The 67,853-nt window shown below is 40.0% G+C and overlaps 11 protein-coding genes across 16 annotated transcripts in view; 7 read left to right on the top strand and 4 right to left on the bottom strand.

Annotated features, from left to right (window-relative positions):
- The window catches only part of ccnb1ip1 (cyclin B1 interacting protein 1), a 3,368-nt gene extending 1,303 nt beyond the window's left edge, over positions 1 to 2,065 (top strand). Inside the window, exons 3-5 of the mRNA XM_084343551.1 lie at positions 39 to 185; positions 531 to 708; positions 1,406 to 2,065. Of these exons, the coding sequence (XP_084199677.1) occupies positions 39 to 185; positions 531 to 708; positions 1,406 to 1,572 (492 nt within the window). The 3' untranslated portion in view covers positions 1,573 to 2,065. The remainder of the gene's footprint in view (positions 1 to 38; positions 186 to 530; positions 709 to 1,405) is intronic.
- A 501-nt stretch (positions 2,066 to 2,566) lies between these two features.
- ttc5 (tetratricopeptide repeat domain 5) lies at positions 2,567 to 7,124 on the bottom strand. Of its 3 annotated transcripts, none has more exons than XM_084343550.1 (10): positions 7,032 to 7,124; positions 6,593 to 6,705; positions 5,397 to 5,529; positions 5,094 to 5,305; positions 4,692 to 4,842; positions 4,142 to 4,233; positions 3,847 to 4,050; positions 3,323 to 3,537; positions 3,071 to 3,215; positions 2,567 to 2,976 (listed from the first exon to the last, which is right to left on the bottom strand). In XM_084343550.1, exons 2-10 carry the CDS (start codon positions 6,653 to 6,655, stop codon positions 2,857 to 2,859), a joined length of 1,335 nt encoding a protein of 444 aa, XP_084199676.1. In that variant the 5' UTR covers positions 6,656 to 6,705; positions 7,032 to 7,124; the 3' UTR covers positions 2,567 to 2,856. The 3 variants fall into 3 exon arrangements, with proteins under 3 accessions (XP_084199676.1, XP_084199675.1, XP_084199674.1); XM_084343549.1 differs by lacking the exon at positions 7,032 to 7,124 and adding an exon at positions 6,832 to 7,013; XM_084343548.1 differs by lacking the exon at positions 7,032 to 7,124 and having other exon boundaries at positions 6,593 to 7,013.
- On the top strand, positions 6,306 to 12,062 carry mettl3 (methyltransferase like 3). Of its 3 annotated transcripts, none has more exons than XM_084343546.1 (11): positions 6,306 to 6,521; positions 8,375 to 8,565; positions 8,684 to 9,136; positions 9,270 to 9,445; positions 10,483 to 10,696; positions 10,775 to 10,962; positions 11,065 to 11,103; positions 11,188 to 11,296; positions 11,465 to 11,530; positions 11,636 to 11,748; positions 11,839 to 12,062. In XM_084343546.1, the coding sequence occupies exons 1-11, from the start codon at positions 6,515 to 6,517 to the stop codon at positions 11,951 to 11,953; spliced, it is 1,671 nt and encodes a 556-aa protein (XP_084199672.1). In that variant the 5' UTR covers positions 6,306 to 6,514; the 3' UTR covers positions 11,954 to 12,062. The 3 variants fall into 3 exon arrangements, with proteins under 3 accessions (XP_084199672.1, XP_084199671.1, XP_084199670.1); XM_084343545.1 differs by having other exon boundaries at positions 6,500 to 6,551; XM_084343544.1 differs by lacking the exon at positions 6,306 to 6,521 and adding an exon at positions 7,189 to 7,318.
- Positions 12,063 to 12,181: 119 nt separating this feature from the next.
- LOC311251195 (uncharacterized protein) lies at positions 12,182 to 19,240 on the bottom strand. The gene is made up of 3 exons (XM_084343552.1): positions 19,018 to 19,240; positions 13,554 to 13,652; positions 12,182 to 13,444 (listed from the first exon to the last, which is right to left on the bottom strand). The coding sequence occupies exons 2-3, from the start codon at positions 13,636 to 13,638 to the stop codon at positions 13,272 to 13,274; spliced, it is 258 nt and encodes an 85-aa protein (XP_084199678.1). The 5' UTR covers positions 13,639 to 13,652; positions 19,018 to 19,240; the 3' UTR covers positions 12,182 to 13,271.
- Positions 19,241 to 27,030: 7,790 nt separating this feature from the next.
- On the bottom strand, positions 27,031 to 39,102 carry tm4sf5 (transmembrane 4 L six family member 5). 2 transcript variants are annotated; one of them, XM_084344056.1, is made up of 5 exons: positions 39,018 to 39,102; positions 32,682 to 32,762; positions 30,942 to 31,072; positions 28,665 to 28,857; positions 27,031 to 27,464 (listed from the first exon to the last, which is right to left on the bottom strand). In XM_084344056.1, the coding sequence occupies exons 1-5, from the start codon at positions 39,081 to 39,083 to the stop codon at positions 27,447 to 27,449; spliced, it is 489 nt and encodes a 162-aa protein (XP_084200182.1). In that variant the 5' UTR covers positions 39,084 to 39,102; the 3' UTR covers positions 27,031 to 27,446. The 2 variants fall into 2 exon arrangements, with proteins under 2 accessions (XP_084200182.1, XP_084200181.1); XM_084344055.1 differs by lacking the exon at positions 39,018 to 39,102 and adding an exon at positions 34,339 to 34,551.
- LOC311251780 (transmembrane protein 272-like) lies at positions 36,907 to 37,740 on the top strand (the record flags this gene model as incomplete). The annotated part of the gene is made up of 4 exons (XM_084344423.1): positions 36,907 to 36,956; positions 37,089 to 37,123; positions 37,234 to 37,437; positions 37,523 to 37,740. 4 exons carry the CDS (start codon positions 36,907 to 36,909, stop codon positions 37,738 to 37,740), a joined length of 507 nt encoding a protein of 168 aa, XP_084200549.1.
- Positions 39,103 to 39,163: 61 nt separating the features above from the next.
- LOC311251570 (cytidine deaminase) lies at positions 39,164 to 41,512 on the top strand. Its single transcript, XM_084344057.1, has 5 exons — positions 39,164 to 39,291; positions 39,444 to 39,560; positions 40,112 to 40,223; positions 40,323 to 40,380; positions 41,283 to 41,512. Exons 1-5 carry the CDS (start codon positions 39,285 to 39,287, stop codon positions 41,394 to 41,396), a joined length of 408 nt encoding a protein of 135 aa, XP_084200183.1. The 5' UTR covers positions 39,164 to 39,284; the 3' UTR covers positions 41,397 to 41,512.
- A 163-nt stretch (positions 41,513 to 41,675) lies between these two features.
- fis1 (fission, mitochondrial 1) lies at positions 41,676 to 44,970 on the top strand. Its single transcript, XM_084344738.1, has 5 exons — positions 41,676 to 41,760; positions 42,282 to 42,414; positions 43,291 to 43,367; positions 43,918 to 44,023; positions 44,118 to 44,970. The coding sequence occupies exons 1-5, from the start codon at positions 41,716 to 41,718 to the stop codon at positions 44,219 to 44,221; spliced, it is 465 nt and encodes a 154-aa protein (XP_084200864.1). The 5' UTR covers positions 41,676 to 41,715; the 3' UTR covers positions 44,222 to 44,970.
- Positions 44,971 to 50,772: 5,802 nt separating this feature from the next.
- cldn15a (claudin 15a) lies at positions 50,773 to 53,938 on the top strand. The gene is made up of 5 exons (XM_084344737.1): positions 50,773 to 51,112; positions 51,518 to 51,682; positions 51,854 to 51,935; positions 52,042 to 52,149; positions 53,262 to 53,938. Exons 1-5 carry the CDS (start codon positions 50,896 to 50,898, stop codon positions 53,356 to 53,358), a joined length of 669 nt encoding a protein of 222 aa, XP_084200863.1. The 5' UTR covers positions 50,773 to 50,895; the 3' UTR covers positions 53,359 to 53,938.
- A 1,245-nt stretch (positions 53,939 to 55,183) lies between these two features.
- Positions 55,184 to 62,155, top strand: dnajc3b (DnaJ (Hsp40) homolog, subfamily C, member 3b). The gene is made up of 12 exons (XM_084344729.1): positions 55,184 to 55,681; positions 56,931 to 57,041; positions 57,233 to 57,357; positions 57,501 to 57,575; positions 57,667 to 57,810; positions 57,918 to 58,099; positions 58,262 to 58,381; positions 59,073 to 59,178; positions 59,379 to 59,499; positions 59,859 to 59,988; positions 60,089 to 60,237; positions 60,595 to 62,155. The coding sequence occupies exons 1-12, from the start codon at positions 55,597 to 55,599 to the stop codon at positions 60,741 to 60,743; spliced, it is 1,497 nt and encodes a 498-aa protein (XP_084200855.1). The 5' UTR covers positions 55,184 to 55,596; the 3' UTR covers positions 60,744 to 62,155.
- A 395-nt stretch (positions 62,156 to 62,550) lies between these two features.
- naa38 (N-alpha-acetyltransferase 38, NatC auxiliary subunit) lies at positions 62,551 to 64,306 on the bottom strand. The gene is made up of 3 exons (XM_084344730.1): positions 64,209 to 64,306; positions 63,549 to 63,723; positions 62,551 to 63,048 (listed from the first exon to the last, which is right to left on the bottom strand). Exons 1-3 carry the CDS (start codon positions 64,245 to 64,247, stop codon positions 62,924 to 62,926), a joined length of 339 nt encoding a protein of 112 aa, XP_084200856.1. The 5' UTR covers positions 64,248 to 64,306; the 3' UTR covers positions 62,551 to 62,923.
- Positions 64,307 to 67,853: the final 3,547 nt, after the last annotated feature.

The following is a 67,853-nucleotide window of genomic DNA, read 5'->3' as shown; positions in this document are numbered from 1 at the left end:
CTATAAATCACCCAACTCGTCAGTCTCTTTGTAAACAGGTGCATCAGGAGCATATGTATCAAGAGTACAGTCTGTCACGGGCTGAGGCACAGCTGAAGCAGATGGAGAAGGTGTTGACTCAGCAGAACCAGTGCAGAGAACTGGAGCTCACCGCCATGAAGGGGGAAATCACCTCTCTGAAGAAAGTAAGCCACAATTCTGAAAATCAAGTGCAGATTCATAACGTCACATTTGAAATGAAACCCTGAGACTGTCATCAAGTCCCAAAATGATTTGCCGAGTCCTCTTTTAGTACAAAGAAAGAGGTCTGAAGTAAGATTGTAAAATGGGCCTTAGGGGGGAAGTGAGAAGGATAGGTCCATTTTTCTACACTGTAGATGATGAAGGAACAGAAATTGGGGCAGCAAACTTCAAGATGACGTCAATCTTAATATGTGTTCATAATCTTCAAACTTACATGACGATTTAGAAAGTTAGAAACATGAGTTCAGGAGAACATGTAGCAATGTATAACACATTGTTTCTTTCAGGTGATGGAGGATTATAAAAGGAAGTACAGCGAGGTGTCCGAGAGGCTGATGGAGAGGAACAGGCAGTACCAGAAACTACAAGGGCTGTATGACTCTCTGAGGCGGCGCAATATGGTGGTGGGTGTGGGAGAAAAAGACATGCTGCCACAACCAGGACTACGTCACGACTTCAACACGGGTAAGAAGAACACGTTTAAATTTTCTTTTAATAACAGAGGCTTGGTCTCTACGTGCAGGATATTTCACAATAAGAGAAGTGGATGGGGATTGTTGAAATTTATGAATGTCCTTCCATACTCACCAACTTTTTGACAGCATTAAAAAAATGGACTTGAATAGGATGTATTATACTATATATATCATTTGTACAGGATTGTTGGCTTTCGGAAATGGGGGAAACTTTTAAACACTAACTTGCTAACAAGGTTTTTTAAAGCTGTAAAGGTTGGATGTCATAAAACACTTTTCGTATTAGCAATTATTTTATCATTAAATACAGGAAAAGCTTATCATAATTGTTACCTAACACACTGATAGTGACAGCAGATCCTTCAGCTAGTGTTGGAGAACAGCGGCTTGTCTTTAAAAATGCTTAACCTTTGCACATGCAGTAAAGTAGGAAGCATTTCTGTGTGTCTGAGCTCTGAATGTTTTTATTGAATCAGTTGTACCCACAGTGATTAATGACAATAGGAAGGAAGCACAGAGAGAGTAACATTAAATAGCACAGAGGCACACACAGCTGTAGGCGTTTTGTCAATCAGAAGTGGTCATCAAGAAAGAACAGTGGGAGTAATGAGCTGATTGTCTATGTAAGGGAATTTTACTCAGTATAACAATGAGAGACATCCGTCAACCCCCTGCTTGTCACCCAGGGGTGGCTCGGCAGGCGACTCCCCAGAGAAGCCCTCAGTTCCTCTCCACGAGCCACGATGGGGACAGCAGATTCTTCTCCTGCCTGGAGGCCGACGGAGCCAAGACCTTCTTCCAGTTCAGCTCCCCCGCCAGGGAGAGAGGCCAGCCCTTCATCAAGAAGCACTGAGATGGGAACAGCTTTCATAGTGACTGTAAAACACTAAATTAACAATATTTATTTATATACAGTACGTTAACAACATGTTCTGTTGTTCTAGTATTATTTAGTTGTCAGTGTTCGGTCTGAGTGCATTATAGTAGTATTTTTATTGTCATTTTGAACTACAAATGTGTTTTTTGCTAAAAAAAACAAAAAAACAAATACTGGACTGAAACTAGGAGTGAAATCGAATGTTCTACATTTAGTCATGGACTCATGAAGAAGGTCTTTGACAATGTAAAGACAGTTAACTCAGAGCACTGCTTTACAGTCTTCTCTCAATGCGAGTTGAATGTATCAGATACACCAAAATAAGAAGTACAAAGTTCGTCATACATGCTGTATGAACAATTTGATTTGTGGTGGCGTGCAAAGCAGAAAACTGTTAATGTGTTTATTGTACAGCCGTCTGGGCCATCCTCAGCAACTGTGTCATAAAATAAAGAATCAGTTTAAGGAGGTTGTGAGTGATAATGTGTAATTTCTGTTTGTGAATAAAAAAACTTAGAATAATGAAATTAATCAGACAACATTTATGGCCGGATTTGACAGTAAGATAGTAGATAGTAAAGTCTCTGACTCTGTGAGAGTGAACATTGGGATTGGGCCAGAGTTTCTCTTGCACAGATATTTTAGCTATTTAGCACCAGATAGACAATGTAATAAAACCTCTGATCAGTAGGTCTTTTATACAGAAGACATTTAGACATGTCACTGTAGGAAAAGCACAGGTGTAAAAAATAAAATGAATGGCCCTTATTAGCTGCTTTAGTTTCAAGTCCCAGTATTGAGCATGCTGACTCACTGGTATAGTTTACTGGGACACCTGACTAGAGCATGTTGTCATGTTCTATTATTAGTAGCAGCTTTACTTTTTCTACCATGAAAGTTCACTTTTGGGGACCCCTGGCAGCTGATGACCTGATGATTTGAAAACTGTTTTAAGACACCACACAGACAATAGGTTTAAGACAAAAGGTTTAAGAGTAAAGTCACTGTTCTGACATCTCATTTTCATCATCATCACAGGATAGTTCATGTAGCAACAAACCCCATGTTATCCCCACAGAATACAAAAAAGAACAAATTATAAATATAAACAAACGGTGGCTCTAAAGACAAAGTAACAGGGTAACATCTATTTACAAAACAACGTAAAACAGGCACAGACTTTGGAAACTTCAATAACTATCCAAACTCTTCTTCAAAATTCAGGGAAAAAACATTTGGTCCTTGTGTTTCTTGTTGAGCTCATTCACTCAGGGGCTTGTAGCTGACGGAGGCAGCGAGCTGACTTTGGACGTTTTGTTTCTTGCCGTTGACGATGAGGAGCAGAGGGGAGTCGACTCGTATACTTCTGAAGTCGAACGACTGCCAGAGAGAGACGAAAAACCAAAGTCAGACCAGTAGAAAGACTAATGAGAGGAGATTATTGTACATGTTGAACTGCACATGAGAAACTGACCTCATCTTTATGTGTTATACTGTTTCGCTTGACCTGAGGTTCAGGAATGACTACAGTGTCTCCTATCAGGACGCCCCAGCTGTCTGCAGTGTTGTACACCATCACCACTATACATGTCTCCTCGCTGTCCACCATGCCAAACGTACTGCAGGGAAAAAGAGAATCCAGATTATTCTTTCAACTACCTCACCAACAATCAAGCCACAGCATCTGGATAAGGGAGCTGTCAATGATAAAACAGGCTGCACTCACAAGGCCATGCGACCCTCAGAGGCCAGGCTGAACACCACCTTGCCCAGGGCGGCCACCCCAGCGTTGTGGCCGTGCGTGAGGGAAGAAAGAGTTCGGGGCTCCAGGCTGCCTACACGGCCTGTCGGGGAACGAAACTCGGGGGAGGAGCAGGGACCCAAGGCCGACGTGCTGAGGTTAGAGAGCATCGTCCGTAACCGACGAGCCTTCACCTTCCCCTGAAGAGATGGAGAGACTGAAGGTTAAGAGCAGAACAAGAGATAAGGCCGTGCTTTGCTGCCACCTCGTGGTGAAAAATTATATTGTCTATCTGAATGACAGGATTTATGACTGTAAGCAAACAGACGCAAAGGTAAAATTTTCTTAACATAAACTAATATGTTGCAATGACATGGTCATACAAGAAATATGACCATGTTGCAGATACTGACAGTGCAGTAATTGTTCAACATTTTTCCTTCCATAATGGAAATACTGTTTGTTATCTTATGTTATGTAAATAATTGCAATGAAACAGCTTCTCCCACCTTGTTCTGCAAGAGTTCCGTGACTTTCCTCAGATACTCCAGCAGCTGCTTTTCCCTCTCTAGAGGCTCCTCCCAGCCCGGGTCGAGCTCCGCCGCTCGGCTGTAGCCGCCGAGTGCTGAGCTGAACATCTCCTCATACTGGAACAGTGTGGACCGGTTGAAATGCAGTTCTGGGTAACAGGAGGCAGCTCTGTCCACTTTCTCCTACAAACAAAGAAGAGAGGAGTCAAATACTAGTACAATAGTGCAAATAGTGCTGATGGATCAACAGACATGTTCAGAGCTTAGTACTCACAGATTGTGCATAGGCACTTAAAGCTTGTTGAGACAACTGTGGATTCTGTCCACAGCTGAAAAACAGGGACACGTTGGCATTTCCCAGTATATCTGTAGAAACAAAAACATGAAATGCAGTTTTAGGATATGGAAGTATATTGATGACAAAAGGTTTGAGAGAGCACAACTAAGTCTGTACACTTGTTTCTTTCAATTTTCTCCTTTAGGACAACACGTGAGTGGCATATTTTATGCCTGTATGCCTCATCTCCAGCCTACAATTTACTCTTGACCAAATGCTGCCCTCTGCTTCCATCTGGTGGTTTAAAAACACAACTGTCTTGGCTTTTTCTAACAGGATGACCCTTCACTTCATGGTCAAATTGAACAGGTGATGCTCTGCTCAGGGTTTGAATTTTTGCTCAGGCTACAACAGCGCAGAATTCATACAGTCACGGTTACTGACTCTAACTCAGTGCAACATCCAGTGAGAAAACAAAGGTTGACCACTTCTCCATGTCGCTGATAATCACATTTTCTGTTGCTATGTACACAGACGCTCTACTCACACCAAGATGTCCCGTCTGTGACATCCAGCTGGACAGCTTGTCGGGCCATGTCCACACTCTCCAGCACCTGCTTTCCATGTGCGGTGCTGTCCGCTGCCGGCAGCTGTCTCAGCACCATGGACAGGTTACGTAGAGACACTTTGTTCTTGCTCTACAGAGGTAGAAGTAAATGTATTAGTTATAGTATGAGTTGCTGTCCAGGATTTGTGTTTATTTTACCATTAAAGTACCATTCTGATCTGTTGAAAACTTGCCAAACCTTCTAATGGAAGCAGCTAGTACAATACCTTGTGTGTTACTATGTATCTAGGAATGTGGTTCTGAAATTATGGTTTTTAATGTGGAAGAGAATGCTTCACTGAGCTGATATAATATCCCTCTCTCTTCCTGTCTTCACTGTACCTGTTGCAAGGCTCCAGTGAAGCAGTTCTTGGCACCGATCAGGTCTCCTTTTTTCCAGTACTGCTCCCCTAACGTGTTCCAGCCCTCCACCAGGCCAGGCTCCAGCTTCACAGCGCGGGAAAGGCACTCCTCTGCTACAGCACTGAAGTCAGGAGCGACGTTCAGACACCTGCCCTTCTGCAGCAGGAACTCTGCTTTGTGTTTAAAATGATCTGTGGGAAGCCGGAAACAGACATACAGTTGGTGTGAGAGACATTATGCAAATTAAAGGCTGGAGTGCTGTTTTGTGAATACAACACTCACCTTCTTTCTCCTCCAGCTTCTTCAAAGTCTTTTCTATCTCCTGTGCGACATCGCCTTGTTTCCTCCCAGCTTCCTCCACACTGTGAGACTCAAAATAGCAATCTCGGAAATTATACAGTTCATCCACCAGCTCCTGTAATGGAAGGGAACGAGGAAGGAGGGGGGAGAAATGTGACTTTTTGATCTATTTTTAAATCTGTTAAGAATTCACCAAAAAACTGGGACAGCCAAGTGCCATTTCCATCTTTGTCTATCATGTTTTCGCAGTCTATCATAAATTAAGAAGATGAGGTCAAGCTTTTTGATTTAGTTTTAAAACACAGTGGTTCTCAGCAGATCGGCAGATTTTACAGAGGTCAGTTTATTAATCACAAATAGAACTAATCAGCCCATTTCTAAGGTGAGAAAATAACAGCCTAGACTACCCTGGATTTTTTCCACAGAGGGCGAACAAGGTGTATGGACTTTACCAGACAGAGAAGGTCTGTAATGAAAGAAACTATTGAGTTGTATTATGGAAAATGTATGATGAAATCTTATTGGCGCTTGACCCATTACTTGGGACTAAAATTCAGGATTTTGGCACCTCTGTTGTTTTGATTTTGTCCATTTTGCCCTTTTAAAACAACTGTGAAATCAGCAACAGGCTAAAATTCATATTTCAGAAAATTAAATACAGATTTAGCTAAATCTGACAGGCTTTTCTGTACCGCTTAATCATCTATGCACCTGCATTTGTTCCCATAGCCTATAAAATCATGTAGGGCTATCAGTTAAGGATGGTTTGAGTGTAAAAACATATATTGATGCATCATGCTTGGTGCATTTAAAAGTCTTCAAGCAAAATTGCAATCTGGTGACTCAGCAAGAAGAGGAGGGATGGATGCAACCAGTCATGCATGTTTAAAGTCAGTTTTTTAGGCAGCTCAGTCTAGCACAATAAAAGAAAGGAGGCCGTTCACATAAAACAAGATAAGTGCCACAGATGAATATCACATTATATCAAACATGACGACTAAAACCAAGAAAGGTCCGTTATTAGCGTAACAGTTGCACCCAGTTGTTATAGTAACGACTCTTCCAGCCAGCAAAGTAAGACAAAACACGACAATGGCTTCATGAAAGGTCAGCAAAACACGACAGCTCGGTCACTAGGTGGATACAAACTTAAGAATAACATAATTAGGAGCAAATACCTTCATAATTTCCAGTTCGTTTTTGTCTTTCGCTGGCTCACCAGTCTTCTCCTCTTCCGCCATCTTTGCGCTAGCTTAGAGCACCAATAGCCTGTCAGCGAAGAAGACCGCCGCTGGAGTGGAGCAAATTGCGCCGAGTTAAGAATAAAGAATTAAAAGTAGAATTGTAATGTTAATATAATGTCAGAAAACAGCAATTTCTTATCTAAAATAGCACGAATGCAGTCATTTTAGCAAACCGGAAACAGGCTTTTAATTTCAGTGACGCCGGAAGTTGGAGTAGTCCGTACCCGAAATGATTCCGATAAAGAACCTCCTCACAAATTAACAAATGAGACTTTTATTGAGTAGTTTATCTTTCAAAAAATACAGCTTTCAGTACAAACTGATAAAAGTATGATAATCTATTCATATCGTGTGATAAAATCGCCAGACTTACTCGTTTACACATCACGACTCTCCCGGAACGTCCAATCTCTCGATCAAGATGCTGCTCCGACACTTGCCGCCGTGTACCATACATTCTTGGCTCCAAACAAGGCGGACAGTGCGCAACTTTTTGTCTAAATACTGTTTACTGTGAGCGGTGTCGCTGTTGGCATCGCCGCTGACTCCCGCTCGTCATGTCGGACACATGGAGCAACATTCAGGCGCACAAGAAGCAGCTGGACTCCCTGCGGGAGAGGCTGCAGCGGCGGCGGAAAGATCCCACACAGCTGTCCGCGGGTAGGTTCAGACCAGGGAGTGGGGCCACTAGCTGGGCAGCAACCAACGAGTGTTTATGTAAGCGAGTGATCAATTGAGTGTGCAACCGATTATTCAGTAAAATTGTTGAATCCATACGTCGCGAAATAGGAAGTCAAATGACTGTTTGTTTGTTTTTGTGTTACTCTCGACCAAAGTGATGTCTCAAAATGCTGCTAATACGAGCAAATGTTGGAAATAATAACGTCGATCTGGCAGCTGTCAAACTTTCAAACCAATGCCGAATTGTTTTACTCAATGGGACAAATAAGACAAACCTCTTTGTACTGGCTTTTAATGCTTCTTATATATCGTATGAATATTTAGTATGAACATTTAGCATTTCTTTCCAAAAGCTTCCATGTCATGTGACCCAGTGACTCCTAACCAATGCCGAATTGTATTACTGAATAGGACAAATAAGACACACCTCTTTTGATCACATTTTACTGCTTCTTCTATTTTATATGAATATTTTGAATTTTTGTTGTATTTATTTATTTTTCATAATTCTCCTGACAATAAGCAAACATACCCATATTGTGCTTCTCAAAACTGTAATAACATGTTCAGTTTGCTACATCCACTTTGCTATGTTGATGTGTCCTATGTGGCCTGTGTAGTGATGAAAAATATATTATTATAAAATAGAAGAAGCGGTAAAATTTAATAAAAAGAGATGTGTCTTATTTGTCCCATTTAGTTATACAATTTGGCATAGTTTGGACTCACTGGGTCACATGACATGGACGCTATTGAAGAAAGGAAAAAACATTGTCTTATAAAACATTTTTGCAAAATAAATACATAACACAGTAGCAATCAAAATAAGTGTGCTACATGAAATCAGTTTTACAATGTTGTCATGTAATTCTTTGGCTTTACATTGTCATGATTGAAAATGATGCAAAGTATCCTGAAATTTGATCAAACGGGACTGTTAAGTTATGGTAAACATCTGATACCTAAATGATCAGAAAAGCCTCATCAAGCCTTTTCAAATGAGGGCGTTAACCTCTGTTGTTTCCTCTCGGTCAGACGGTGGCAGCAGCACAGAGGGCTCCACAGCCAGGAGTGACAGCCCGGCTCCGTCTGCACCGTTTCAGCCTCAGGAAGAGACGGAAAAACCACCAGACCCCGAACTAGAGAAGAGGCTGCTGGGATATCTCTCTGATCTGAGTCTTTCGATGCCAACAGACTCTCTTGCCCTCACAAGTGAACTCAACAGTGTGAGTCTTTGTCGTGAGCATAAATGCATAATGCTTGTGGCAAATTTGATATCATATTAAGAACTTCATATTTCTGTTTTTAAAAATTCTCCCCCTTCTGCTTGATTCTCACTCACAGTCTGGGACCGATGTCAGTCATGGGTGCATCCAGAGTCTGCTGCTAAAGTTCTCCGCTCAGGAGCTCATCGAGGTCCGTCAGCCCACTTCAGCCTCTTCCTCTACCGCTTCCTCCCCCTCAATTGTGGTATCAGTGGACCACACGAAACTGTGGGCCATGATCGGGTCCGGGGCTGGAGCCCAACGGACGGGAGTCAAGAGAAAGACAGAAGATCAAACCCACCATAAAAGAGCTCCAGGCTTCTCGCCCTCCCTCCAGAGCTCGGCCTCTCCTCCGCACACTTCCTTCACCTCTCTCACACCAGCTTCCTCAACGCAGATGGCGGGGCCTTCGGCGTCCGGGAGCGGAGCAGAGAAGAAGGGCAGGAGCAGCAAAAGCCAGTCGTCTCATTTGGACATGGAGATAGAGAGCCTCCTGAACCAACAGTCCACTAAAGAGCAGCAGAGCAAGAAGGTAAGAAGAAAGAGGAGACCGACAAATATCTCCTCGACACAGCACCACGATTATTGTAATGGTGAAGTAGCTAAATTTACACGAAAGTGAAGCAGAATAGTTCTGATTACTGATATGAATGTTATTATGCCAGGTGAGCAGAGAGATTCTGGAACTGCTGAATGCCAGCACAGCTAAGGAGCAGTCCATCGTGGAGAAGTTCAGGTCTCGCGGCCGAGCTCAGGTCCAAGAGTTCTGCGACCACGGGACCAAAGAGGAGTGTGTGCGCTCCGGGGACACACCGCAGCCGTGCACCAAGTTACACTTCCGGTCAGTCTTCCTCAGCATACTTTAGAACTTTTCTTCTGTTTGTTTATGTCTGCAAAGTCTTTTATCAGACACTTTATAGCAGAGATTCTCGACTGCAGAGGTTAGATTTTTAAATAAATCAGATAAATGATGAGCTTGCTTTGCAGTTCAGTGTTTTTACATCTTCCTTTCTGCTTGTTTCTTGTAATCTACCTACTGTTGACTGTCAAATTAAGGCATAAAAACTGCAAAGAGATAATAAAAATGAAAGAAAAATATCATCTTTGACCTGAAGAGGTCACCATAAACAAGATTAAAATACTACTCCTACCATACAGGACAATCTGAAAATGTTATAACTAGACACTGACTTCTAATGCTGATGATGTAAATGAAGTATTAAATTTAAAACTTGGAAAGACCTTATAACTACAACAGTCAGTTTCATTTTAATCAAATGGAAAAAGATACTGAAGCTTTTTAGTTGTTTTCATCTCAAAAATATTTGTTTTGTGGAGTTTCTGCTCATCCAAAGTGATCCTCTATGGCAGTATATATACCTACTCACTTCAAACCACTGGTCTACAGTAGTGGTTCTGTAACACCTACTCAGAATAAGTCTCATCAGTCCATAAGATGAATAATGAGATATTAAGGAACCAAAAACACATTCAGCTGCTTAAAATGTCTATTTTCTAATTGCTTGTTTTAAAAAAAAAATCTTTCACAATAATTGTTAGTTATCTTGTAAACTATTAGGTCACGTTATCCCTCCAAGCTTTGAAAAGTGATCAGAACTAATCTGATACAAGTAGGTCACAAGTAGACATCTTTTTAAGGGGGCACATGGAAAGAGGGTGCATCAAGGACAAATTTATAATTGAATAATCTTCACTGACATTTGTGCAGTGTAAAGATATTTGTATTATCCTCCTTGTGTTTCTTAAAGAATTCTTTGCGCTTTAGTTTTGTCGACATGAAGCTGTTACCATAAAATGATGTTACATAAACATGTTTACGCAGCTGGTTCACTTTGTGCTCCGCATGTTCTCATTCAGCCGCATCATCAACAAGCACACAGACGAGAGCCTCGGCGACTGCTCCTTCCTCAACACCTGTTTCCACATGGACACCTGCAAGTACGTCCACTACGAGATCGACAGCCCTCCGGAGACTGAGGGATGCCTGCTGGGGCCCCAGGCTGGGACCACGGAGCTCGGGCTTCACACGGGGGATGCAGACAGCAACGTGGGCAAACTGTTCCCCTCACAGGTGAGGACGAGAGAGGAGGGGTGAGGAAAGAAGATGAAGGGGACGCAGACGGGTGTTGACAGAGGTTTTTCTTTGCAGTGGATCTGCTGCGATATCCGCTTCCTGGACGTTGCCATCCTGGGGAAGTTTGCTGTGGTGATGGCCGACCCTCCATGGGACATCCACATGGAGCTACCCTACGGCACGCTGACTGACGACGAGATGAGAAAACTCAACATTCCCATCCTGCAAGATGACGGCTTCCTCTTCCTCTGGGTCACTGGCAGGTAACTAAAACAAACAATAGTGACTTTGAGTTGAGTTGAGTGACTCCCACATACAGTTTTATCTGCTCAAACTCTTCATCTGCCCGACTTCTTGTCTTGCAGGGCGATGGAGCTGGGCAGAGAGTGTCTCAGTCTGTGGGGGTAAGTTTATCCTTTTGTGCATCAACCACCATCAAGATATGCGTTCTTTGGGCCACCATTTAATAGTTTTTTTTTTTCTCTTAGCTATGACCGTGTGGATGAAATAATTTGGGTGAAAACCAACCAGCTCCAGAGAATCATCCGCACAGGACGGACAGGCCACTGGCTGAACCACGGGAAGGAGCACTGTCTCGTATGTCGTACTGCTCTCATGTCTCCTGTTTTGTATTTTATACTCTCTTCTTGCATGGTAGTTCGAGACGATGCCATATAGCTAGAAGCAGAATACTGGGCTGCCACAGGCTCATTCTTTGTGGTGTCAGGTAAAAAATGTAAACCATGTGATGTTGTTTTTCTTCAGGTGGGTGTGAAGGGAAACCCTCAGGGCTTCAACAGAGGTTTGGACTGCGATGTTATTGTTGCAGAGGTAATCTCCTGTCATATTTATTTTGTATTTACCCACATAATTAATTATACGGCCTAAAAAGGTCTGTAATGTGATGAAGATTCAGCTGTTCCAACACTCCTCCAGGTCCGCTCCACCAGTCATAAACCAGATGAGATCTACGGCATGATCGAGAGACTGTCGCCCGGCACCAGGAAGATCGAGCTTTTCGGTCGACCCCACAACGTGCAGCCCAACTGGTAACACACCACCACACTTCAGTCTAAAGGGCAAGTAACTAATCTATATATTTTAAATGCACTGATTGTAATTTTTCCGTCTACTCGTAGGGTAACTCTTGGAAACCAGCTCGATGGCATTCACCTGTTGGATCCGGAGGTCGTGGCTCGGTTTAAGAAGCGTTACCCAGACGGCGTCATCTCCAAACCCAAAAACATGCAGTGATGACTTTATCAGTGGTCGCACACCTGGAGAAGTTTGTCTGTAGACTGTTTTTGTTCTTGTTTTTTTTATACTAATGAACTCATTTCTTAAATAAATGTTGTTAATAAGATACATTGTCTGTGTCCTGGTGAAGAAAACATTAAAACCACATGCAGAAATTATGTTTTCTGTTCATGACTGTGTGTGAGCTGCATATTTAATGCAGCAAAAATTCACATTCACCACCAATAAAAACACAGGAGACCTTTTTAATGTCAGATTTTTGTTATTTTGTTAGTAAACGATGAAGATACTGGTGTTTTGATGCACTGTAGATTTGAATGACTGACAGTTACTTTTGCATTAAAGGACAAAAATTGATGTTTTAAATTGTCACAGTCATTTGGGAGCAGTGATTACATTCATATCTGTTCAATTTAGGCAAATACAGAACCCTGTTCATCCTACAAATCAGCAATTAGGGATTGTTTACAAAAATGTAAATACAGTTTAATATCGAATGCAACCGGGAGGTTTAATTCATTATGAAAAAAAAAAGAAATGTAAGTGAGATGGAGACAAACATGACAAAATACCTAATAGAAAAAGTAAGTTTTGCTGTTCAGCACAGTTTACTTTATGCTTAAAAAAGAGGAACTAACAAGAGGCAAAAAACTGCAGCTGAGCATCCTCAAACCTGTCAACATGACCTCAATGCATTTGCTCTCGGATTAAAAAGCTCTAGGGTTTGTCACCAAGTAGGATTAGACAGTAAACCCATCACATCACTTATGACAACTGCTAATGACGGAGCCGTTCTTCATCAAACTTTGAGGGTCAACGCTCATCCTGCTTGTTAATATCCCTTATTTCACATGGGCCATTATTATCATCAGCAGATTGAAAAATCAACATAAAAAGGTACTCAAAAAAATTATAAAGAAATGCAGTTAAAAAAAGAGTTAATCCAAAAGTAATGCACTTTTTGGTTGTGAATGCTGTAAACAAGTCTCTGTCGTCTTCTCTCTCATCGGTATCGTATCCATTTCGGGTCCATTCCTTTTAAGAGTTCAGTCTCATGAAACTTTAATGCACAGAGATTGAAAACCAAGTCTGTTTCAGTCTGTTTTCTCCCGTCCCTTGTTGGATCTGATTAGTCATCAAGAGTTCTTTGTCGGTGGCAAGCGATGAAGGGTTAAAAGCATCAGTGGCTGTGCACAACTACTGTTGATCACATCTAAAACGTGACGATAGATGCGTTTGCTCAGCTACCAGGCTCCCAGGTCTGAACCACAGGCTCCAAGCATGAGTGGAAAACTTTGATCCTGGAGTCCCATTGTCAGTAGGTGGCGTCCACGGCGTTGATGTTGCTGTCCAGCTGGTGTCTGAAAGACAGCCTGGCCTTGGTGGAGAAGTATATCTGGGAGCCCCGACTCAGGCTTCCTGCTCCCTCGCTGTCGCTACTCCAGGATGTGGTGGAGCACAGACGGGGCTTCATCTCTTCAATGGGAACTGAGGGGACAGAGAATCAGGCTTTAACAGGCCGCACAATGAAGAAATGGCTTTTTTATTTGATCTACGTTTGAATTTCTCGAAAAGTCGGAGTGTAGTTGCTCCTCACCTGCAGCTGGAGGGCACTGCCGGCTCTTGCAGCGCTCTTTACAGCGTCTGTAGAAAGGAAAGCACTGCAGCATCTTCACACCCATGATGACAGAGATGTCTGAAGAGAAAGGAGAGACATTGTTTTTTTAATCAACAAAAAATGACAAAAATCTAAAATTACAGTCTTTCTCAATGCACAGAGTTCCCTTTAAAACAGAGGTAAAGCCTCCTAAACTGCAACAGGATCAATATTTCACTCAAATATGAATCATTAGATTTCCCATGGCTGCCATTTAAGCTGCCTTATCATAATCACAACATGTCTGAGTGCCAGCTGACAGCTCCTTGTCTCCTCACCAGGTCAGGGTTTAATGGAATTATGATCCTGCACCTTCAGAGACGCGATAGCCTAATGTAAGCTGACAATATCACTGACTGGCACAGTGTCCCAGCAACAAGCCAATCCGTCAGTAGTTACAGCGCCATCATCATCATCCTGCACGCCGCCTAATCCAGGAAGAGGACGTCAATGGGCTGCGGCAGACAGAGGAATTGTTAAGTCCTCTTTTGACAACCAAACAAATTACATAGAGGTCATCTGAGAAGACAGGATCATATCTCAGCCGATGCTAAAGCTAACTGTTGTTATTTTCCTCTGTCCTGAATATCCAATCTTTAGTGTAACTCTGCAGACACTATAGATCTGAATCACTGAGCAACAAGTCAGTCAAACTCATAAATTCCCCAGAGGATTGTCCCTCTATCTGCGGCGCCTCTCAGTGCTAAGATAAAGTCAGGTCCACACGCCGGCACTGAGCCTTACTTACTTAGAGTCAAAAAAAAAACAAAGGTATTTATTTTAGTCTAATCAGGTTAAGAAATAGGTCGGGTGAAATGGAGGTGATGGATCTCGACAGTTTCCATTGTGCTGTGAGGTAAAAGAAGAGTTGTGTCGCTTTGTTGTTTCTGATGTAAATTACGTTAAGTTTTGTGTGTAACCTTACACAATCAAACATCAATGACCACAGAAACAGCCCACTAAACAATGAAATGACTCATCTCCAACAAAGGCATAACACACTATGCAAACCATTTCATGAGTCCTTCCATCATAAAAAAAACTAACTAAAATGGCTCTTGGCTCACTTTATGATAGGAGGTGATGGTTTATAGGATGACATGGTGGGTTAACAGTTAACCTTCTTATGTATGGCTTCATTAAAAACTTTCTTTTATAAAAATGAGATAAAAATAGAAACATCTATCCAGGGATGGAGGGTTGGCACAACCACTAAGAGACACAAAAAAACAACAACACAGAGGGACAAAAAAAGGCTACAAAAACATGCATAATGGCCACAGGGTGCTGCAAAACAACTATAAGAGGCACAGAACAACGGGGAGGGGACATTAAAAACGATGCCATACAGGCCCAAATAGATGCGAAACAACTTAAAATGCATGCAAGAGACTCAAAGAGAAGCAAAACAACTGCAGAGAGACTCATAACAACTACAAAAAGAAGGGACACAAAATGAGTAAACAGAGACAAACCCACAAAAATATTCAAAACAACAACAAAGAGCTTCAAAATGACTATGAAGTGACACAAAATGGCTACGAAAAGATGAAAACTATAGAGACTCAGAACAACTAAAAAGATTTGCAAAATGACTGCAAAGAGGCTGAAACGACTACAAAATTAGCAAAACAACTCAAAAAAGAGACTCAAAACAACCACAAAAATATTCAATGCCACTGCGGAGAGACTCAAAATGACGTTTAAAGACGCGGCGTCTGAATCCAACAGCTTACTTCAGTCTGATGAGAAAATCCATTACTGTGATAGCGCACTAAGCTCTATTATTCATTAATCACAGACTTGTATACCTGATGTCAAACAGTAAACTGTGACTGCAACACACTGCATAACAGTGTTTGTCTAACATCTTTTCCCCCTTCTTTTTTTCACTGTTTACTGCGGACGCCTCGCGCTGCTTGAGTCACTTTGGTGGAGACGTGACAGCTCACACATACGCACACAGACTCACAGAGCTGCTGAGCGGAGACAGATTTCACAGTCTCTCCTTTTGCAGATACGTTCACACGGACAACGCTCTTTTTTTCTTAACCATCTAATGCACCTCCCTTCTCGTTTTCACGCAGGTGTGGCTGTGAAACCCTATCCCGTTTACAGGCACAGAGAATCCATTATGGTTGGGTCAATTTAGAGGTTCTGCCTGTGAAATGAGAACTCACGGTATAGCGCACATTGTGAAGGAAAGAGAACAGGGACAGAACAGGCTGACCATGTTTCCCCCCACCTGAGTTCATTAGAGTTGCACAGAGATTATAAATTCTTTGTGTTTGCTAACCCACTGTGGACTTTTCTCATTAAAACAATGTGTTACACACACACTCAATATCAAGGCCCTGGTCAGTGGTGAGGAATTTTGGGCCCAGACCATGATTGGCTGTGGGGGTCTGGCAGCGTGAAGCAGCCTGGAGGAGAAAAACAACCTCAGATGGCAAACACACAAACACGCCCAGAGAACACAGACACAAGCCACACTGACCAGAGAGAAGAAGATTAAGACCAAAATGTCAAAAACAAGGATGAAGACCTTGAATTTGGACACTTTACGAGCAATCTGCAGCACCTGAATTATGTGGTTTGACTTGTTCCATCAGTGGCGGCTCAGCTATGAAGCTGAGAATTACACAATCCCTGCAGAGAAGCATCAGCAAAGTGGCTTGTGGCTTGTTTTATTCATTTTGAGTGCATGTTTGTGCATGTGTATGGTTCGAGGGAAATGTTTGAGAGACAACTTAAACCTGTTTGCAGAGCACAATCCTGACATACAGTCAAATGTTTCCCTCTGCAGTCCCCACGCAGCCCCTTATCTGCTCTGTAAACAATGTTAAAGCAAGCAGCAGAGCCCATACGCTTACAGTAACGTGATAAGGATCTTCCCACAGCACCACATTTCCTCTGAGCTCCCCTTTTCCACTGAGGCTTTTTGAAAAAAAAACCAGGGCAGTCCTGTGTCACTGCCCTCAACACAAAGCCTCACACAGGCCTGCCAGGCGGGATGACGCACACACTACTCTGTGCATGTATACCTGCACAAATGTGTGTGTGTGTATGTGTGTGTCCATTTATAGCAGCATACAATCCGCTTTGATTCATATTCATCACAGCCGGTGGATAAAGCAGCTTTTAAGGTGTTTCCATACAGCGTTCATAGAGCAGACAATGGCAGTAATGATGTTTATCATCAATGGTGGAAAGTACTTTAAAATGTACTTATACTGCTACTTCACTACATTTCTTTGACAGCTTTAGTTACTGCACTGATGAAGATTTTACAACACAACGTACTCAGTTTAAAATATTAAATGTTTAGTGAAAGGAGCTAAAGTTAGCTTGAACCTGACCCGCCTCACAATCAAAATGCAGCTTACACGTCAAATCAACCATCATTTAAATAATAATATATATAAAAGTATACCACTGAAAGTCATCATCCTGCAAAATCAGAACTTTTGATACTAAAAGTACATTTGCTGATTACACTTTTGTACTTGTACTCAAGTAGAATTTGGGATGAACAACTTTAGGGACTGTATAAAATCTGTTGTTGCGGTGAGGGAGGCTGAACCTTTTCACTTTTGTAAAAAAAATGCAACTGCACTTACATAACCCTCAGAGTTACTCAACAATCCTCTAAGAAGAATGCTGTAACGGCGTCAAAATAATAAACAGCGTTGGTACAATTTGTTCAGCATCATGTGCAGCGATTAAAACCTGAACATCTTAATGGAACTTCAAATGTTACAAATTCATAAAATCCTGAGAAGGAGAACAAAACGTTTTATCTTTTCAGCGACAGAATGTAATTAAGTACATTAACTTAAGTTGTGTACTTAATTACAATTTTGACGTACTTGTACTTCATGAGTATTTCCATATTCTGCTACTCCCCACTCTACTGCATTTTGGAGGCAGATATTGCACTTTTTAGTCAACTTCATTTATTTGATAATTTTAGTTACGAGTTACTTTTCGGATTACATAAATTAATTCATGCAAAAAACAAAAGAAAACACATTCTGATTATCAGAAAAACGATCAGTCAAACCAAACCATTTAACACGATATCTTTACTTTTACTCAAGTTAGACTTTTGGGTACTTATTACAACACTGGGCACCCTTTGTGCACGTTCATAAAACCCAGATACAGAGACAAAACTGTAGCTAAATACATATACTAAAGTAGTGTACTTAAGGACATAGTTCTTTACTTGAGTATTTCCATTTTCTGCAACTTTATACTTCCACTACACTAGATTTTGGAAGCAGTACTTTTGACTCCATCACATTTATTTGATGACTTTAGTTACTTTGCGGACTGCACGCTGAACCAGAACCGAAGTAGCACCTTTTTTAAAATTTATTTATTTTATTGGCAATTAAATAAAAACAACAACAAAAAAAAAAACTGATTCTGATCATCATTATTGGATCCCATAATCATCCATGCACACTTTACTTTTGATACTTAAGTGCAGATACTTCATAACTTTTGCTCAAGTAGGGCCAACTGTTAAAAGTGAAAGTCAACCATATAAATAAAGTAATATCTTAACACAATCTCTATATATTGTAATAGGAAAGCTGATATCAAACATAAATTAAGGATGGGAAAAAAATTAAAGCCCTGCTCCCTGTCTCACTTTCAGCTGAGCAAAGATTCCTCCCTCTTTTCTGACCCCTCAAATAATTTTCGTACAGTCCCTAACCTTAAAATGGAGAATTTGCACTGTTTCACTCAAATAAAGAAACCTTCCTGCCCCTCTGTTTTTTATCACGCTTAATCTAATTAACGCTCCTTTAATTTACAGTTGCAGATGCGCGTGCAGGACGCGTAGGCCTCTGCGCGCATGCGTGCGTGAGGTTGAATGAGAGGCTTCACCAGACAGGATAATCTGAGCTTTCATCTCGCGCACTACGCATCACTTATCTCCTCTCTGTCTCCGTGGGTAATCTATTAAAGACGCGCCTGTTTACATATTTAAAAGGCCTGGAGTGGAAGCCTCCATTATCTGCTCATTCAAGCCTGAAAATGACACATCCGAAGCTCTGATTTCACGTCATTAGGCCCAAATTGAGCACAGCTTGCTGGACAGTTAAAGAGAATAATAGGTGATTTATTCAGGCGTGCAGAATAAAGTTTGACAAGTGGTTTTCACTGAGCAGAAGTCCACAAAAAAAGACCTCGGCATACCAGACAGGCTTATTTATGACCAGGGAACCCTCCCACTGACACACCTCCTGCCCCCAAAACCAAGAAAACAACCCTGACACTCAAGCTGCTTGTGAGCTTCACCCTTTATTTTGCACTTTCTTACACATTTTTGTCTCTAGAGATCCTGAGCTTTCCAATTTGAGGTTTAAATTGGATAAATTGAGCCACCTACCTGGTCAAATGGACTTTGAGACTTGAAGACAGGCAGAGGACAATCTTATATTCTTGGAAAAAGTTCCCACGGCTGCTCTCACTTCATCTGCGTGTCCTCGTCGCTTCCCTTCATTAAAATGCGCGTCCCTCGGGTCGGAGCGCGTCCTCAAATGTGCGCCCTTGTTGGCAGTGTGGAGAGGAGGTTTCAGTGGCGCGGAGCGACTGAACTTTAAATAGCTAATCCCTGGTGCATGGTGAGCTGACACGCCTGCTTTCTCTCACCCTCCTCCCTCCCTCTGAGCTCCACACTCTCCTTCCCCATTTGCTGCCTCTCACCCATCCCACATGGCCCACACACACACACACACACACACACACACACACTCTGCACACACTTCCTCCTGCATGCTCTGCTGTGTTTTGCCTCTGCCTCATTCACATATTTGTTGATAGAGATAACACTAAACATTTGATCAGAATTAGCCTTCAGGTGTTGGAAAAAAATAGCTTCTCTGGCCTGCGGTGCACGGATCATGAGGGATGAAGTCATGAGTGCAAACAGATAACAGGTCGAAATTAGGGAGATTTGACGTCTTGAACTGTGATCAACAAGATGTAATCATATTTCAACAATAGACGCCTTAATCCTCCTCGGCTCTTTAAGTGCATTAATCACTGATGAAGTCATTTCACCGCCTTCTGATTCATTTAAGGGCTTTTTCCAAGCCTGCAGGTCAGAGGTCGCCAGAGGCTCTAGGACTTCGATACTGCTGCTGGTAAGGTTGTTTTTTATGATTAGAATTATTTCCTAAAGGAACAGTTCACCCAAAAATTAAAATTCAGTCATTATCTACTCACCCCACACAGAAAGTTCTCCTCAACAACCGAAGTAGATGGGGTAAACAATGAGGGAAACAAACACAAAATGGCTCCATACAGCTCTTCTGGCGTAATCCAAGTCTCCGGAAGCTCCGAGAGCCCAACTGATTTGAAAAGATGTTATTTACACCATTTTAAAAGCCAAAATCACTGTAGATGCTAAGCTAAAAGCGTTAGCGCACACCCCGGCTGCGCATTGATGGAGCAAATAATATCTTTTTCAATCAGTTTTGGGATGTCGAAATCTCTAGAAGCTGAGAGATCCCCAACTGATTTGAAAAGACATAATTCAAACCCTTTTTTAAAATTAAATCTTCAATGTAGCTGCTGAGCTAATTTTTTAAAAATGTATTTTAACATTTAAACTGTTGACACACTTTTGAGTCACATTTTATGTATAAATCTTAACGGCAAAACAACTGGAAGGTGCAGACCTATGCACAAAAAAATGACAGGAACACACTTCCCTCAATGAAAATATTATGTGAAGGAGACACAATATAAGTATATAAGATGGAAGTCTCTGCTCCCAACTCGTAGGAACAAAATTCCAGTAAGACAAAGAAAAAACTTCCACATGACCGTCACCTCATGCCGTAAACACATATGTGATTCAGTTTTACAAGGAGCCTAATGTTTTAATTATAATCAGTTTAAACGCCCAAACAGAATAAAAATGCTCCATATAAACACCTCAATCGGAATAAACAGACCCAAACTGAACATTTCAATCAGTCGCAGATGTAGTTTAAACCTTTTCCACTTACCAAAGATGGCGGCCTCTACGGTTAACAGTTCCTCTGTGGAGAGTTTGTTTTTAATACAAGACAACTTAACATAGACGACAATAGATACCCATCTTCGGGACAGGGAGCTGATTAAACACGCACCAGAGGAGATTAAATATCCAATGAGGAAGAGGAACGCATGACAAAACATCACTTGAGATCTCGATTCTTCGATTGGGATGATTTCAATCGGACCGAAGAAATATTGTCTGTGTAAACACAGCCACTGTTTGAGCGCTGAAAGAAAAGGGAGACCTAATTGTGGAGGAAATCCCTACCTATCCTGTTAGAGTGAGAGGGTTTTAGTCTGGAGTGGATCAAACATACCGAGAAGAATTAACCAGCAACGGTCACAGATCCCCGTTAAGACCCTCCTCATGAAATACAAGGAATACGCTCACTTGGATTTATTCTTAAATAGATTTCCTGTCCTTGAAAATACACCGACAGTGTGCAGAATTCCTGACAGCAACCCGCCTCATCAACAGGACCCGGGACCACCACTGATACAGACTCTCAGCCCGACCACAGGCACTTCATACAACTGTTTTTATTACTGCAGTAAACTTCAGAGCATTGCTTGGTCAATATTCTGCACTTTCCTCTTGGTTTCAAGCACTAAATTTTAGGATTTTTAGACTATGAAGCTGATTGTGTAATTCTCAGCTTCATAGCTGAGCCACCACTGATGGAACAAGTCAAACCACATAATTCAGGTGCTGCAAATTGCTCGTAAAGTGTTCAAGTTCAAGGTCTTCGTCCTTGTTTTTGACATATTTTCATTTAAAAAAAAAAAAGATTCATTTGACATATTCTTCAGACCGGTTCTGATTGTTGTCTTGAAACTCAATCTAATGGCAGAAATCCAAAATGTGAATCAACACGAGCAAGTAATCACTTGTTTCACTGAAATCTGTGCAGCGTTTTGAGATATCGCGGTGAGAGGCATTCGAGGTAACATAGGGCGTACACGTGACCCTTTCAAGGAAAAGAGGTGTTGCTTCCTTTGTAAACAGCACCTATCCGTCATGTAGGAGTCACGCAGAGCTGGTTGCAGCCTGCTGGTTGAGGTTGTTGTACCCACATATCTTTATGCAATGCACAGTACGTGCAAACACAAGATTTACGTCAAAATGCCGTAAATAGCATAAAGTCAAATACCCAAAGCAGGGATGAGAGACAAGCCCGTGTTTGTGAACGTGCACCGACATGATGCCTGTAAACCAGAACATTCGTCATGTTATCTGGAGGCAAAACCTGGAAAATAGATTAAAATCTGACTCACACGCTCTCTACACAGACACTTACAGAGAAACTGAGAGGAAACCTCGGCTGCTCTGGGCCCATTCGATGGTTTATTACAGTTTATTAGCTTTCGGCTCCCTGTTTAAGGCTTATTGAGGCCTTTGTCCTGGTGGAAATGTACCCAGATGAGCTCTCAGCCTGAGTCTGCGCCTGCTGGTTAGAAATCACCCAGGAAACAGTCTGTGTGACAGCAGGCACATTTCTTAAGCTGGTTCTGCACTGTGAGCTGCAACAGGGACTTACCCACAAGATTAGTCATTTTTCTCACATTGCATTCATACGGGAATATCAGCTTTGTTCAGTATAATGGAAATACGCTAAGATGCACATTAACAGCTTGTAATCAGATATTCTCATGAGGTATATGATATGCCGCTTTCTACTGTTCCCTGTTTTATCCGCCACGTTTTCATGATGATAGCAAAAATCTGTGTATACACGTTTCAGTGTAAAAGTGGTATTACTGCAAGTACATTAAAGTAACAAGGATTTTGTACAGGACATTATCAGTTACTGTGATTTCCTCAGTAACTTTTGGTTTGCAGTAATTATTGATTGAATACACGGTATTCTACTGTGAAATAGTATACCGTATAGTATATAGAGTAAACACTTCATATAATCGATGTACCTGAAGTGCTTGATTTTATTTTTTGACAGAGTATATGTGAAAAATACTGTGTGCCATTCTGCATAATTATTTTGCAAGGGAAACATTAGCTAGATCTGTTATTTAGACTGAAATTGAGAAATACCGAAGCTGATTCTGATGCCAATCTGTCGCTGTTAATGGAAGGTTGTATCTCCAACTGTTTCGTGCTTTACAGCAGCTTTGAACTCGGTCTTTGTGAAAGTCCAGTCGTACCCACAAAGCTGTGCCGCAGTCACATGTACAGATTTACACCTGTGGATGTGGGTGAAGGACGGACGTCCTTTGATTCGACACTGTCTCTAATTTTAAATCCACTCTGTGTGGATGATTAACAGCAGAGAACTTGGTCCACAAGAGTTAAACATGAAAAACAAACATCTAAAGGCATCCGACCAGAAAAAGACTGATTTCAGATTATAGACATATTTTTATTAGTGATTAACTTCCACAGTTTTCTCACTTTTCATGATGAAAGGACAATTTTCAACTCTTTATTTATGCCAAATTTAACCTTCCTCATTGTTCGTTTCATAATCTAAACCTTTGGGATTATGAAAGCATGTTAAACAACAGCCCTTTTCTTTGCAACAGATTCCCCTCGTGCGCTGAGGTTACTGTCATTCCTTCACAGAGAGTCAAGTGGTGCCTCAGTGGTGTCACCTCGGCGCATTCAGACACTCGTTCCTCTCCTTGTAAGGTGACAAGTGTCCCTGCCAGGCTGCCAGTGGCCCCAAGTATGATTACTAGCTTCCTGTGAGCCCACCAGGAGGCTCGGATATCAAGAACTGAACCACTCCCACTGTCCCATTGGCCTCAAGTGCCATCGTGATATCAGACACTTTGAGCCGGGGGACCAACTGGGTGGCGAGTGGAAAGCGACATTGTCATAATACTGACATCATGCCCTGTGAATTGTTGCTCCACTGGTAAATTAATCCCTCAGTGCCACTGCCCCACTGGCTGAGAGACAGGAATAGCAGCACTGTGAACGTGCAGGAAGGATGAAGACAGAAGAGCAAGAGGCAGGAGAGGGGCAAAAGTAGCCCATCCTAAAAATACTCTGAGGTAAAAGGTCAAACCTGGGCCCTTACAAAGTTTGTTGTGTAAATGATTCATGCTTACTCAAAGTTTTGGGATTTGGTCCAGTAGATTGCCTCAGCAAGCAGCAGTGACACGTCCACAATGGCTGCAACTTAATCCCTTCGGGCAACACTGACTGTCAAGTAGTCGATCAAGAGTAGTCTTGCTTTAACAATTGCAGGTCTGCAACAGTGTTTAAAGCAAGAGAAAATACATCCCTTTGACCTTTTTATATGTTCATTGAATAAGGGGTGTGTCTTGATTGGATAACCTAGGACAACAGGGTGATATTGACGGTGATGAGGATCATTCAAAAAGTAACTTCCCCCGAGGCACACTGGACATACAGTCTTGTCAGGAAAGACGCTTTCTCTACACTTATGAATTGTCACTTCTACATTTTCTACTGACTATTAAATAAAGGTAGAAAATACTTAAAAATTAACAATAAAAACAAAAAAACACTTCAGACTTCCATAAAAATGCCCAAAACACAAGGTAAACAAAAATCGTCTACCTCGTTAACTCGCTGCTATCGTTCTGTGAGCGTGTGTGTGTAATGAGTGGCTATTTGTGAAGCACTTTGGCTAAAAGTGCTATTTAATTGCAACCATTAACGATAAATGTTCTTCCCCTCTCTCTTATTAATCATTTTACGACACTTAACATTTGAATTGCGAGCGAGTTAAGGACGGTTTCTTCCCCGGCCAGCTTGTTTTGTGTGGAATTTCATGAGATTGCATCAGAAAAATTAGGGTTTATTAGTGCAGCCAGTGTACGTGAGTTTATGAGCTTTTCGGAGCAGCAATATATGTGTGCAGTCACGCCCATCTAATCACATCTAAATCCAGGCTAATTTGATTTTAAATTGCCCTCCATGCCTTCAAAACAAATGTATTAATAGTTTCTTCACCCTGCAGTGATTTTTAAAAAATAGTTTTGCAGCTATACAGTTAATGTCTTGCAGAACTAATGTTGATCTGAGTGTAAATCAGAGATCGTATTCACTAACTAAAATCAAGTCGGATTGCAGGATTAAACCAGTTCTCTGTGTGTTTAGATGTCCCCCACCTCAAATGTGTGTTTCGTGTTCCCTCCCTCAGCACTTCAGACATTCCCACACCCAGAGTTTGTTGATTTTCTGTTGATGTTGGCATGCTTCAGTGGAGCCGGGACCGGGACTGACTGGCTGAGGTCACTCAGGGCTGGTTCCATCCCCTGTCACCCTCCTTCAATATCCTCAGGCTGCTCCCTCCCTCCCTCTGTTTGTCACTTATCTCATGCCTCTTTCTGTTTTTACACCATCAAGAGAAATCCAGACACATCAACTGTTCTCGGTGATTATATTAATCCTGAAGTGCATGGGGGAAGGAGTCTAATCTTGGTTGTATCCGACATACTGTACAAATCAGCTGATAATGCTGTGTGGAGTAAATAGCTCATCTGAGGGCAAAGAGCAGAGTGGCTTTACTTCACAGGAAAGCAGTGAGATTGAGAAAAAAGGGTGTACTCAGGCTGGCAATGCAAAATAGACCCTAACTCTAGGGCTGTCAGCATACCTTAGCAGATATCGCAACCAGTTTAAGAGTGTTTGTGCGATCCTACCATAAAATGTCCTTTATTATTTGTTTGTATATCAGTGCAGTGTGGTAAGCAATTAAGCCAAGTCAATTTATCTATTGAGCATGCAGAAAACAAGAAAACGCTCTTGAAAAGTAAAAAAAGAATAGTCAGAAAGTTAAGTAAAAGGTAGATATTTGGTTTAAAAGTGCTGACAGAGTTGTAAACAAACTGTTTGTAGACTTGCTGAATGTACCTGACTGTCTCCTTTGTGGCTTTGCTTGGGTCATCGTGTGCTTGACATAATTACAGGGTGGGATACACGGCTCAGTTATCACTTACGTGCGTCTGACTCTGTGCCACTTACAGCATGACTGTTGCTTTTACATGTGGTTGTTGGTGTGCTGAGGAGATTTCAACCACAGATGAGCATAGAAATATTAGCCCGATTAAAACTGTAATCGCTTTGCACGCATCGATTTGTACCATTTACCTGCTCTGTCCACACTGTGTCTTCACGAGCCTGGACCGTACTGGCCATTTCTGCTTGTCCTCACCCTGTTTTTCCCTTCTGCCTCCTCTTTGTTCTGCCAGTCAAGCCTGGAAAAGATCAAGCAGAGAGGAGGGGCTCGATTTTCGGGAAAGGGGTACATTTCTAAATAATGGACTCACCGCGGGTCTTAACAAGTGCACAAGGCGAATATAACAGAAGAATTTTGTGCTCCAATGACTGTTTTTCAGTTTGCTCCGGTGATGTCATTCCCTCTTGTTGCTCTCCTCCCTCAGTGCATGTGTGCACTTACGTGAGTGTTTGTCCGCCACATCATTAACAGCACTTTCTTTGCCACTCTGGATTCTTTCCGAGGGGCTACAATTTGCATGAGAAGTGGCCGAGACTGGGCCCCCTTCCCGTTTTCCTCCCTTTGTCCCACCATTCTTTTATTCCAAATTCTTCTCACTTATGCTCCTTCCTCGCTTTGTGCTGTGCATTATATAAGAGAGCTGCACCGGCCAATCGGTTAGCTAAGATGGTCACGGTGTTGGGCACAGGCCTTATTTCCACAACTACATAATTTCCCCCCTCCCCCCCGTCCTAGAAAGTATGTGAACACAGGAGCAGCTTGAAAGAAATAGTGAATAATTGGAATCAGGGTGTTACTGAAAATGAGACTTAATTAAATGACTTTACTAATCAGGCAATTAGGACACTGAAGCACATGTAAATGCATTTATCTGTTCTGCCAGAGACTTTAGCTGTAGGTTATTTGGTCCCTCTCAAGAGACTGTGTCTATATTTACCTGGGCGCAGCTCTGCAACAGGCTTTTAACTTTAAAGTTAGGTAACAATTACCACGAATCAGCTCCATGGCAACAAAAGCTTATGAGCTTAACCTGCACCTATGCTAACAGGCGCCGCTGGTCCAGATTGTGTACTGTTTATGCAGCTGCAGTCTGCACAGTGTCCACGGGAGGCGCTCTGACCTTTGGCCTTGTCTGGACGCACAATAAGCCTGTTAGATCTGGCTGTCTGCGGCTGCATGGGCACAGCATGAGGTGAGTAATTGACAGAGATCATAACGGCGTTGTGCAGAAGTTCATCTACCAGGTGATCAGTGTCAGAGAATGTTGGAGTTGGTGTACACATTTCAGTAAATTTACATGTGCCTTTTGGGAGAAGTTACTCAAGAAAAACTGCATCAAAGTTCACACAAAAACTGCAAAAAATACATTTTAAATACGTTTTTAATCAGGAATTTCACTCATTATGCACAACTCCAATTATAATGCTTAATATATATATTTTAAATTCATCAACTCTTATTGTGTTGTCACATTCACCTCCTATACAGCATACAAAAATATATACTGTATATATAATATATAGGTACATAAAACCAACACAATTAATTACAACAACAATTACAACAATTACGCTGAAGAATTCAAACAAAAATAAGTCAGGCAATACACACAAACCAACAACCAGAATCAAATACATGCAATAACGGAGTAAGGCTTTGACTCAAAAAGCTATAAGATAGGTGTGAGGCAGTATCCAAAGGAATCCTCAACATGTTTTACAGAGAGGTGCATTTGAATATTATCTTTGGGAAACAAATGAATTACAGAAATCCCTCCCAGCCCTTGTGAAGATGGGTGAGAACCGGGTGATCTCCTTCAGTTTCACAACCCACCGTCGTCCTGCAACAAGACAGAAGTCACATGTTTATGTTATGTTTGGGACAGGAAGCGAGCTGTCAGATGACTGACAGAGCTGTTAATAAATGTGAGCATTGTGTCAATGAGTAGACATTCATTTGCAAAATACATCTGTGAAAGTGTCAGTATTTCCTAAGAAATGTGGTACAATGATAAATAATGGTTTGGATGACTGCTATGTCCTTCAAATCAATGTGTGTACCTCATTTGTGTGCATATTAAACATGTGTGAGTCCATATGCAAGTCAGCAGAAATGTTTTTCCACAGTCCTCACTATATGTTCAACCATGTGCTAAAACTGAGCTTAATTTTCAACCTGGGTAGATATTTGAGCTCAAAAGTACAAAATTAAAAATGATCTTTGACCTTTTTCAGTTTTCCTTAGCTGCCAGTTTATGTATTGTAACTTAGAGTCAAACCAGTCATCATATAGTGCTAACTTTTATCATGAGAATGATCCTCAGTATTTTCTGAATACGAACACCTGTACAGTACTTTTAAAGCAACTCCAACTGTGTGTTTGGTGAGGACGTTAATCACTCTAGTTTGAAGGGCCAAAGTTAACAAAATCCAATTACCAGCACCTCTGCTGTTCACTATTATTCATATAGATACATTTGTTCTATATCTAGTTTTTTAGTCCATAATTTAGTGGAAAAATTACACAATGTGCTGTCATAATGTCCCAAAACTGTGCTTTTAAATGAGCACCGACCAATTGTCCTGTTTAATCGCACAACTCTTACAATCCCAGCCCTCTGCCATCTGCACTGCACCCATGTTATCTATCAACACAGCAAGCTATCAAAACCATAAAAGCTTTTCCCTTTCCTGTTTTCCATCAGTGGCAGAGCTGATAGAAAACCAGAATTGCAATCATAACAGCGCTAAAGCAACACTGAAGGAATCTGCTGAAAGGCCAAGTCATTCTAGGCTACTAAGAATAGCTGGCTCTGTCTCAGCAACCAAACCAGTTAGTACAGAAAGTGTTGCTTCACATTAGATTTATGGAGTTTGATAAAGTTGTTTCAGTCTTTATTGTTTCCCTCTTTTATTGGCACTCATATCCCCCATGTAGCTTTCATGACTTCCCCTGCTCAGAAATACTTCAACACTCATTGTGTCATTACTAAGATTTGCTTGCACCCCCTCCTAACTCCTAACTTAGCTTGGTGACCTACATCTTTGCTTTCACGACAGTCCCCGCAGAGGCATCCCAAGACGCCGTTGACCACCTGGATGCCACAAAGCACCATCTGTATCAACCCCATGGCCAGCAGAATGAAGAACAGGACGACGTGCCACATCACTGCGTTTTTAGGGTACTCGCAGATTGACCACAGAGTCTGGTTCACAATGTAGTTGGAATTACCCCTGCAAGGAAGAACAGCAGTAGAGCATAAGCAATTTCCAAGACAAACACAACACAGCATTAATGAAAATATGTGTACAGCAAGCCAAGTTTGGGGTGCAGGAAGAAAAAGTGTGATGACTGAGTTGAGGAAAAATGTGTCAGTAAGATGGTGAATGGAACAAGTGAGCAGTGGAGAAAGAAAGCACATGGAAAATAGAAAGGAGGAACTGAGAGAGAAGGTCTGTTTTGTTGGAGAAAATTGACATTAACTGTTTACAAGAAAAGAATGGTCAGTTACTGAATACAAATGACATTTTGACAATTTTGTAATTGGTAATGTAACTCAATGGATTGTATAAAATGTAATCTGAATACTTTTGGATTAGTTTTTCATGATGTTGAAAATATTGCATTGATAGACACAGACACAAGGTAGAGATTAGGGCCTCATACGACAATTAGTTTCTATTATTGGTTAATATTCCGAGTATTTACGCCAATAATTGGGTCTTAATTAACTCCACCAAGGAGGTTATGTTTTCGCCCCTGTCTGTTGGTTGGTTGGTTTGGTTGGTTTGGTTGGTTTGTTGGTTTGTGGTCAGTTGGTTGGTCAGTCGGTCGGTCGGTCGGTTGGTTGGTTGGTTGTTTGGTCAGTCAGTGGGTTTGTTGGTTGGTTGGTTGGCCAGGAAGATTACACAAAAACTACTTAGATTTCCACAAAACCTTGATGAAGGATGGGTCTCAGCCCAGAATAGACTGCATTAACTTTCGGTGTATATCCAGATAAAGGGACGGATCCAGGAATTTTTTCTCACTTTCTTTAACAATATGAGATTTGGCGGTTTTCAACATTTCCATTAATTTCTTAGAGACTAATGCTTGGATCCTGATAAGAAAATCTCTTGCATTGAAGGTAGTGCTATCTACGAGTGAGTACAATTGGATGCAGATCCTAATTAAAATCTGCATCTTGTGGATTTATGTTTTATGTGATATTGGATTTAGTTTTATTAAATTAAAGGTGACTGTTGGGCCTTGATAAAAGCGGGCCTCTACCAAGTGCCATTCAAGCATTGTCTTCAAATTGATCGATTGACTCCTTTGCGAGGGAGACCTGGCCAGGTTGGCACCATAATAGGTTGCAGACAAAACAATATAAAGTCAGGTACCTAAAAAACAGATAACAACACTAAGAAGACCAAAATAAGTTAAATGAGTCATTTACTGTACAATTTACAATAATCTTAAAAGCAAGGAGATGTTGAATGACTCACTCAAGTCTATTAACTGTACACAAGTAAAATAGAAAGTAAACAGGATTGCAGAACCTCACATTGAAAAACAGAAACACAAAAAAGGGGAAGTTGAGGTTTGCTGGAGGAAGGACAATCTGAGGTTTAATATTAATATCTCAACATATATTGTGTAATCAGACTTGGTTCCCCTTCACTGTAAACACTGGCGCCCTTTGAACTGCTGCTTATGCAAAACAAAGGCCTAAATATTAACTACATGATCATATTTATTAACAATGGTCCCAGTCTTCTCATGGGCCTCTGTCAGGTGGTTCAGTTTTACCTGCCTGAGCTCGTAAAATGCTTCATTTAGTGCTGATAGTGTTGTTATTATTTTAAGTTAAATTGTAAGCAAGGATCCAAACAGAGCAACTGTTCTTCAACTAGAATAGGCAAGACCTGTAAACTTTAGCTGAATATGACCTATGATCAAGCTAAAAAAGAAGTTCCCTCCATGCATTAATAAGATTTTACATTTAAAGGTTTAAATGGGTAAGCTTATTCTGATTTACCAGACTCATGGTCACACAAACAGTTGGTCCACTCTGCCACCTACTGGATTTTTTAAAATATTGCATTTCTTTATTTTTATAACCAGGAACTGAAACCATTCTGCTGCTCCAAAAACGACAATGAAAGTAAATACAACAGACTGAGATAAGAGCGGAGTGCAGACACGCATCTGAGGAAAATGAGGAAGGGTTAGATCAATACTTGTCAGGCCACTATCAGCTTCAGCATCACCTACATGCTCAGAAAAAAATACATTTGAATAAATACACATGCGCGATGGTTGCAGAAACACTCACTCTTCAAAGGGGTATATCCAGTCACCATTCACCTCACACTTGGGCCCATCAGCCAGACCGGCTGAGGCCACACCGGTGCAGTAGATCGATCCAATAAGACCGAATCCAGAGCAGAACACAGAGTTCAACATCTGAAAGAAAGACAGGAATATACTGTGTTATTATTTTTCTATCTTGTCACTATCTTTTTTGTAACTAGTTTATTACTGTTTCTTGTCTAAAGTAGGCCTACATATACCTTTAACCCAACCTGATGTGACCTTAAAGTCCAATTTGTAAGACGATCTCATTCCCGTTTCCCAGTTCGTCAAATACCGACGCTTTGGGTCTCTGGAGGGCCCGACCTACCGACCCAAAGTGTCATTATTTGAAGTGTTGAGAATCTTACAAACCGGACCTTTAAAACAAACACACCTCGATGCATCCCGGCTTCATTTGTGAAAAGATTCTGTTTGCAACAACATATAAGTGGCATATGATTTAATGCAATACAGTGGTGAAGCACTATTGTTTTGCGGGTATTTCAAAGGGTCTGATGACATGATATGATATGATTGGGGTGCTTTTGGCTGACTCTATCTGAAAATATTATGATTTTTTGTGCTTTCAACACAGTTGGTTTTTTTTCTCAGCAGACAGAGTTTGCTTATTTAGCTCGGACTGATATTGAGCTGGGTCTGGCCAATATATCGATATTATATTATTATCATGATAACAGACTATGTATCCTCTAAGGGTTTTGGATATTTCCATATCACAATATGTCATAAATGGTGTCTTTTCTTGGTTTAAAGGCTGCATTACAGTAGTAAGTGAAGTAATTTTCTGAACTAATTCTACTAAAATCTCATTGTTGTTGGTCAGATTTTGTAAAAGGACCAATAGTTGGGAATTTGGTCAAGAATATCAGGATATTTGATTTTGATATCCAGTGCTAGCATTATTAGATATATATCGTGTATCATGATATAGCCTAAATATATTGCGGTTTTATTTGAAGGCCATAATGCCCAGCGATATATTGAGCTATCTTCATGCCAAATGAGCAAACTTTATCTTTAAATGCTTCTGGATAAACAAGTAGGCTAAGCAGGCTTTGAGTTAAGACTTTCAAGAAAGTCCTAAATCCTAAAAATTGCCCTTTGAGTGGGATTTGGTTAAAGAAATAGTTAGAAATAGTAAAGAAAATAACCGTTTTCCCCACTTTCCCACAGTCAAACTAATAAATACCTGGGGACATTTTTTTATGTATTCGGTGTCGTCTAAATTCATGCCAAACAGAAATATCAGGCTATCTTGGCTCAATTGTTGAGTGTTTATGCGGTCAAATAACATAATCATGACCCCATAGGCATCCAGGGATTAAGCAAAAATAAGCAAGTAAGCTAAGGCAGGATGGGGAGGTGTAGTTTTTCAAGTTTTGTCTGAGGAGAGACCCACAGTGACAGACTTTCCTTTGAAAACCCCTGATATAAAAAACACTGATACACTGCTTTTCTTGCCAATTAGCAGCCTAGTTCCTGAAAATTAAAGAGAAGTGAGTGTTGCTCACAGAACAGTAAATGTAATCCTATAATGACACGTCCATGTGGTGTGTTGTCGAAAAAATACACTTGATTCAAGTTTGTGCTTCCGTCTCTGGTAAGACATCGCCCTCACCTTTGCCTTTTTCCACCCATCATTATCAGTCCAGTCCCTACGCTGACGTTGAATGTCAATCTCTTAAATTACTTTACTCACCCTGCAGCGGTTGCCACAGCAACCTGTTCCACAGCAACCCTTGCCCCCGGCCCTGATAGCAGAGGAGCTCGGGCAGAGCATCTGAAAAGTTAAAGACATAAGAGAATGTTTTCTCATTTATCAAGCGAGAAAGATGTATCACAAGTGATTTTAAGTTTTATAAACGCAAGTGAAAGGTATTTAAATGGAGGTATGTGTGTGTTTGCGTTTGTGCCTACATCTGACACACATTTGTATTCTTATGTGTGTGTGTGTGAGTCTGTTCTCTTATCTCTTAAACCAAATATTTGTGAATCCTGAGTCGAGTTTTAGTCTCTCGTCCCAGCAGGCAGTGACATCCACACGGTTAAGAGTGGGAGAGGAAATGAAAGTTCCCGGTCGCTGATCCAAACCCTAAAATCACGTTGATTAACATGTGTCCTTCGACAAGACTCAAAGGTCTTTGTGATATATTTATGATATGACTTATTCATGAATTATTTGTTGTCCTTGTCAGCCATTGAAATGTCAAGATTTCGCTGATGGAAAAATCATATCTGTTGTGGGTGTGTCCTTGTGAGAAAGTACAGGAGATCAGACACTTTGTAAATCTTTCGTCACACAAAGTTCCCCGTAAGGTAAAACATGTTTTTACACTGCACCGTCACGTAATGTAACTTAAGTAAAAATATGTATTATGAGCAAAATGCACCGAAAGCATCAATGCCATAAATGGGTGAAAATTTTGCATTTGTATATTTACATATTTATTAATGTTTAAAGGATAAGTTCCATCCAAAATGAAAATTAGGTCATTATCTACTCATCCTCATGCCAACTGAGAGTCAAGTGAAGTTTCTTGGTCCACAAAAAAACTTCTGGAGCTTTGCAGCGAGACAGCGTTTCCACATTTTCCTAAACAACTAGTAGATGGGGACTTATATCTAAAATGGCTCCATACAGCTTGTTAGGCGTAATCCAAGTCTATGGAAACCCCAAGACCCAAAATTGTTTTGGAAAGTCATTTTTCAAATCAATCTGGGATCTCGGGGCTTCCAAATACTTGGATTTTAAAGTATATAAAGTATAAAAAGTATAGAGTGACCTTAAAAAAACTAGGTATATTGGTCAAAATATCCTTTTACACTTAATATAAGACTAAATCACCTCGAAAGCAAAATTTCAGTGAATTATAGGGACTTTTTAAACCATTTTTACTTGTTTTTAGACATTACACTTGTTCCCCTGAAACACCTTATATTCATTGCTTGTTTACTTATTTTTATAGCAGCATATTTTCCGGTACCCCATGTTAAAAATTAACAACCTCTTATCAATGACAGGTACAGTCAAAGAATTATTTACTGGGAAGAATTTGCATATTAGATCATTTTAGTCCACACCCAGCCAAAGGTCAGGCATTTGTAAAAATAGAAATCAGTACAAAGTTATTGCAAATTACACCAAAACAAAAATAATAAGATTAAAATGCTCGTCAAAAGGATGTGATACTTCTCAAAAAAAGTCTCCCAAACAATTATACTCAATAAAACCCAATAAAAGAAAGCAATTAGATTTTACAGGTTTACACAGAGGAGAGTTAATGACCCAGTAAAAAAAGCAATAAAACATGAAACCAGAATTTGTAGACGACCACAGATAATAATCCTGTACTCACAAAGAGGCCTCCTCCGATGAGCCCCCCCATGAGCCAGACGTGGAAGGAGATCTGGTAATTTTCCAGCTTCTTCCCATCAGGGAAGAATAGCAGCAGGTTGGCGATCATGCAGACGAACGCTGTGGGCAGCAGGATCATGCCCACCAGACGGGCGCACTTTCCCATACAACACATGGTTTTTACTTGTTTTTTTTCCCTCTTACTCACTGGTACGTCTCCACTTCTACTCTCACTGCGAGTGTCCTCTCCTCTCTTTAAATCAGGAGGAAGTCAGCGAGATGTGGGCGACACAAAAAAAAAGGAGGAGTGAGAAGCTCACCGCTCTCGCACTGTGAAAGTCAAACACAGCCAGTGACAGTTAGAGCAGGAAGGAGAGAGGGAACAAAGGCCAAGTATTGGTGTGGCGACCTAATCTGATTTCAGACCTGTGTGTCTTCTCATGGGTCTCTGATAAAAAATGGAAGTCAGCAGGGAAAAAAACCTCAATAAATATGAAAATACAGGACAAACAAACTAAAGAACGCACATAGAGACGGGGGGGTATCTGTGCGTGTGTTCAGGGGGCTCTACATGCCCTTTGATACCTGCTCATGATCTTTTCAGTTTGTTTGTTCTATTTATGGCCTATTGTGAACACAAGGGAGGGCCTACAGTACGGCCTAATAAGAGCTTTGTCAACCAGCGATATAGTCTAACTAACTGGTATAGCATGAGTTGTAAATGCGCTTCTATGTGTGTGTCTGGTTAATTAAAAGCTCGTCAGATGTGAGGAATAAGTAAAAAGTCACCTCATTTGGATATTTAGCAATTTACATTACAGATACCAGCCAAGATACGCTAAAAAACACATTAGTTATTGTTTTTTTAATTGGCTTTACACATGTGCAAGCACCAGATGAAGCAAAATACTTTCTTACAATACAACAAACTCAAGTGACTTAAAGGAAAAGTTCAACCACAAATGAAAATTTAGTCATTATCTAATCACCTCTAAGCGGATGGAAACATTCCTGGAGCTTCACAGCAAAACAGTGTTGCAGTTTTCTCCTGTAGCTGCGAGGCTAAAAACGTTAGCGTGCATCCCATCTGAAGTGGGTGCAAGAGCTCAACAGCATGTCGACAATGACTGAATTTGCATTTTCGGGCGATCTATTCCTTTAAAAAAATAATATATAAGAATTCTGCATTAAAATGTCGAAAAACTAAAGACTATAGACTATTTAGACTATAGTCTAAATGTCTAAAAAGAAATAAAAATCCGCAAGTTTACTCAAGGTAACGTCAACGTAAAGGCAAGGTACCATTGCGTTTCAACAGGTCACCACTGCTACTTCCGGATTGGGAAGTCAGCGAACAAGACTAAATTTAAGAATAGGTGAATAAAACCTTAAAACATTGCCTCATTCCACCACGGACTGCTCACCCAGGCAGTGTTTTCAGCCTATTGCAGTATGTAAACACCCGAAAATGGTGTTCAGTTTCACCTTTTCCACAAACATCTTTTGTTTTTAGAGCCCCCCGAGCAGAAGAAGTTACATATTGTACATTTAAAGGTGCAATATGTGAGAATTTATTTGAAAACATTCAAGGATTTTCTAAAATCATCAACAGGATGTGAAGAAAGATCCGTTTGGACGTGACATATACCCTACGTATTCTGTTGCAGAGATATCACCTGAAGTTAGCTAGAGGTGTTTATTTTTAGGTAGTCTCAGTAAATAAAAAATGCATGATGAGTCATTTTACTTTCACTTTCTTTCATCGTTTGCACGCCGTGGTACAACAGGCCCATCCTGTTCGTGGTTTGACCATATATCAAAACATCAGCTGGTAGAAATCCCCAGTAGTTCCTGTAAGTGTCTTGTGCACAACCGAAGTCATTTGACGGAGGATTCAGTGAGAGGAAGCTTTTCCAGGTGCAATGGCAGGCAAGTGTGTTCTTGTATAAGTGTGCAGAAAATATATTTGATGTGCTGTAACTGTAACTGCAACCTGCGTCAGGTGTTTCAGGTGATCTGTGGTGAATTTGAGCAAAATGACCTTTTGTCATAATACTTTGGTTTATGACCAAACATCTTCACAAACAATGACATTCCCATCAGCCCCGGCTGTTCGTTGTACTTAGTGCTACTCAGCAAATGTTAGGAGATGAACATTATACCTGCTAAACATGAGCATGTTGACATTGTCATTATGAGCATGTTGGCATACTCACATTAGCATTTGGCTGTGGTACAGCCTCACAGAGGAGCTAGCATGGCTGTAGACTCCTAGTCTCATTTTGTAATTAATTCCTATAACAGGGATAAAACAGTAGCATAAGACTTTGTTGCACTTCACAGAATAATTTTATGGGGGGGTTGTACAGTTTGCATCAGTCTGAGTTTATGGTATTTTATGCTTCAATTGGTTCAATAAAACATAAAAGATGTAGCCTATTCTTCCTATCTGTTATTACATAACGATCCATAATTAAGATTATAAACTGTGGGAGAATAATACCAGCCTGTTTGTTTGCTCTTCAGCCCCATCTACAGGCCATCCAGTGCTAGTCACTGTGGGTGCTCTATGGAGGTTTCAAGTGAAGCCACCACCACCCAGACGTCCAAGGCTATCAGGTGAGAACTACAAAGACTCAGCTGCCAGTTTATTAACTACATCATTAACTACACTATTTTATGCACGTCTGAAAAATATACAATTAATCTGACATTACCAATTAGATTTTTTTTCATATCTTGCCCTTCCAGTTGGAGTCACAGTTGGATGTGTTACTATAGCTCTGGTACGAGTCATCTTCGGTCAGTGTGCTCTTTCTTTCACATATTGTATTTGAACAGCCCTCAACTCTCAGTTTTGTCACTACATATTGATCTCGTCACCATATATCCACAGGTGTTGTGTATTTCAAGGACTGCCCCCAGCAGCCGAACATTCCCAACTACCTGTTAGGTATGGCTTTGATGCCGCTGATGATGATACCATTCGTGACCCTCCCCTGTGAGAGTGAAGCAGCTCAGCCACAGGAGCCACCCAAAGGTTTCAAAGCCTGTCTGGGCTGTTTGATAACCCTGTTTGGCTTCGCATGGTTCCTTGCAGGTGGGGATGAAAAATATCACAGACGGAAAAAAAAAAATGTTCCAGTACACTTCACACTTAATATTTTTGTCCCATGCATCTACAGGTGACGTGTGGGTCTTCTCAGTCTATCAGCCCAACTACGACCCGACAGCAGCTGATGGTCTGTACTGTGACAGGACTCTGTACACGTTTGCTTTCTGGAATGCAGTCTGGGAGACGTTTGTATTCCTGTTCTGTCTGGCAGATCTCTGCAAAGGACTGATGTGTTGTGTGATGATGAGTCCTGCACCGGCAAACAGAAACTTTTATGGGAATGTGTGAGGCATGGATGGACAGAACAAAGGTTAATATAACTATATGTAGCATCTTAGGGGACAGGTTTAGCTTTTTATCTGTGAGACTCCACATAACACTAATTTTAATTATTGATTTGTTTTCTTTCCTGATTAATCACATTTTTTTTATGCCATAAAATGTGAATGCATATAAGATCATCAAGTTGCTTGTTTTGTCTGACCTGCTCAGTTTGATATCCAGTGATGGAATGTAACTAAGTACATTTACTCAAGTTCTGTACTTAAAGACAGTTACGAGGTACCCTAACCCTACTTTACTTGAGTATTTCCATTTTCTGCTACTTTATACTTCCTCTCCACCACATATCGGAGGTAAATGGTGTACTTTTCAGTCCACCACAATAATTTGACCACTTGAGTTAGTGGTTACTTTATAGATTGAAATGCTGCATATGAAGGACTGGAACTGCTAAAATAATAAGAAAAAAAGAAGAAGAAATTAATTAATCAATATGTTTTTAAAAGCAGGCTTTCATTAATTTATAAAAAATGTGACATAAATAGATATCCCTGCTTTGATTTGCCTCTTTATTTATTTACCTTTGTAGTTAACTGACTTTTTATGTACTTTCCCCCTTTACTTTCCCAAATTATGTATTATTCTGTTCATTTTAAAATGTAGTTATTTTATCAGCAAAATAAACTTTGACTCTGATAATCAGAAAAATAATCATTTTTTAATAACCTAAGCTTTTTGTTTTGATTGTTAAGTATATTTGTTGCCAGAATATTACTTTTAATCAGATCCTCTCGGACTTTTACTCAACTACTGTTTGTATGGCTTTTACTTTTACCAAAGTAATATTTTAATAAGACATCTTTACTTTTAATCAAGTAAGACTTTTATTGTCACATAAGACAAAGGAAAGCATAAAATCCACTGATTTAGAAGCTGGAACGAGGCAATGATGGCATACTTGCTTGAAAAACGATTCAACAGTTGCCAATTATACTTGTAACTTGTAATTTTAAATAAGTATGAACTATTTTGTCCACAGAGAGATGTGTAAATCTGTTAAGACTTTCTAAATAGTCGATATGCATTTTTTTTTTCATTGGTTTTATCTATGTAATAGTTGTTTGGGGGCTGTAATGTAAGTTTTAAATAAAGTTTGACATTATGTGAATCCTTTTGTGAAATACAAAAACATCCTCAACACTATTTCCTCCCAACTTTTACCACAAAATGGCGTCACTCAGCAGTGCGCCAATGAGGTTACGACCTGGTTAAAGTTCACTTACCTTAGCTTTGAGCTGTGTTTTGCCCCCTTTATCTCGCGAGAACTGGAGACAAAAGCCAGGTCTCATGTGGTCCAGTGCCCAAACTGATCGATGACGCTCCGGTCAGCCAGCCAATAACGTAAAGGTAAACAAAGCGCGTGGAGCTCATGAGCTGAAATGAACCCCGCTATTCCTGCTCGTGTCGGCCGACGTGGTCGGTTGAATTTTAATTTAAGCTGTAAAAGGTGACGAAGGACTCAACAAAACTGCGACCAGTCTTCTTCTGCAATGACAGGCAAGTCTTTCTCTCTGTGTCACAGCCTCTGTAACGGTCTCCTTCATACCAAACCTCCTCCATTTCCTACTTCACCTGTCTTATGATGTGGCTCATTACAAATGATGTCTAACCCTGCTCTGTTAAATGCTTGTGGTTTGTGTGATGCGCAGATACAGTTAAAGAGCTCGTGTCAAAGTGCCTGCAGGCCCGGGACATGGCATACTGTCCATACAGCCGGTTCCCTGTCGGTGCGGCCATTTTAACAGCAGATGGCGCTATAATAACAGGTAACGACCCAACAGGTGACTCCACAGCCATCAAAACTGTGGTAGACAGAGGAGAGAGCAATTTTGAGGTAATGAACTTGATTGAATGTTAATTTATACTCTTACTTTAATTATAAATGTATTTTGAACACTAGCCAGATTAAAGAAATAATTCAAAAGTGTGGGACATCGGATTAAATCAGATAGTATATTGTGCTCTTAATACTTCTACTCAACGAAGGACTTGTACGGAAGCCCTAAAGGGCCATGCATTCATACACTTTATTTCCTCCGTTTTCCCGTGATAACGAGTTAATTTCATTTGTTTTCTTGAGATATCGAGTTATTATCGCGAAATAATTCTGCCATTTTCCTGAGATAACAGGGTCATTTCCTCGAGATCTCGAGATAACGAAACTTTGTTTTCCTGAGATAATGATATATCTGGCTAGTGTTCAAGCAGATTATAGAAACAGGAGAATAATAGTACAACTCATAAAGTACAGTGTCTAAACTGAGTTCAATGAGTGTAAAAGAAAGAGTCCAGAGTCTAAGTATTTGTGTGCTTTCAGGCTGTAACGTGGAGAACGCCTCCTACGGTCTGACGGTGTGTGCTGAGCGGACAGCCATCCAGCGGGCTGTGGTAGAGGGACACAGACGCTTCACTGCCATAGCTGTGACATGGTGACCCTCTCCGTATTAATGACATTAATGGCACATTAACAGTTTCTTATAGCAGAATATTCACGTGCAGTTTTCATCTCTGTCTCTTTTCTACGTTAGTGATATCAAAGACCGCTTTGTGGGGCCGTGCGGAGCATGTCGGCAGGTTCTTATGGAGGTGAGACGTCTCATCTATGACCAGTGCAAACAATCCTGAAACAATCCCTAGAAACCTAATGTTCTAAATCAAATTACAAATTACATAAATATTTCACTTCACTGGCAGATTTTTAAGAAAAAAACCAAAGGACTGAATCCAAGACAAAAAGAACTTACTAAAAAGCAGTTTTTTTTCCAGTGTATATAAACCAGGAGCACTTACTCTCTTAATGTCTTATCTGGGTATTGCAGTAGACAGTGGGTGTGTGTACATCAGGACCAACTGTATTTTACAGGCACGTTAATAATTGATACAAATAACCTAGTACAGTAAAATGTAGCTTCCTTATAAAGTAGAGCAGCATTCTCCAGTGAATTAGACTAAGAGAAGAGGACTTTTTTGTCTCTTCTCACATTATAATACAGATTCAGCAGTTTTGAAGATGTCAAACTCAGCTATTATAGGAATATGACTATATATAGTATGGGTGACTTTAACTTTTACCAAAGTAATTTTGTAAAATTTCTACTTTTACTCAAGTGAAAAACAAAATAGGCTAGACAGATTATCACATTCCATATATAGTTTTTTTGTTTTGTTTTGTTTTTTTAATCCAACTGCTGATAAAATGAAATGCAGCATGCAATATGCAAAGTAACAAGTAACCAAAGTTATCGAATAGCCTAATGTAGTAGAGTGAAAAGTACAATATTTGCCTCCAAAATGTGGTGGATTGGAAGTATAAAGTAGCAGAAAATGGAAGTACATCACCTGAGTAAAATTTACATTCCATCACTGATAATATGGAACAGTTAACAGAATACATTCAAAAGATGAAACCTTTCATAAAATTTTTTTTATACATTTTGCATGTTGGTATTTTCTCCTTCACCACTCTACATCCCTCTCTCTCTCACCAGTTTGGATCAGACTGGACTGTATACCTGACCAAGCCGGATGGATCGTACAAAGAAACCAGCCTCAGTGAACTGTTGCCTCTAGCCTTTTCTCCAGCACACCTCGGGAAGAACTGATGGAGCCCCGACACCATCCTTAGACATCATTGTTTAGATGCTTATTTTAGTACTTTTTAGCTGCAATGTCTCTTTGTTCACATTAAACTGCAAATTAGGTCAATAAAAAAAATAAAAAATTTCCTCTGAACATAAGTGTGATTGTTGTTATTATTATTATTATTATTATTATTGCTGTTATTGTTACTATTATTATTATTATTATCATTATTGTTATTATAGTGCAACAGAGACATAACAGGAGTGTTCTAGAGATGACGTCGCCAACATATGTGTCACGTGATAAGAGGGGGCGTGTCCAGAAGCAGTTTCCGGAAACATGGAGGCTGTTGTGGGCGATGTGGTAGCTCCTGAAGACCTTTTAGTAAGTTTATAAATTATTAAACCTCTTTCTTTCATTGAACATACACATTAACAGATAAGCGACATATTCTGGTGTTCGTTAAACATGTGTTCACTCGGTAAATGCTGTCATGTATGTTAAAAAAAACGACATATCGGGAGCTAGTTTGTCACGTCACAAAGCTAGCTAAATGCTAATGATGATGTTTATGATCAGAAACTGGCCGCGGTGTGACCGTAATGTCCGCTAATAGTATTAAATGACTCATGTTCATAACAGATTGGGAATTGAATGTACTTTAGGGACTTTAATGCCATAACAGCTGAAGATAAACTACTACGTAGGCTAGTGTTTACTCAGCAAACACCACACAATAAGTGCGACATCTGCCAGAATCAACGCAATAAATATAAAATGTAATATCAGCAAAGCAAGCTGTTCCGGTGTCACTTCCTTCCTGTACAGATGATTTCATTAAATGTGACACAACGTCGGTTCTGTGGTCGCTTCATAAAGGACGGGTTGTGTTTTTGTTTTGACAGAAATTTGAGAAGAAATACAACAATGAGCTGGTGAAGGGAGCCGTGTCCAAAGAAACAAAGTTTGAATATGCGTGGTGTCTGATCAGGAGTAAATACTCAGAGGATATCAAGAAGGGAATTGTGCTCTTGGAAGGTGAGTTCACTCTTTTTTTTCTTTTTCTTTTTTTTTAAGTATATCCATAATACTGTATGAAACGTTTTCTTTGCCTTGCCACATTCTTTTTTTTATAATAAAAAAAAAAGAATACAGCCCTTATTCACAAAATACAGTTATTAAAATTTAATGAATTAAATCACACGCTCAGCCACATTATATTGTTACTCGACATAGATTATTAATTTGTCTGAAAACACTCTTAAGAAACATTTCGTTTTGGTTTTCTGTAGTGGATGGATGCTGGTTTTTGTGTTATGCCTTCAATCATTACAGTATATGCTTACTGTATATCAGATAATTGAGCTCAGAAGGAAAATACAGTATCTTTTACTTTCTTATATTATTTAAAAAACAGGAAAGGTGTGGTAGATGGTAAACAAAAGGTAAACAAATCATTGTAGTATAAATGTATATATAATAAAAGGAATCCGATCATAACCCTTATTATATGAATGGAGAATTAAATGTAGAATAAAGGACTGTAGACTTTTATAGATCTTTATTAGAAATAGTATTATGAGTGGCTGCATCCAACCATTATTTGCACTATCAATTTATATGCAGATCATTTTCCTAATTCATTGTTTGGTCTATAAAATCAAGAAAAGGGAGAGCCAAAGGTGAAAACTGTAGTGCTCTTGCTTTGTCTGGCTAAGAGTCCAAAACCCAAAATTATTCGATCACAAAGGACTATTTATTTACTATTTATATCCAGGAAGTGAAACCAGGAAATATATTACATTCTCTTTTTTTTTTTAACTAACCAGATATCTTGTGTACTACTGTACTTGTGTTATTATGGCAAAGTGACAATTGTGTAACATATTAGCTTATTTGTTTTTTTTCTTTCAGAGCTCGTTCAGAAATCATCCAAAGACGACTCCCGGGACTTCCTGTTCTACCTTGCAGTGGCCAACTACAGACTCAAAGTGAGTGTCATTCCTGAGATAATGACAGTGTTTCGTAGGATGTTCTACCTGAGCATTTCTTATCATTTGTACATGAATCCTCACACATTGTTAATTGATTTACATTAAAATTGTAGCATTTTTGAGGGCTGCAAGTAACAATTATTTTTAATATGGATTACTCTGAGGATTACTTTCACGATTTATCGATAAATCACTTCTATAAAGTGTCGAAGACAATTCCCAAAAGCCCAAAGTGACGTCTTCAAATTTCTTGTTTTGTCCAACCAACAGTCCAAAACCCAAAGACTATCATAAATGACAAAGAAAGACTTAAGAAGCTGGAACTATCAAATGTTTTACATTTTTGCTTTGAAAATGACTGAAACGATTAATCAATAATCAAAATAGTTTCACAACTAAGTTTCTTTCAATCAGTAAATCAACTAATGGTTGCAGCTCCAGCATGTTCATTATCTTTAATGCAGCCCTTACATTTAATTATACATCATTTAAAATGTGCACACATCTGAGAGTGCTTTCTATTTCCTCTGCCCTGTTCTTCTTCCAGGAATATGAGAAAGCCCTCAAGTACATCCGAACTCTTCTCAAGAACGAGCCGGGGAACAAGCAGGCTCTGGACCTGGAGAAACTCATCGACAAGGCCCTGAAGAAAGGTGACAAACAATCTGAGTATAAACATAATAACAGAATTTTATCAGTTAGCAGTGAATAAATACAGACTGCTGACACTCACCTGTTGTTGTCTAGATGGCTTGGTTGGCATGGCCATCGTCGGGGGAATCGGCCTCGGCGTGGCTGGTTTAGCGGGACTCATCGGCTTGGCTGTGTCAAAGGGAGCCGCTAAATCCTAACGCGGACATGGGACCACGTGTCTACATTTTGCTGGACTGACACACTGACCCCTCCCCTGCATAAAAAAAAAATAAAACTTAAAGGAGAAAGCTTAAGGAAATATAACATATTGGTTTGAAGTTGAATATGTACTGAAACACATTAAAGGGTTTGAATAACGACAGTGCATAACCTGTTTTCATATTTTAACAGGTTTGCGATTCGATTACTGGGCTGTCTGTTCACACACTATGGCATGGCACTTTCTTTTTATTTGTGTAAATACAGCAGAATAGTCGAGGTGCAGCTCAGTTTTATGTAACTTCTTAATATGCACTTCAGCCTAAACTTCCTGAGTTGACATTTACATTTTGTAAAAAAAAAAATATCTTTATGAAAGAGCTGTTGTGGTATTATAACTGTTTGATTATTTTTGCCATGAAGAAAAGCATTGTTAAGGAAAGTGTTATTGATGTAAAAGAGCGTGTAGCTTGTGATGCCAAAAGCAACAGTGTGGTGTGTTTGCGGATGGGGTAGCACCGACTCTGCCATAAAGCTGGTAGAAAACTGTAAGTCCAGCTGCTGCTGTGGAGGCGATGAGGACGTTTGCAATTATTTTGACATGAGGTTTCTTTTCATTTGTGCTGAATACAACTTTAAAATTGAAATAAATACCTTTGTCATGTAAAATGCATTTCCTAACATATACCTGTGCTACATTTAATGGATTGTGTTTTCCATCTTGTTAAATAAAATGATTTGCAGCTGAGAGTTTTGTTGTTCTCGTGAAATAAGTGTCGAGTACGCACATGAATGTATCTCTAATGAGATTTTGAATTATTTCTTGACAGATAAAGCTTTTGTTCTATGAAATTAAGGGAATTTATACAACATTATACAACAAGATTGCATAAAGTGAAAGTTTGTAGTCCCTTCATGTGATGCAAACATAGAACATATATGTCATGACCACACATCCAATAAATAACCCTGAATTTGTCAGGGATCTTTGTTTATTTGGGGAACCCCTTAAAACCCAAGCCCCTTTCACCTTCAGTTTACTATTTCATCCCTCTGGGGCTTGTAGGAGCACATTTATAGCGGGAAGAGGCATTTGTTTATTATATCCAAAAGAGGCATTTGTTTATTGTCCAAGTAGCAGACATTGGGCATTCCCCTAGTTAAACATGTTTTTTGCTTATATTTGTATGTAGGTTGGGCTTGCCTGTAAGGAATTTACAGCCAGTACCGCCACACGCACTCACTCATACACAGATTTTTTTTTTCATAAATGTCGATGCATTATTTCCTGAGAAATTAACAAAAATGTAGAAAAATACACCTATCTGACAATATAAAAGAAGGTGTGAAAACATTTCTGAATCTGTCCCTTTATCCAGATCAACATCAGAAGTTAATGGGGTCTAATCTAGGGCGAGACCAATCCTCAATCCAAGTTTTGTGGAAATATGTTCTATCAAGCAACCAACTAACCAACAAACAAACAGACCAAACAACAAACCAACCAATCAATTAACCAACCAACCAATGAACCAGTCATTTAACTAACCGACCAGTCAACCAACAAAACAACCAGCCAATCAACCATCCAACCAACTAACCAATCAAATAACCAACCGACCAACAAACTAAAGAAACCAACCAACACACCAACACATTCATTTGATATTGTTCATTTTGGGTCTCCATGTACTGATGTAAAATAAAACATATTTAATTGTTGTGCCAGTTGCTCCACATGAGGTTTAAAAGTCTGCGACCTAGACATTGATTGAAAGGAAGAAAAACTAAATGCATATAAAATTGTATCATCTACATATAACCCTAACCCATATGACGAGTATGCTTTGTGTTTCTGTTATGAAAGACCAAGAAACAGATTTTCCAGTAAACTGGCAACATTTTATTAGTTTTTTTCATAAAAATCTTTTGTTAATGGAGCAAAGTCTATAATGCCATTCTTATCACTGTAATTTATTGACACTATTAACTTTATAATAAGGTTTTATGTGGTCACTGTTAGAGAGTGCATTATGATCATTAACTAAGTGTTTAGCATTCAGATTGGGCCGTACTTGTTTGAACAAAAACGTGCCTGGCCTAGTTCAGTCCCGTCGATCGTCATATCTTGACCCCCGGGGCGATTCAAGTCGCCGTTTTACGACAGGAAGGCTTATGGAAGCTATCAGTTCTGTGTGGTGTTATCAGCCTCGTGGGGAGTTACTCATTAACCCACCTGAGAGGACCGAAACTCCCCAGGGACAGATGAGTGAAAACAATAATCTTTTGTGGTGTGAAAGAGGTGATCGAGTGGGTAAACGAAAAGAGAAAACCAGACATCAGGGTGTGTAAAAATAATCTAATATCCAAACAGAATATAAACATAATAACTAACCAAAGCTGGACATGTCTTCAGACTCATCTCGTGCACAGATAAACACTTTAACATCAATGATTAATCGGAGTTGGTGTAATTCAGATCAGCTTCAGTGAGTTTCAGTTGTGAGGGCCAATGTTCATTGAGTATTTGCTGCTTTGAACGCGTGTCTGGGAACACTGTGTATTGGTAAAGTCACACCCTGTATACATGTCATCACACAGTAATTTGTAGTTACTGTATAATCCAGCAGAACACCACTTTATTGTCTGTCACCTTTTATTACTGCACGCACCGAGACAGACAGTAAAATTTGCTTTTTGTCACATTTTTATGTGACGTTAATGTTTGATATTCTTTCCTAGTTTTAATTATTTCCTTCTGTCTTTTTTATTGTACTGATTTCTTAGATTGTGAGAGAGATCGGATTTTGCAGTTTTGCTGGATAGACTGCCATAGAAAAATAGTGTGATTCACTTTCCCCTCAGGCATAATTGTAAGAACTTGTAAAAACTTTCGGCCCTCCCATCAGCGTTAGCTGTACTTTGTATTTAGTGCTAATTAGCAAATGTTAACATGCTAACACACTAAACTGATATGGTTGCCATGCAAGTGTTAGTATTTATCTGAAGGCTAGGCTGCACCTAAGTACAGCCTCTCGGATCTGCTATCATGGCTGTAGATGAGCTCTGTTTAAATATATACGCTATGTTATTTTTTTATTTTATTTTACCACATAAATGATGGTCTTAACTTTACAGAGCCGATAGGAGTTAATCTGAAACTGCCTACATTTTTAGGCAAAACATTTTTTAATATAGGTCTGGACAACAAGATGGTTCTAAATAAAGCAAGAACTATCTCTATCTTTTATAACAATAACTTCAATTTAAATTTTCTCACTGGTTGCTCCTATCTTTATGTAAATAAACCAGCACACAGACGCCTTTTTTTATTAGTACGGATCTATTCCGTGCTGTCCGTCCTCCTCACGTGCTTATCCAACATCTCATCAATGAGTTAAACCTAGAAACCATGTGCAAAAGTCATGATCTTTAAAAAAAAAAAAAAAAAAAATCACATAAACGTTGTTTTCAAAGGGAAAGTCATTGTGACATTTGTGTCTAGAAACACAAACTCATCAAACTCATGCTGCGGGCGAGGGAGCTGTAAAATGGGCTTCGCAAACAGCTCGTCTATAAAATGAGACATTTATGGTGGGGCAGGATCAAGTTTCCAGAGGTGGAGGTAGAAGAGGAAGGCCAATGAGTTTATTTTATCCGTGGTTTCAATTTCTGCCCTCTGTCATGTGAATTGCCACAGTGTTTTTAGCTGTATTTTTCCATTATAATGTAAATTGGTGAAGCACTATGATCATATGTTGCTTGAACCTGCAGCTTCTCTCCGCTTCAGGGAACTATAAACTGAATATCGGCATGTGACGTGGCTGCCTGACCTCCACCTTAACTGTTTTTCTTCACTCTCACCGTTCTCGAAGTGTCATTTAAGGGCACAGCAGAGCATTTAGCAGCTAAAGAACTTAAAAGTTTGTTAAACAGAGCATAGAAACAGAGAAAATAGATTAGACTAGATTAGATATAGATTATATTTAGATTAGATTAGATATAGATTAGATATAGATTATATTTAGATTAGATTAGATATAGATTGGCCTTTATTGTCTCCTTTGAGAGTAATTTTTCTTGGGCAAAAGAGCCACAAACATGACTCCAGATGAATGATAATATTGCTCCATGACTTTTCCAACCTTTTGCTTTTCACATTTTGTTTTTGTTGTCCTCATGTTGCCAAAGAAATCAGTTATTACAACTTTGAATAATAAACGTACTTGTCTTTGTGTTTTTAATGAAATAGGAGCAGTGTACCCTGCGTTACTTCGAGCTAACATGCTTACAATGACAATGCTAACATGCTGATGTTAAGCAGGTACTGTATGTTAACCGTGTGCCCCAGCATGCTAACGTGCAGGCAAAGTGAATGTCATTAGTTTTGCAGGTATTTGGTCATAAAGAAAAGTACTGGACGAATTTATTTTCTGGCCTGATGATGTCATTTAAAACCACAAATATATATAGAGCTGTAAAGTGAAGCCGATGCTAAACTGCTTTAAACCTGCACTCTTTCAGGATATCCTCCCCAGCTCCACCCACTTGTCCAAATATGGTCACTTCTGGTTCTGAAAAAACAAGACAGTGACAGCCGGGATGCCAAACTCAAGACTTCAAGAACGAGTCCAGAAACCAATGGGTGGCGTTGTAGTGGGTTAACACTTTGGTGGCACATGAAGAAAACTCAGGGGATCACCGGCGTCATTAGGGTTCATCCTCTGGGGAACACAGTTTCTCTACGATCCATTAAATAGACTAGTTGGAGAAAAAGAGTGACTTTACTATCAACGGAGCCACACTGCAAACATGATTAATATAAGAAAACACAGCAAACTGTTAAAAACGAACCATTTGATTTAACTTTATTATCATATTTAGGTCTTTGTTCTAATCAGTGAAGAAGCCTAACCTTTGTTACATTAAAAAAAACCCTTTACGTCAAGAAGTACAAAGCTAACTCCTAACACAGCTATTCAAATTGCATCAAGATAATTGGCCTGTGACTGAGATTAAGCCCTTTCATATTGCTTCATGTACTAGCCTTTATTGTTCTGGAAAAATGTGGCCATCTGCAATCAGTTTATTTCATCATTGATAATTGCACAACAGCAGCAGCAGCCTTTATTTCCAGGAGACTACCTGTTTATTGAGGGGAAAAATAGTTCTGCAGTATGAAAACAATACTTAAGGACCAAAACATATAAAAGAATCAAACATCTGGTGAGCAGAATAACATTATCATCTTGAGTAATAACTGTCACCTCTTTCAAAATGATAAAAATAGGTTTCACAACCATTTCTACATCACTGCAGCTGGTTTACAGGCAACAAACTCACTTTGCAAACACTTCTCCTCTCACTTCCTTCCAGAAAACCGATGAGCAGTTTGGATCAGGTTTATTGTTGGTGAAATTGTTGGTCTGTTTCTGGAACTTCACTCTCGACCTTTAACCAACCGGGTTTAAACGAGGTTTACAAATCACCTCCCCTCTTTATACTTGAGCGCTTTGTCTGCAATGCAGGTTAAGATTTATCTTAACATTATCGGTGTGTGTGACCTGCCCTGGATTTGGCAACGCTGACCTAGCAACCATCAGGGGGATTATTAATGAAGTCACACAAACACAGAAACTACAGGATGAACTGGGTAACTTTAGACCTTTTGTTCTTTAGCTTTGAGTTTAAAGGTGCACTATGTAGTTTTTTGGGGGAAATTTTAATCAGAGGAGTAATGATGTTTGCGCCTAAACAAACTAAATAAACAAACTCTTTGTTTTCATGACTGAATAAACAAACTGACCTTAAAGGACAAAACAATTTCATACTGCTTTACTTTGTTTATATGTGGCAGACCCTGCCACCTTTCTAGCTTCAAACAGTGTTCTGGGGACCTTATTTTCCTCTGAGAACAGCTTGTTTATTCACTTATGGAAAAATAAATATTACTAAGTTTGTATCGACTCATTAATATTGTAAATATTAAAATTCTGAGTTTGAATTTCTACATAGTGCCCCTTTAAGGTTCAAATTCGTCCAATAAGATGTTGGTGGCTTTCCAAAATGTTGCAAGATGATGGGTGTGACGCTCAGTGATCGCGACCTTGTGCGTTACGGCCTTGACATTTTCAAACCCAAACAATAAAACTACCAAGGGGAATGAGCTTTATTAAAAAGGTCTTTTGTAATGCTTCTTCAGTATGTAACGTGGGATATGAAAATACAATTATCAACATTTTTGCAAAAGCATCGTTTTTCAGTTCCTTGTGATCAGATGCATTTTAATGGAAGCAAAGGTGGTTGAATGCGTCTAATAAACATACACAGTGCAGTGTCATTTAGAGAGACAGATGATCGTTGGACTCTGAGAGCGAGACGATAAACACCTGTTGAGTTTCAGGGGTGTAAAATGAAAAAAAAGAAAAGAAGATAGAGCGTGTGTGTGAGGTGAGGGGAAGGGGGAGGAGAGAAGGCAAGTCATATAAATCATTATACATATCTGTTGGAGCTGGACACATCTCACAGAGACACAGAAGACACACCGCACTCTCAGATACTCTCCCTTCTATCTCACCCAAATCTGATTTTTAGAAGTTTTATTGATCTTTTTTTTTTTTTTAACTCAAGATCTGGATTTACTCTAACTTGACTGCTGGGCCGTGGTGGGGTCATGGATCCGATTGTGGAAGTAGTGGCTCTTGTTCTGGGGTTCATCGGTTGGGTGATGGTGGGGGTGTGCCTGCCGAACCGTTACTGGAGGACGTCCACCGTCGACGGGAATGTCATCACCACCTCCACCATCTACGAAAACTTGTGGATGTCATGTGCGACGGATTCGACGGGGGTTCATAACTGCAGGGAGTTCCCGTCGCTGCTCGCTTTGAGCGGTAGGTCGACAAAAAAAAAAACGTTAAATTTAACTGTGACAAATGAATCAATTGTTGCCCCTTTAATTATACAGTTTTTTTTTTTTTATCCACAAATCATCAATCATTAGCCCATTTTAACTTTATAAATAGTAGTTACATGACCGAAAACACTGTTGCTTTGTCAGGAAAACATGATTATGCCATAAAAAGTGCCTGTTAAAGGATGATTTAATGATTTTATGGGCCGTTGGACACCCTGAACTTTTGCTCTGTTGAACTTTAAAAGTTCATGATGACACATGTTCACAGGCCAGCATCAAATCTTGCAAACCGACCATATCTTATGACCCCTTTTGTGGCAGATGACGGGTAAAAGATGGTGAATTCGGTGTCTGTTTTTGTTTATTTTGATCTTGTGTCTAGGTTACATCCAAGCGTCTCGTGCCCTGATGATCACATCGATAGTGTTGGGCACCTTTGGACTGTTTGCGGCCCTGATAGGAGTACAGTGCTCGAAGGCTGGAGGGGAGAACTATGTTCTTAAAGGGAGGATTGCTGGCACCGCTGGGGTCTTTTTCATACTTCAAGGTAACAAAGATGAAAAAAAATATTTTCAAGATATCTGTCTAATCAATCATCCATTCATTTCTTCCTGGTTTCCTGCAAGACTTTGGACCTTTGTCAAACTATCTGGCAGCTTCGGCCTGCCACTTTCTCAATAATTAAAGAATATTTGATTTGTTCTACTCCTCTCTAAAGGTGTGTGCACAATGGTCGCAGTGTCCTGGTACGCCGTCAACATCACTCAGGATTTCTTTGACCCGTTCTATCCTGGCATAAGGTAAGGTAGTGGTGGTGAGGGGGAGGGGAGGAGAGGGGTGGGGAAGACGAAACGCAAAAATAAAAAAGGCCTGACCTGTTAACTAAAACTCTGCTGTGTGTCGCAGGTATGAAATAGGAGAAGGTCTTTACATCGGCTGGTGCTCGGCTGTGCTCGCCATCGCCGGAGGATCCTGTCTCACCTGCTCCTGCAAGATTGGCACCGAGGAAAAATAGTAAGTTCAATTCTAACTGTTTCTAATTCTAATTGTTTTTAATTATTTTAATTGATTACGTAGTTACCTCTGTCAATACCATAACATATAGGAATATTGCTGAATGATTGGGTAAGTACTTAAACAACACAGAAAATAATAACTTTCTTATTAATCTTATTGAAAAATCAATATTTTGCCTCTGTATCAATACATTTGTAAATAAACATTTTACAGCCATTCAATTTTGACAAAGATGGTAACAGATACAGAAAAGTATCCATTTATATTTTATTTTCCGATTCTTTTAGACTTTACATGCACATATTGAACACATGATGAATGTTTTGCTTAGGCGGACCTCAAGAACCTTGAAACCCTCTGGCGCCTTCTTGTGGCTAAACTTTATTAATTCACCTTTGGGATGCAATCGGAGCTCTCACTGGACGTTACAATCTGAACTCGTTTCTATGTTAATGATGCAAAATACCTCTAATAAGTGTCATTATGCAAGAGTGAATGATATCATAACAAAAGGGTATTGGGGGATGAAGTGGAATATAAATCAGAAGTGGTGATAACTGATTGGTCATGACCTTTGAACCCAGCTGGATTAGCTGTTTATATGTTTTAAATAGTAGCGTCACTCAGAAGGACAGTACACAAATCGGCAGGGGTGAAAATGATAAAGGGGCACACCATGGCAGGCGTGTTTGGACTAGGCCACAGACTGTTTTAAAGCAACTATGTGTAGGATTTGAAAATTGAGTTTGGCGCCCCCCGTGGTAGGATTAAAAAGGACACTCCTGCTTGTACACATGCTGTAAAAAATGGGCTGAAAGCAACATATAATCTGCAAAAATCATTATAAAATCAATATGATTTAATTGTAGAAGACATAATTGTAGATGGACGAATTCCATTTAGCGGCTTCAGTTTCAAGATCCTGGTATTGTGCATGCTGGCTCACTGTCGTAGAACAAATCCATTATTGCTAGCAACACCTGTGCTTTTTCGTTATGAAACATCAATATCTTCTATGCAAAATGCCTTTGAAATGCTTTAAAGATTCTTGATTTTAAGACATAAAGCCTCAGTGACTGATGTTTTTATTGAACCGTCTTATTTTGCAGCCCTTTGCCTTATCAAGCCAGGGGAACTGTATATTCTGGAGTTGCACCGACCAGAAGCGTGGCCGCAAGTACTTATGGACGAAATGCTTACGTTTGAGCAGGATCTGAAGATGAAAATTAAATCTCTTACAAATGCCTGGGGTGACCTCTGTCATCACCTCAGTTTTTGTTGACACGTCAATGTCCAAGAGTTCAGTTTTTTAAATGGCAGGTGGAGCTTTTTGTCCACAACTGTGTGGAAAAGCTCATTAAAAAGTTCACCGACTGAAGCACTGTATATAAAATCACAATATCAAGAGTATTCTGTAAAAATGATAGCATTGAAATTATGTTGTAAAAGTTGTAAAAAGCTAAACTACTTAACACTGTGTCACAGCGCAAACCCACCGTGTGATTGCAATGATTCTATTTAAGTTATCCTGCTGATGTTAGTAGAACAAACATTCACATACAGTCACTTATTTCCAAAGTAATCCAATCATTTGATCATCTTCATACACACTTCTAGACATTTGTAAGGGGAAGGTCAAAACAGTGATAATCCAGATGTTTGTGTGTGTTGTACTGTACAGTTTTATAGGTAGTGCCTTGGAAGAAGGGTGGAGGAAAAGTGGTCTTTATTTTGATGGTTTGTTGTTTGTTGTTTTTTTTACGATTGTAAACAATAAAATGTGTTATGCAAAACATTTCCATTTGATTTTTTTTTATCCCCGTTGTCAATTAAGTCATGATTGTAACCTACTCATTACAAATTACATGGACACCAGCATATCAGACTATTTAGAGCTCATATCATGTGTTTTTAAATGTTATTTTTCTATTACATTACACATTTTTACAATTGAATTTGCAACAAAAGTAGTTTTTCTTCTTTCTGTATCTGTAAGATATATATAAAACAGTAATCCACTTCAACATTAAGAGACATTGTGTCATATATACGAGAAAAAGTCACATAATTGTAAGATACTAAATCATAATAATGACAAATGTAATAACATAGGTCATAACTGAGGTCTCACAATAATGATAAAATAATATATTTATAAACACACTCACTATTGAATAAAACGTGTGATACACTGAGTTGATTTTATGCAAAAAAAAACGTTTTAGTGAAAAAACAGACACGTATACAAAGACACGTAAATGTACTTGTAAAAAAAAGGTTGATCATGAACATAATAATGATACATCAACTAAATATATGCACAAACTAGAAAAGCACTCACTCATAGACCCCAGCCACCAAAATACGCCTGACCTTTGCATGAATCAAGCATTATTCCATGAGAAATGACGAAAAACGTCCTGTCTCGCAGAAAATGAAAATGAGAAAGAAATTCCTGGATCTGTCCCTTTATCCAAATCCACACCAAAAGTCAATTGGGTCTATTCTGGGGTGAGACCCATCCTGCATCAAACTTTCGTGGCAATCCGTCTGGTAGTTTTTGCATAATCCTGGTGACAAACCAACAAACCAATCAAAAAACATACAAACGGACTCACATTACCTTCTTGGCGGAGGTGATAAAATTAGTAACATATTATTTATAATAGACCTACAGTAAGTATTCATTAATAATAATAATAATAATAATAATAATAATAATAATAATGAATGTAACCAATATGGACACAAATATATAACTTAAACAGTAATAATCATGGAAAGAATAAGATTTTAAAAAACTGATAAATTGACTTTCTTTATGGCAGAAATCCGTTTACCCGGTTCTACTTGATCTTCAGATATTTACATGCTATCACTGTGAGTGATAACATGCACTGTGGCGACGCTCGGGTTAGCTTGGTCCATGCAGGGATGTGGGATCCGTGTTAAAATAGTCCGTCCAATGAGCGCGGCCCACGTTTCCAGACGAACACGGATGTGCGGCATGTGGACCAACCACGCGAATGTAGGGCAGAAAGGGAGGGGACGAACGAGACCAGAGGCAGAAAGGTTTCGTGTACAAAGTGTACAGGGCCGTCAGCTGTTCAACTTCTCTATCATCATGTTACTTGAGGGTTTTTTAAGTTCAACTGGAGACCACTGAGTCAGCGTCAACGTCGGAAATCGCCGGTTAATCTTTTATAAGATTTCAGGTGGAACCTTTTAGCTGCGTGCTTCATTTTCTACACGGAGTACTTGTCAGACCGGGACCGTAAATAATATGCCGTCGTAGCTCGTTCCTGCGATCCGGCTGAGAAAAAACATGGAGATTTAACTCGGAATATCATCGTTTCAATGACACAAACCGGCATTTTGAGTCGACGTGAAAGCAGAGCTGTTAAATTCGCTGGTTCCGGTGTGAAAGCGTGAATAAGTCCAGTGATGGATTCGTGTCGGCGGACAGGACTCAGCGGGGTCCTGTGCTCCCTGTCACTGCTCTGTGTCATCCTGGACATCCAGCTGGACGGTAAGGCTCACTTTAAATAACAAATACAAGTTTTTAAAGGCTTTCTCTAACGCAAGGACTTTTTTTCTAGACGTTTCCAGCTTCTTCGTGGTCGCTAAAAGTTTCCAAAACTGCCAGGAAATGTTAGCTTACCTAGGTTGGGTTACAGTTACCTCCCGCCCATCCAAGACCTGCTCTGAACCACAGTCTGGGCCAGACTGTCCCTCAAATGTAGACTTTATTCAGGCTGCAGCAGCAAAATGTAACAGGTGTAGGACATATTTAAGAGTTGTAAGGACAGGTGGTGTATTTACAGTAATTACAGGCTCCGCTTGGGACTCCACACCTCTGTTATTACCTGTAAAGAAAACCATAATGGTCTACTTGTTTACACACAACACATATATCTGAAATATTAGGGGGATATGGTTTGAATGAGGACTGCTGGATTCATGTTTTTGGATTTTTCAGTCAGTTGATCATTCATTTTCATATTCAAATTACTTGTTTTGTCGAATCAGCTTTAGATCTGGTCGATATTATCAGCTGATATCGGCTTATCACAGATACATCGGCATATGTTCACCAATACATGCCGATATGAGAAAGATGCTTAGGGTAATTTTTGATTAGTTATATTTATTGTTTCACTGCACTTGGACAGCAAAGTCTGTTGTTTACATGTAAAATATCTGGCCTCAGGTACATACGCATCGTTGTCTTTTTAGGGATAATTGCAAAAATGTGTGTGTGTATAAAAGAATATCCACCGATGTATCAATATCTGAATCTTTGTACTCACTAATATCGGTATAGGCATCTGCCCCAAAAATCCAGCATCAGTCGGGCTCTAATCAGTAGTCTAAACCCCAAACATTGTAAAATGATAATACAAAACTCTTATTTGCCTAAATGTAGATGAGGATTTTTTATCTCAATCGACTAATCATCTCAGCCCAAGATAAAATCCTCTATCACGGTGTACACCATAGTATACCACATTGTACTGTGGTACTCATATCTAGTGATTTAAGACACTGATTTGGAAATGAATGTTGTTTTTTAATTTGACGATAAGCTCCTTGCACGTCTGATTCGCAGGAAATAATAACTGTTTGAGTGTAATCAGTTTTCTTGTATTGTAATGTAAAATGACACAGAGACAGACAGACAGACCTCAGACAGACAAAATTAAGCTCCAACATGTTCTGCTGCTTTCTTTGTCACTGATTTATTTCTAGCGGGGCTCAAGCTCTGTCTTATGTTACAGGGGTCCTGGGGGCGACTCATGTTGAGATCGAGCACCACCTGGAGATGGGCCGCAAACTTTTGGCTGCTGGTCAGCTGGCTGAAGCCTTGTCCCACTACCACTCTGCTGTGGGTAAGGTTACACACAGACATGCAGACACACACACACACCCTGACACACATTTATACTCTCACCGCTGGCTGACATTTCCAGTGTCTGCTCCAGTGATGCCTGCCCTCGCTCACACTTCCACTTAACTTTCTTGCCCCAAATCATGTCTCTCAGTACAGACGAAAGAATTGAGTGTTCATTGCATTTTGCAGAGGGAGACTCGAAGAATTACCTGACCTACTACAAGCGGGCTGCGGTGTTCCTGGCGATGGGAAAATCCAAATCCGCCCTGCCAGACCTGACCAAAGCCATCCAGCTCAAGCCTGACTTCCTGGCTGTAAGTTATCGTGATCACAACCAGAACAACTTGCGCGCTTCAGAAAATAGTTAAATTTTTTGTGTCCACATGCTCATATTTCTTTTGTTCTCTCTTTTGTTCTCCTCTTCTTGTCATCCCGCCCCGTTACGCTCCACGTTCAGGCCAGGTTGCAGAGAGGGAATATCCTGTTAAAGCAGGGCAACACCCAGGAGGCCAGGGAGGACTTTGAAGCGGTGGTAAGTTTAAGTCCCAAACCTCTGCTGTTTTACCTGAAAAGGCCAGAACAATGCATGTGATTGAAAGAGGAATCTACCTGTTTTTTTTTAGCTGGAGCGCTCTCCAGATCATGAGGAAGCTCAGGACCAGCTGATGAGAGCAAACGAGCTGGAGGAGCTGCAGGAGGAGGCCCATGCTGCGTATCACCAAGGGGACTATAGTGCTACCATTAGCATACTGGAGCGAGTCATTGAGGTGTGTTTCTAGCTGTATTGTTGGGATTATTTACCATTATACATCAAATATCTGTCAAAAAATGTGGTGTCTTTTGCTGTCGAGTTGAATTAGTTTTCCCTCTTCAGATCTCTCCCTGGGATCCTGAGTCGCGGGAGCTCCGTGCAGAATGTTACATCCGAATGGGAGATCCACAGAAAGCCATCCAGGATCTGACGCCGACCACGAGGCTACGCAACGATAACCGCGCCGCCTTCCTGAAGCTCAGCATGCTGCACTACACCCTCGGAGAGCACCACGAGTCCCTCAAGTGAGCTTTCTTCGTAGGAATAAACAAAACTACGCTGATCCGATCGGCAGAGTCATGCAAACAAAGCTGATTTTCATATCGAGAGCATCTGTTGTTTTTCTGGAGGCAAACTCAGCTTCTCACTTTCCGTTCTTCACTTCACTTCACTTTCTTTCTGTGTAGTCACATCCGAGAGTGTCTGAAGCTGGACCAGGACGACAAAGAGTGTTTCAGCCACTACAAGCAGGTGAAAAAGCTCAGCAAGCAGCTGGACTCGGCAGAGGAGCTGATTCACATGGAGAGGTCGGTGCTTAATGATGAATAAAAGTATAACACAATAATAAATATGCATTTATAGGCACCAAAAATAATGAAAAGAATTTATAAAATGTGACAAATTGATATTTCTATTTTAAATTTGCTTCTGTATTTACTTACCTGTTTAATTTTCCTTTTTATTTATCACTTTATTCATTTTTAAATGTATTTATTTCTCTATTATTTTCTCTTTTGCACAACTTTTCGCTTATTGGTTGATCGATATCAAATTGCATGGACCAAGAAAATCGATTTATGTCACATTTTATAAATAAATGAACGTCCATGTTTATTTTTAATATGAAGTTTTGGTGCATTTGATGCCACGTTAATGCATTTATTGAGTCATTATTTTTTGTATTCATGTATTTTTTATTTTTAGCGTTTGTGGTCCTCCTTACACTAAAATGTAATGTTTATTTACACCTAACACATTTGTATGTGTCTTTTTGAAAGAAAGAACAATTAATTCATGCCGAGTTCTTCACGGATGCATGCAAACCCTCATAATCAATTGGTTCCAGTGGTTTTATTAGTCAAGATTCACATCCTGCGTGTGATTCCTGGTCTTTTAATACCTTGTTGACACTGAAATACAAGAAGTAACACTTGCAACCTCGCTATCCTTAATCCTTAATAACGACACTCACTGAATTTTCTTTTTACGTACAATCAGGTATCAGGAAGCCATTGATAAGTATGACTTGGTGATGAAGACGGAGCCGAATGTCCCGTACTACACCAACCTGGCCAAAGAGAGGATCTGCTACTGCCTTGTCAAGGTGAGAGACAGCCCGCATCACTCTCTGTTGACTGTAAACTTTCTCTGTGATAAATGATACAGAATATCTGACATTAGCCAACATGAAATTATACTTTTTAAAGATAGTGTGAGGGTATTTCTTTTTGACCTCAGCTAGCATCCAACTTGCCAATCCAACTGCTCTGCCAACACATTATCCCTCTGTCCTGCCAACTTTAGATAAGGCTGGCTCGTGACGCGATAGATGTGTGTTCAGAGGCTCACCAGAGAGACCCCCGAAACGCCAACATCCTCCGAGACCGAGCTGAGGCTTACATCCTGAACCAGGAATACGAGAAAGGTAAGAGGACTCGCTCCTCTCTGTGACAGTTTACTGAGGTGAACTGGCCTGAATGTGCTGAACAACTGAAAAGAAAACTATGCACAGAAAGATCTTGCATTTGCACATAAACAGAAATACTGTAGATGTATCCATGTTAGTAGGATATCCATGGTTTTAAGATATATAAAACACAGATTCAGAAGATTAATTAATAGATAGATTAATAGATTAATAGATAGATAGATGGATTAAGATTTAATTGTGCTATGAAAGGCAAACAAGTAATTTTAAAACAAAATTAGGTATCGTCCAGTAGCAATCAGAGCAAAAATGTGGTATGTCAGACATTTATTTTGTGATATGTGTTTCCTTTTTAGCCGTGGAGGACTACCAAGAGGCGAGAGAGTTTGACGACACCCCCGAAATAAGAGAAGGGCTGGAACGGGCACAGAAAATGCTCAAAGTCTCTCGTAAGAGGGATTACTACAAGATCCTCGGGGTCAGCAGGTAACCAGTCCAACCAGTGCTGTAACGTACAGTGTTAACTTTCTCTCGACTGGCAACAAACACAAATTACTCCAAATAACTCGAACTTTGTTTCCCTCAGGAGTGCAAACAAGCAGGAGATTATCAAGGCGTACAGGAAGCTGGCGCAGCAGTGGCACCCCGACAACTTTCAGTCCGAGACCGAGAAGAAAGAAGCGGAAAAGAAGTTTATCGACATCGCGTCAGCTAAAGAGGTCCTCACCGACCCAGGTCAGGAGCCGACATGGCTATTTGTAATTTTAGGAACATAGTTTTGCTTTCTTTCAGTGTCTTTTTGTTAAGGGAAACTCAGTGAGTCTAAAGTTTGTTCAACCAAAATTCTTCCATGTTGCACCTTTTTAAAATAAACTTGTAGCTCTTCAGTCACGAACAATCCTTAGTTGACCGTCAGACTGTGACGGTGTTCTTCCAGAGTTAAACAGTTACTAAAAAGCATGGAGTATTGTTCCTTCAGAGAATCATTCTAAATATAAGAAAACTGAACTGGTAAAGTACTAAATTAAAGCACAATTTAGCTCTCCCTGTCTTAAACTTGTCCCTCCATTCTTCTTCCCATCTTCTTGCCAGAAATGAGGCAGAAGTTTGACGCCGGTGAGGATCCCCTGGACCCGGAAAACCAGCAGGGTGGAGGAGGAGGAGGAGGATCCGCCTGGCCCTTCCACTTCGACCCCTTTCAGTCTGGCGGCAGCTTCCACTTCAAGTTCCACCAAAACTAGAGAGGAGAACTTGAAGACCAGGAGGGGGGGCGCGGGGACATTGGGGGGAAGACCAACGGTGGATTTACGGAGAAGTCTTCCTCGGTACTCGTGCTTCATCTTGGACACAGTTTTGTCGGCTACTTGAAACTTTGATTTTTAATACGGTGAAAAATGACCACAAGGACCTCACTGTGGCGACGGAATGAACTTGTCGCCGTCGAACAAAATGAAGTCTCGCCTCAACACTCCTTAGGAACAGAGAGGTGACGTTTGAAAGCAGTCGATGTGTCTCCGCTCTGATTACTCATTTCTTTTCTTTGTGCCATTCTTTGAACCTTTTATCGAGAGCCTGTTTTGTTTTGAATGCAGTAGCTCCTGCTTGGACACGACATAGGGGGACTGTCAGTGTGTTGGTTTCTGCTCACAGTATTCTTTAAGAGGATTTACATGTTTACTGATCTCAGTCTATATTTTTGACCATGTCAAACCAAGATTTTTATACATGACGACATCAGGAGGCATGCTGTTGAGCTTCTATGGTCTTGGCAAGTAGGTGAGACTTCAGCACTATTAAAGGAAACTTGTGGGTGTTAAAGTTTTGAAATCCTATGGATCTTAAATCAGTGCCGCTCTGTGATTGTGTGAGTTTGTTTCAAATTTCCTGTTTGTTTTCCTGCAGCTATCTAATTGGAATAATGTGTGAATTCTGTACGTGGGTGGAAATATTGTATCCTCAACCGGCTATATCTCAAACTCCAAACATTATGGACGTAACTGACAATGAAAACTTGGTTAAAACTCCATATTGCGGTATGAAAAACAGTTCTGAACAAAAGCACATTTCACTCTTTTCCTTTTCACCCATTTCAGAGCACATCTGTGAAAACTTGCACTTTTACCCTTTCGTTTGAAAAAAACCACTCCAGATATTTTTCCACCCTTGAAATGTTACTGCAGGCTTTTTAAAAGCCTTTCAAAGACTCTTTCTAAACCAAGTGTGTCTTCAGTGGATGTCTGAGAGCCTCGTTTATGAAAGAGTTTACAGAAAAGTGGTCTGGTGGATCTCCTGCAGGATATTGTGTGCATCTTTTTAAATGAGGCTTCAGTTCAACAGCCAGGAAAGACACAACAGTTTAACTATAAACGAAGATGGCGTTCTTTTTAAGATTTGACCTTTTGTGCACAAACTTAAGTTATTTTGCCATTAATAGCTTACGGATACTTTTATGACTGTAACGGCTTTGAATCCTATTTACTGCTCGACTGTGTGAACCAAATGTGATGAGCTGTTTGGTATTTAAATTGACTGAGTGAGACAGTTTTGTTTCCGGGTTTTCTTTAAAGGTTTTCTCCTGTTAGTGGCTTCAATTTTACTGTTGCCAAACTGAATCAGCTGACATGCTCAAGCGTATTAAAAAACTGAAACAATCGATGTTTGTCCCAATTTCTGGATGCATGTATGAAAGGAAGAGTTGCAGGACAGCGCCCCCTGCAGCTAAAGCTTGTAATTTATTTTTAGAGAAGCTGAAGCAGGATAGTTTTACAATTTAAGGTATTTTTCCCCTCAATTTCTCTCCTTTTTTTCCCCTAGTGTGCTCCACCAATTTAAGATTGCGCTGCTATAATATTATCAGACTCACGAGGGACAGCTAAAAAAAAGATTAAAATTGATGCAGCAGAACCAGAACCACCCTTTTTGACAAAACTTGGCACCTGCAGTACCCACGATGCAACTTAAATCTGTGGATTTTTCCCTAAATAAACATGTGGCACCTTACGTATTAATATATATACACCGCCTAGAAATGAGTCGAAAAAGAAGTGATAATTTCAACTTTCTCTCCATTTTTACCAACATTTAACACAAAGTCTCAATACAGCCATACATTTTAGAACATCATGTAACAGACATTTACTGCACACGCACGCACACACACACATACAGCTGCTGTTTGCCCACACTTTTCACACACGTCACTGCAAATGGACACATCTTCAAGCATAGAGGGAATGGCTAAATCCAGAATATTCACACAGGAGTTCTGTATCTGCATCTGTAGAGGTGAAGCGACTGATTCAAATCCTCCATGGAAGATGTCCACTCTCCTTAAGAGCTCAGCCGCAGCCGTACAGCCGGCTCGCAGAGAGGCAGTCACACTGAGAGCTGCTGAGTGTCGTCCTAACGGGGCAAAGCGTCATCAATGGGTAGCTCCAAATCCTTGTGTGTCCTCCAGACTGTCTGCCTCCACCTCAATGGATACCACGTGGTGACCGGGGATCATGGCCAGGCCTAGGACTCTGGGTTCTCCCTGGGAGAATGTGTCTAAGGAGGAAAAAAAGCACAATGTTTGTTATTTAAAGGGTGCGAATCCATCGTCATCCTTTTAGATCTCTCGAAGGTGTTTAACACAAATGCACAGTGTTTTTAGGGTTTAATCTTGTGAGAAAATGTTGTTTATAACAGGTTACATTTTAAAGACTATCGTGCTGACTAAAAGCATGTAGTAACCAAAATCCCATGACTTCAAAAATCAGACAAAAAGACAAAAACGTTCAGGAGTTGACTTCTGTTTAACCTCTGATGATGATGATGTCACATGGCAGCCATGCAAGAGGTGGCATCCTATGATTAGAAAAGCTGTGTCATCATGACATAAACTTTAATTACAACTTGTTCATGTTTCAAACTAACCCTCAATCCCCCTCTTTAATACCACATGTCTCCAGGAAATACCTTGTAGGAGGCGAGGAAAGGCGATGAGGAAGTTAAATAACAGAAGTAAAGAATAATATTTAGCTAGTTTGTCTTAAGTCTTCACTGACCTGTGGATTTGAGGAACTCCTGAGCTGATCCCAGGATGACATTGCAGTCTCGGTCTGTGCAGAGGAAAAGCCCCACCAGGGTCCGTCCGTCTGTCATGCGGATCCTCATGTTCTTGTTCAGGAGCCCCTCTAGTTTCTGCCTGGCCTGAGACGAAGAGGACACTTCAGACTGCACCTGGGTGTGGACAGAGATGTGACACACTTAACTATCACTGAGTTTAATGGCGAAGCAGTCAGATTGGCAGAATGCATTTGCTTTAAAAATACATTAATTTGATGTGGAAGTCACCCGATATTACAAAATATTTTAAATTGCAGCCCTGTTAAGTTTCACCTGGGTGCTGCCTGGTTAGCGTGAAGTTAAACGTTATTATTCATAACTGCATCAATATACTGTGTGCTCATTTTGATAATATAAATAGCTATTTAGATGCCTAGCTTAATGCTTGCCAATGTTATCTGTTCAATGTAGGCATAGTTTTAACAGATGACAGATCCATAAGCTAGCTAATTTGTTAGCCGCCGCCTAACGTTAAAGTACACCGGAAGCCGCGATAACGACGGAGTATGTGTTGAGAAAATTATTTTCTTCCCTTAATGACACGTCAGAAAGTGTGAAGAATCATGTTAAACTGAGAAACTAAAGAGAAAACTACTTACATGAGTCGAAGGACCATTTTCCTCAATCATTGTTGCCATATCCCCTTCCTCTTTTCTTACATTTGCAGGCGGAGCAGTTTTCCTGACGGACCAGCTAAACCGGAAACACTGTACCTTTTTTTTTTCTTTCCTTAACCCTTGGATGCGTGACCTACCAATACCTACACTCTTCCATGAGTGGGGTCAAAAATGACCCCAATTAGAATCAATGCATTTTTGCAGTAAACTTAAGAAATTCTTTACATTTTGGTTAAAGATGATGATTTTCATTATATTTTGGTCAACAAAAGAGTGATTTAATTAAAGAACTTGTTCATTTAACACTTTTTATTCACATTCAACTAAAAACAATCAATCAATCAATCAGGTATCAAAATCCATTGTGTGTCTGTCTGTCTGTTACTATTGTTATTATGGAGGACGAACAGAGAACTCATAGAACACACACACTCACTGTCACTCTCACGCTCACACACACACACACACACACACGCTCACACACACACGCACACACACACACACACACACACTCTCACGCTCACTCTCACACACACACTCACACTCACTCTCAACCTCACACACACACGCACGCACACACACACACACACACACACACACACACACCATTGAATAATCGTAAAGTAGGCTACCTAACGGGTTAGCTTCTATTACAAGGAAGTTATAAATATAGTCTCACTCTCTACACAACAAATGCAGCAATGTTAGCTACCTTACTAAACTAGCTAACATTAAAGTACTAACATTACTTTATAGTAATACACTAGTAATACACTAGTGTTAGCTAACACTGTTAGTAACACTAGTGTGCAGTAATGTTAAGGGGAGCGACACCATCACGATAAAGATGTAATGTAATGTATTGTAACGTTCAGGTTTAGCATGGAAATATAAAATTAGAAAAAACATATCAGTAGAATATTACTGTAGAAAGAAAACACAATTAACGGAACTTTATTAAATGTAGGAATTTATTGCGAAAGCACTTTGTCACACTTTACAGTGACCTTTAGGAACTTCAGCTGCAGCAACCTCAAATGTTGGGTAATTACAAAAGATCATTATCTGAAGGCGTCAATCCTGAGCAAGATAAGAAAAGATAAGACAAGATATTATAAGACTTAATGGGTGATCTCCGAGTGGTTACAACTCAAAACAGATGTAGATACAAGATTATAACTCCACCTGTTATTGATCCATGACTCGTTTCACAGTTATGTATTTATTTTCCTGTTCTTTTAAAGAAGTGCAAGCTTTTATTTATAGAAGATAATTCTTTTTTCATAAGATTTTCATTTCATTCTGTCACAATCATCCTTTCACCAACTGGCAACTAACATCATGGAAATAAGCCTCTTCTTTTATGTCAAGAGAAAAAAAAAGTGACCGTCCCTGGGTGGGCTCGAACCACCAACCTTTCGGTTAACAGCCGAACGCGCTAACCGATTGCGCCACAGAGACAGGTGAGAATGCAGGGGCGTGGTCTCCGCCTTTAACCACACCCCCCGGAATGTAACCCTACAGACCCCTGTTCGACTCCTGGTGCTCCCAGATACTAAAGTCTACAAATTATATAATTTGTGTGCACATGACTAATTATTAACATAATATAAGTAATGTATTCATAATAATACATACATTTTTGTTGTGACTGAACTTCTATTTCCAATCAGCCCTTACTATAAGTGACCCCCTCCATTACTTCATCCAACAGTATCTACAGACAATGACAAATAATCATACAAAACTGTATACACAAATTAAAGAGTTCATGTTTATTATTTATTTATTTATTATGTCTTCTTACCACTACTCCTCGGGAACCGTATGACACAGTATGATCAGGTAGGCTATTTGGTCTTCTACATCTTCATCTTCTTTGCCCACATCCACACAGACAAGCAAGTGTGACTAGTTGTATTCAAAGCATTTTATATCGGTAATGTTTAATTTTAAAATTAGTATCTGTATCATGTTTTGAGTACAAATAAAGCCTTGTTAGAACATTAAAAACTCACAAAGTATTAGGTAGCCAGATTATATATTAGACATACCAGTATATTTTGATGTTGGCCTGAAAGTTGGCACAGATAAGACCAAACACCTTCAAGTTGGTGGTGTTGACACAGTGGGCCACATCCCCGGAGTAGCTGAGGAAACCACATCTTGGACGCACCTGACATGGTTTTTTTGCACACAGCAGATGTGCTTCATGCACGCCTGTCTCCAGCCGTGGCACCCCCATGAGGTCTCTCCTGTTTGGACCGCCCCCCTTGTGACCACACAAGACACCACTGCGTTCAGTCCCAATCCCTTTCTGCAGGGACAGGATCTGGCCGGCCTCGTTGCCAATAGAGGTCACCAGAGAGCTGTCCACACCCTCAGTCATGCCAGCTGCTTTATCATCTTGAATTTGACAGCAGCATTTGTTTTTTTACACATTATCTAATAGCAGTGAGTGTATGTAGATTTATTACACAGCACACATTTATAATAGCTGCTAATGTTATGTATGGATGTGTAGGATAGTGGAGGAGAAGGGCTGGGGGTCATCACAGAGGATGGAGCAGGGCTGGGGCTCCTTCTAACCACTAAATTGTGATTTGGTCAACTTAAAGGGGAAACAGAGTTTGTTTACTTTGCAAACCAATCAAAATTATTCATACAAATATTAATTACTAAGAAAATATTTACCATGACAAACTCAGAGAGGACCTCAGGAAAGACCGCAGCAGTCACACCAGGGGCCGAAGATAAGGCCATAGACAGCGGGACATCAACAGGAAACTGAGTGGCAGGCTGCTAAAACAACAGCATAACAGCTTTCTCACAGACATGCAGTGCAACATTAACAATAATGAGTAACAGTGTGAAATTCACAATTACAGGCCATGGACCCTCCAATCAGGGTGGTCTGTCTGCGGGCCTGCATGCAGCTTTTGAACTACATGAACTACAGTTGGTAGCTCCTCACCTCATACGAGTGACAGAGCTAACCAGCTAACTAAGTACTAACAAAGACCATGACAAAATCTCCTCTAAAAAACGACCACTTCATGAACTAGGGGGGTTAAAATGGCGTCGCTGACTAATTATTTCACTGTGTGTGAGCCTCGTGCTCAGAATGGATGAAAGAGCCATGATTGGATGCGTCCAATCTTGACTGTCATTATAAATTCAGCTACAAGCAGACATTTGAGATGTTATTAATAAGTCCATCTGTGGCTCCCTGCTTCGTTTTACACGCAGAAAATATATGATCGACAGTAACTACGTAATACGTATCATCTCTCTGCAATCTGTAGACTGTGGATGATAACTTTATGGTCCTGGCTTATTGTATCGTGGGGCAATTTCTATGGAAGCCCATATAAAAATAATGACATAACTAAGCTTAATGAAAAAAATATTCCCATGGTAGGTCATATAAAAAGATTTTTTTTTAAAAGCCATAATTCTAAGATAAAAAGTCAAAATTGTAAGTTATAAAAGTCAAACATTTGCCTCATTATTGTGTAATAATAATGATATTTTTATCTAATTTTTTTTTTTTACTTTTTATGTCATTATTTCAATTTTCAACCTCTTAAATATGACTTCTTATATAATTTGTATACTATATATATA

This window comes from Pagrus pagrus (genome assembly GCF_965226575.1).
Source record: "Pagrus pagrus genome assembly, chromosome: 22".
NCBI classification, from domain to species: Eukaryota; Metazoa; Chordata; class Actinopteri; order Spariformes; family Sparidae; genus Pagrus; species Pagrus pagrus.
This window is presented reverse-complemented; position numbering and strand designations above follow the sequence as displayed.

Bases quoted from the DNA above. Each gene is read 5' to 3' on its own strand.
- ttc5 (XM_084343550.1), bottom strand. From the start codon at position 6,655: ATGGCGGAAGAGGAGAAGACTGGTGAGCCAGCGAAAGACAAAAACGAA. The intron at 4,234-4,691 runs GTGAGTAGAGCG...TTGTTTCTACAG, and splicing joins CACAGACGGGACATCTTGGT to ATATACTGGGAAATGCCAAC. The intron at 4,051-4,141 runs GTGAGTACTAAG...CTTTGTTTGTAG, and splicing joins TAAGTGCCTATGCACAATCT to GAGAAAGTGGACAGAGCTGC.
- mettl3 (XM_084343544.1), top strand. From the start codon at position 7,216: ATGTCGGACACATGGAGCAACATTCAGGCGCACAAGAAGCAGCTGGAC. The intron at 7,319-8,374 runs GTAGGTTCAGAC...CCTCTCGGTCAG, and splicing joins TCCCACACAGCTGTCCGCGG to ACGGTGGCAGCAGCACAGAG. The intron at 11,531-11,635 runs GTAATCTCCTGT...ACACTCCTCCAG, and splicing joins GCGATGTTATTGTTGCAGAG to GTCCGCTCCACCAGTCATAA.
- LOC311251195 (XM_084343552.1), bottom strand. From the start codon at position 13,638: ATGGGTGTGAAGATGCTGCAGTGCTTTCCTTTCTACAGACGCTGTAAA. The intron at 13,445-13,553 runs GTGAGGAGCAAC...CTGTCCCCTCAG, and splicing joins GCAGTGCCCTCCAGCTGCAG to TTCCCATTGAAGAGATGAAG.
- tm4sf5 (XM_084344055.1), bottom strand. From the start codon at position 34,512: ATGTGTTGTATGGGAAAGTGCGCCCGTCTGGTGGGCATGATCCTGCTG. The intron at 32,763-34,338 runs GTGAGTACAGGA...TTAACTTTTCAG, and splicing joins TCATCGGAGGAGGCCTCTTT to ATGCTCTGCCCGAGCTCCTC. The intron at 28,858-30,941 runs GTGAGTGTTTCT...TCTTCCTTGCAG, and splicing joins TGGATATACCCCTTTGAAGA to GGGTAATTCCAACTACATTG.
- LOC311251570 (XM_084344057.1), top strand. The intron at 39,561-40,111 runs GTAACGACCCAA...GTGTGCTTTCAG, and splicing joins AGATGGCGCTATAATAACAG to GCTGTAACGTGGAGAACGCC. The intron at 40,224-40,322 runs GTGACCCTCTCC...TTTCTACGTTAG, and splicing joins ACTGCCATAGCTGTGACATG to TGATATCAAAGACCGCTTTG.
- fis1 (XM_084344738.1), top strand. From the start codon at position 41,716: ATGGAGGCTGTTGTGGGCGATGTGGTAGCTCCTGAAGACCTTTTA. The intron at 41,761-42,281 runs GTAAGTTTATAA...TTGTTTTGACAG, and splicing joins TAGCTCCTGAAGACCTTTTA to AAATTTGAGAAGAAATACAA. The intron at 44,024-44,117 runs GTGACAAACAAT...GTTGTTGTCTAG, and splicing joins CGACAAGGCCCTGAAGAAAG to ATGGCTTGGTTGGCATGGCC.
- cldn15a (XM_084344737.1), top strand. From the start codon at position 50,896: ATGGATCCGATTGTGGAAGTAGTGGCTCTTGTTCTGGGGTTCATCGGT. The intron at 51,936-52,041 runs GTAAGGTAGTGG...TGTGTGTCGCAG, and splicing joins CCGTTCTATCCTGGCATAAG to GTATGAAATAGGAGAAGGTC. The intron at 52,150-53,261 runs GTAAGTTCAATT...CTTATTTTGCAG, and splicing joins ATTGGCACCGAGGAAAAATA to CCCTTTGCCTTATCAAGCCA.
- dnajc3b (XM_084344729.1), top strand. From the start codon at position 55,597: ATGGATTCGTGTCGGCGGACAGGACTCAGCGGGGTCCTGTGCTCCCTG. The intron at 57,358-57,500 runs GTAAGTTATCGT...CTCCACGTTCAG, and splicing joins TCAAGCCTGACTTCCTGGCT to GCCAGGTTGCAGAGAGGGAA. The intron at 57,576-57,666 runs GTAAGTTTAAGT...GTTTTTTTTTAG, and splicing joins GGGAGGACTTTGAAGCGGTG to CTGGAGCGCTCTCCAGATCA.
- naa38 (XM_084344730.1), bottom strand. From the start codon at position 64,247: ATGGCAACAATGATTGAGGAAAATGGTCCTTCGACTCAT. The intron at 63,724-64,208 runs GTAAGTAGTTTT...GTCCACACCCAG, and splicing joins AAAATGGTCCTTCGACTCAT to GTGCAGTCTGAAGTGTCCTC. The intron at 63,049-63,548 runs GTCAGTGAAGAC...TTTCCTCCTTAG, and splicing joins GGAGTTCCTCAAATCCACAG to ACACATTCTCCCAGGGAGAA.